Here is a 64962-nt window from a genome sequence, read left to right as displayed (position 1 = left end):
AGACACATACTCCACTGTAGTATCTGAATTCCATCCTCCTGATCCTCCAACAGCTCTTTCAGCATGTCCTCCAACAGACTCCCCTCCTTTCACTCCACTTTTCAGTAGGGATCTTCAACATTTATGGTAGGAGTCCAATCCCCCTCTACCCATCCTTACTGTGATACCCACAGACATGGATTCGGCCACCCCGTATTTATGTTTCACCTCTTGGAAGTAAGGTTAGTATTGCCTCTCTTTAACCAATTTGCACATATTTACAGCATTGTGTTCTGTGTGAAGGCAAAATAGAAACACCCCCTGAAATGCAGTATTTATTAGTACATGAGAATGAAGAGGTCACATCATCACAATTCTGACACCTAAACTATCCTGAGACGAGCAGCTAGTTGTAATTCAGCCACTGAAGGAGCTCTGTAACCAGGAGGGCATCTCCACTGCAGCCCAGTGTTACAGAGAACCTGAACTGGAGCTGGTTTCCACCTGATCTGCTCAGACCGGGGGCTGAGGAATAAGGCTTTCTTTTTCCATTCTTGTACACATGGGCACATGACCCTTGCACAAGCCTTAGGAATGCAGTGAAATTATATTATACATGTGATGTAGGCTGCTGTGACACAGGCTGAACCTGTCAGGTATCAAATCACTGATTACATCTGCCATTACATTTGGACCGAAATGCTGCATCAGCATTATTTATTCCATCATACCACTGGGCTCTTCTTCAGTGCATTTAATGCTGAGCTCACATTTAAGTCTGTCTGGTTTTAGGACAAAGAAAAGACAGGAAAAGAGACATAAGCAGAGCAAAAGTTCTGCTATAGCCATATAGGTTGTGGAAGACTTGGCTGACACCCTGAGTAGTCCATCTGTCTTGTCAAGTACATCAGTCACTCCAGTAATTAAGGCTAATGGATGTTGGGACAACAGTAAAACAAAATGGCTCCCTACACAAGTTTTACCATTACATATACTTGATTAGCTGGAAGTGGAAATTGTGGAGATGTGATTCCAGTTTCTCCAGATTAATAGATTAATCCCCCACTGACAACTAAGCACACAATGTCAGAAGAGCCATATGGTTCTTTGGCAGGCCAAAACCCATTGCTCTATTGATTTGGAACAAGGTTTTTGGTGGGTTTTGTTTGTTTGTTTGTTTTGTTAATAAATTGCTGGTGATCAGAGGAAAAAAGAAAAAAAAAAAAAGAGAGAGAGAGAGAGAGAGAAAGACTATCAGCTGCATTAACAAAATTCCTCAAATAACATCAGTGTTGTTCACATGCTGTGGTTAATCAATTCCTACGAGTGCCTGGGAGCTGATCAGATGTCTTCTTTCATCCAAGGTAGTTACTGAAAGAAGTTTAACTTCACCTGAAACTGCTGGTTGTGCCTCCCTTCAAAGACCAAGAGGGCAAGGAAAGTCTAGATTAGAAGATTTCAGAGAACAAATATAAAATATTTCCTTCAGTGACTATGACAGAACCTGTACTGGTTATGGGCCTGGGAAAGATTATATGAATGGAAGAAAAGGTAGGTGGTAATAATTCAAGATCAAGAAAGCAGGTACTTACTTGTCTCAAAAAATAAACTTAATTATAGAGTCAAACGCTGAAGCTTTGTCCGATATCCATGGAGTAATTATGTTTTGTATTTCTCTAAGGACAAAAAAAAAGGGGAGGGGGGAAGTGGAGGGTTTAAAAAAGTCCTTGTGACTATTCATAAAGGAACCATTGTGGAAAAAACAAGGAAGCCTCCAAACATGTGCAGGTAAAATAAGGTGGTGCTGCAGATGCAGTACTGGATACTTCAAGGCAGTACAGAACTATCATTAGCTGGGTGGGTTTAATAATTTTTTTTTTTTTTTTTTTTTTTTTTTTAGGACTGTGATATAGGGGGTACAGTCCTAATTCAGAACTTCTATAGAGAGAACATAACCTATTTGTCTAAGTAACACTTAGTAAAACACTAAATCAGATAAATTGCTGTACTGCAGGGTACAATGCTGTACTGTTGTACATGTTCATATGTGCAATAGAGTATCTCTCTTCAGTTAGCACGTATCTGAGAAAAAATAGTTTGATGTACTCTGTGTTTATTGCAGTCACGGAATACTACAGTTGCTGTCTCAAGAAAGAAAAAAAACTTGTGATGGGCTAATATCTATCCACCATCTGAAACAGACATATTTTCTTTTTCTTTTCCTTTTTTTTTTTTTTTTTCACACTATTACTTTAAAACCGTGGCAATTAGAGATAACTACAGAAAAATACATCCCCATAACATTGCTAACTTCCAAAGAAGATGCTTCTTCAGTGTATACAGTACTAAAACATATCTCTAATGTTATCTTTTGATACGGACAACTGTCTTATTATTTGATGATATTTTTAACACATACTGGGGGGGTAGGGGGGAGGGTATTTGGGAAAAGGATGGCTATATCCAGTGCATGCACGGCTCCATGTGTAATCTTATTGAAACTACTACTACTGAGTCAGTCTTGAGCACAAACATCAAGTGGTGTCCAGATTCATTACACACAGTGGTATGCTCTTTTGCATTTGTCCCTACATAAACAGGCATGAAACAATGCAAATATGTGTAAGCCAGCTCAAGATGTTTCTTCACAACACTAGCAATATCTCATCCCTGCATTAGATTATGTAAAGCAGTTATAGCTGAGACTCAAAAGTGATCCAGTTCTAGCTATACATCCTTGACTAATGATGTCCATCTTGCAGTCTTCACTTTGTCAAAGCAGACCTCTGTGTGCTCAGCAACATTGGCAAGGAGATTTGTTACATAACAATCAGTAGAGAAAACACCATTTGGCAAGACTGATGCACACTGTGTTGACACCAACAATTAAAACTCTCTGATATCCTTCCTGCCTCAAGCAATGCCTTGCTGCTGTAGAGAGAAATCATTTCTTGAGACAACACTTAGGTCTAAGACTTTCTCATATGGATGCCTCACTCTCTGCATCTATTTCTCTCCCAGGGTAGGAAAAAATAGGGAAGGAAAAAAAAAAAAAAAAAAAAAAAGTAAGATTTCACCTTTGATTCTTTTGGGAAGATACTGAAGAAGTCATAATAAAAGTCATAATCCCATTCAAGCTTTTTTTGTCTGACAGGGCAAGTCTTTGACTTCAGAACATGTGGTACTGGAGAGCATTAGACTTGGTGGTGTCTTTTCTCTCTGGTTTGCAGCAGACTCCTCACCACCTTTCCCTTTAACTTTAACTAACACTCTAGAACTGCAGAGGGGAGAAACCTCCCTGTCATTTTTCTGCTTCTTCTTTTGAAACCCTCTCCTCCAACCCCGCAAGTCTACCAGATTATCTTCTATGTTTCTCATTGTATCTATTACTGTGTCCCTGGGCATTCATCACTCACCTTCATCTTTCTTCTCACAAAGCTTTCAGCTTTGTCATTTCTGTCTTTCCTCCCCTAAGCCCAGTTCATGCTGAGCTTTACTGCCATTTTCCTGTTTAAAAACAACAACAACAACATCAGCAACCAAACAAATAAAAACAAAACAAAACAAAAAAAAAAAAACGAGAAAAAACAAACAAAAAATAGTGACCCATATCACAAGACCTGAAGAGCTGACTTACCTGTTTATGGATTTAACCTACAAAAAAAAGCAATATCCCTACCACTTTGGTGACAGAGTTTTCATAGCATCCACATCCATGCAAGGTGACAGGGGAACTTTCCTCATGTTTGTCAGTCAATACATGTGGCCTATTCAGAGCCTGCCATGATGGCAAACAGGTCCAGGATCTTTCTACATTATAAAAACCCATGTGTTGGGTCTCAGCCCCTGTGATGCCTCTCACCGAGCACTGATCTTTGTGTGAGCTGAACAGAAGCTAACAAAGGAGAAGCAAAAATGCAAAAAATGCAGCCCTCTCCCCAATTTTTTTTCCAACAGTGATGAAAGGTGTGTATAACCATTTATCAGCAGCTATTTCCTACAAATGCCTACCAGCATTTATGGTTTGTCATATTCTGCTGCTATGTCTGATGAGCAAAAGTTGACAAATACAGTGTGTGTGTAACTATTATTTTCATTAGAGTTAATCATAAAACAAATAGCCTGAATTCAACGTATCCCATTACAAATATTAAGGTATAAATGATTAATCTCATAGCTGATGGAGAAAGCGCTCAATATTTCCTTTAGGATTTTTAATAGGAACTTCTTTTAGACAAAGCTCAGTCATTTGGTGTACAGAAACAGACAGCTCATTCTCTAATTCCCACATTTGTACGTAAAAATATGGGCATTGCAATTAGATGACCTTTAAGGTCCCTTCTAACCCAAGCCACTCTATGATTGTATATAGGTGACTTCAACAGCAACAATAATATCCCCAGCTCAAACACAACGACACAACAGAGGTGAAAGAAGGTTATCACCTTTCCCCAGAAAGATACAGCAGTTCATGACAAGGCTAAAAACTGTCAGGACCAGTGAGAAAGGGCACTTACTATCCTTAGCAATAAGAGAGACAGCAACTTCACAAATGGACCCAAACACATTGGGTGTGTCTGAATTTATATTTGCTTCACTTGCAAAAGGCAACACAACAGCAATCCCTTCATAACAGCTGTGTGCTGTCATTTGAAGGTAGATTTCGCCACATGCTCATGCTGTGTCTTATGCTGTTCAATAACATGGCTTGTCAGGTATGTTGCTTTTGCAGATTCCAGAATTACAAAAACAGTAAGGGAACTCCTTTACTATTCATTTCTCTTTACTGTTTTGAATCAAGTTGAAAACAAAATTATCTGATAGCTATCAGATCAGACTTAATAGAACCTTATTCTATGCTTAAAATACATTTCAGAGGCAACTGTCAGCTCCCAGGTCTTCCAGAATACTGCCCCTGAGATAATTTCTTTTTCTTGATCTTGTTCTTGGTGACTTCCTCTTTCTTCATTGCTTTGTACTGCTGACAGAATCTGAACAGTGAAAGATGGCAATTTTCTTGGTTAATTACCATCTTCACCTAACATGCGAGCAAAAGAGAACAAGAACCCAGTTAATGAAACTTGCACTTTGAATGATGACAGTGTCACCATCCTGCACAAATTCAGTGGTTCAGTTACTATGGATGTATGTGGTGTTTGTGACAGAAATGGTACAGTTTATGGGCACAGCTCTAGGAAGCCATGCTTCGAACAGAGAAAGTTACTTGTGATTGGCAACAGTAAATATAGCATATGGATATGTTATGTATATATGTTAAATATAAATACAGGATAGTATGGATATGTTTGCCTTACAGACCATAAAATATGTTTGTTCTCTGTGGCCTTATCATAGGCAGGCAGAAGCATCCCATGACAAAAAAAAATACCAGCTGGGTGGAAAAATTTTCACTTGGATTTTATGTAATTTTCTGTCTTTTTGTCCAACTGCAAATACTAATGAATCAGGGTTGGCAGTAAGAGTTGAGAGACATAGTTTCAAAGATGTAGGGGGGAACCTTGCTAGGGAGATGTCTCAAGACACGCAAATTTGTCATGTGATATTAAAGGATGCGTATTCCTTCCCACAGTGCCAGATGGGAGACATAATGATAGGTCTAGGAGAAAATATAACGTATGTCTAAATCACAAGGATAAATAGAAATGTTTGTCTTTTGTAAGAAACAAATTAGTTTGGAAAGTAAAGTCTGTAGTCTCAGAGGTCAAACTAGCCCAAACAAAGAGATCTGAAAGATATAACCCCATAGCACACAGCAGATGCATAACAGATACATCAGGTTGTTCTGAAAGCAGGAAAATTCATTTGGAACTGAGGTTTTATTATGTGTTTGTAGTGAAAGAACCAAAATTTTCAACAAAACTTGTGGGAGATATTATTTGGGCTATTAATGAAAAACAGTTGGAGCACGACTTGAAAGAAAATGAGAGGAAGAGACAGGAATTTTACTGTGGAAAGTTTTGTTTTGACAGCAAACAATTCTACAAGGTATTCTCATTTCCAGATACAATGTTTTGGATATTTGTTAAACTTTATACAAAAGGCATATTTTCCACTGTTAGAAACTACATTTATGTCTTTCAAAGGCTGCTTGTCCTTTAAAACTGATGGTCTCCAAATACGTTATAAAATGGTTTGTGCATTACTTCTTTGAAGTATGACTTTGCTTCAGAATTTTGCTTCAGAAGACTAACATTCCTTTAAAAGGGATTTCTCCACCCGATACCTGGCAGTAACCTAAAACAAATCACTAGAACTGCGGTATCAAAACAACCTCATAATTACAGTACAGATTTCAAATGTAAACAAAGCCAAGCATGGTCTGAGGGCCATAGATATTTGAAGGTCTGAACTGGTGAAGCTGATTTAACCATGTGAAGGTAATTCATAAAGCAAGTGTGCTTATGCTTTGATCTGAGTTGATAAGTTTTTCACACATTGGAATCAGCAGAAATACACAATCCTAGAATCTCCTAATCAGTATATAAACACAGTGTATAAACCAGTAATAAAAGAGATGATTGAATAAGAATACACAGGTGGATACAATGAGATTCTGTTGGTGGAGAATCCCAGTGTATGTGTCTGCTACCAATTTTGAAAGGGGAATTTTTAAGAAGCGTTCAAGAAATAATTTTATACATCTTTATAAAGAACAAACCAAGGTAGTCCCACAATGAATTGTCTGGGAGAACATCAAGAGAAAACACAGGACCTTAGAACATGGGATTCTTTTTTTGCCAGGAAGGTGGCAGTGCACAAGACAGAAGTGATTTTAGAGTGGGAGGACACAGCACCAAAGCCCTGTTGTGCAAAGAGAGCAGTGGAAGAAGATGCAAAGACAAGATGAACGTTCATCCAGGGCTTGGTTGACCTCAAAGTGGAGATAAAAACTGCTTTCACTGTAAAGGTAGAGAAGAATTAAACATGAAGAAATCAAGGATGACCTCAATTTAAGAGCCAAGCCAGCTAAGAGAGATTAAGACATAAATTTTGACAGGCTGAGCTAGTGATAGGACATGATGATGGGAGCCAAAAGCCTGATATAAGAGCCTGATATAAGAGTCTGAAGCTTACAGAGGTGAAATAGAGCCAAGCATCACAGAGAGTTTTATTTAATGAAGACCCTAATGGGGAAATTAGCCTTCTGGGAAGTTTTGATCTAAGCCTGGAAGTTGAGCAGATGTGAGGAAAAGGAAATGGGCAGCTAAAGTGGGTCATCAACAAGGAGATCACCGAAGCGCGAGCATGTGGGACCTTAAGAAGAGGAGAAAGACATTCAACAGAGAACTGTAAGACAAAGTTAGAGACAGTGCCCCATAGAGCCCAGGTACCCAGGAGATAGTAAGAGAAGAGTCTGGTGAAGTCAAATGTGATGAAAGTCAGAGGGGGGTGAAAATGTTTGAAAATAAGACAGGAAAGGGAAATCTGTCACATCCTCACTCTGGTCTGATTTGCACCAGAGAGCTTAAGAGAGGAAAATGGCACAGTGCATGGGGGTGTTTCAGGAGAAATTGTGTGTGGTAACAAGTACCCAAGATTAAATGGAACTCCTGTGAGCAACACACTGTACATTTCAGGATAAGCATACTAATGGGCTGAGCAGAATTCATGGCTTATATTGCTTCTACACAATGATCAAGCAAAAGGTTTTAATAGCATGTTAAGAGGACAGGAAGAGAATATTGCTGAATCAACACAGCCTGCGATGCCTGAGGCTTTTGTGATCTACTTAGTCTGAGTTGATCTGGTAACTATTACAGTAAAACATGTAAACTTATATAATAAAGCTAACACTTAATGCAGTATGCTAACAGACAGCATATTGATCCAAAGCTCTAACATTTGTTCTTGATTTGGATGGTGCATTAAATACTTAAATATTGTGAACAAAACGTCCCTGATTAAAATAAAAATATAGTGCCATTAACATGTCAAGCTATATGCTCTTAAGCTAATATATTTGCTTCCTTTTTTATTTTATTTTTTTTAAACATGCAGTTGCATTTGAGGTTTTAAAGCTAGTAAGCTAAGAAAGGCTGACTCAGGCTCTTCTGAAACAAGATAATTACCTAAGCAAATGAGAATCTTGGAGAATGCACACATTGAATGAACTTAAACCAAACAACACCTAAAACCTGCTAGTTTTCTCTAAACTGGGCTTTGGAGAGAGTTTCAAGGTAGTTACATGGATTGTATGTGGTACATCACCTTGCAAGTGTTTGCCACCCTAAGTGCCAAAGGATACAACAGGGTGTGAGATACCATATAGGATAAAAATGAAATAGTGAAGGTTACTGAAATGCTGTGTGGATATCATGTACCTAAACAGAGGATCTTCTGATACTGAAATGAATGAAATCTATAGAACCTATATCAATATAAGAGGGAACCTATATATATATATGAGGTGATGCTTATAGCTGTTGTTATTTTACTCTTGCTTCTGCCAAGTTTCAGGCAGTTTGAAAGAGTTCTCTGAAATTAGGGCTTCTATTCTTAAGGCACCAATCCTGTGGGCTAAGCTGCTTCCAGAGCATGCAAAGACTCATCCCATAGGCATCAATAGGAGATATTAGCAGGATGGTCTAATAGAAACAACTGCCACATTGCCTCGTATTTGAAGTAAGAATTATCCTAGCGCTTTGATTAGCATAAATATGCTTGAGAATTGGCCTGTTGTCATTTTATCAACTATGACAAAATATGATTGTGCAAACATAAGGCTAACACCCAGAATTCGGTTTACTTCCATTACTAACCATACGCCTTGTTGATATGGGAGCAAATATGGAAATTGCTGCAGTTATTCAGAAGAAAAAAAATCTCTCTAACAAAAAAAAAAAAAAAAAGTGCATAAATAACCCTCATTATCCATTCAGTGAATGTTACCCACATGGACGGCACTGTCCATCCAGCATGTGGAATATTCTGTTTTGACTTTCGCAAGCTTAGAGAATGAAAGTCAAATTGCAATAGCAGTGTACCATATACCTGCTTTATTTGCACTTATCTCCACCTAATGGGTATGAGCATCAGCAATGGCCAGTCTCATTTGATTTAAGGAGAGATGATACTTGAGATGGAAAAACCTATGGAGGGACAGAACCTTTCTTAAAGCACTTGATGGACTTTCTGTTGACTTCACTTGAATGAGACCCACCATTCACAGATGATTTAGCCCTGAAGTATCACTTTCTGTAGACTGAACTATTTAATAGACAGTAGCCAGAACTATTATATTGATAGTTGATACTATTAAAATTCTTTTCCTTTATCCCTTTCCTTTCCTCCTTCGACTTATGTTGCATACAGATACTGGAACTGGTGCTTTAATAATATTTCCTGGCCTGTGTATGTGTAAAATGCTATTTATGCAAGGTCTTTGAGAAGCTGCTATATCTTTGTCAGTATCTCTGTCAGATAATTGTTATCTTGGTTGTAAAACTCCTCTAGAGTTTTACAAAAAGAATTTCTTATTTTAAGAACATGTTTCTCTTCCCCCACTCCTGAGACCATCTCTCTGCATTCATACTAAAACAAAACAGGAAAGGAAACTGCAGAAGCTAGAAAGCAGAGAATGATGCTTAGCCATCCCCTTTGAATTCCCTGAATAATAAATTGGGATTGAACAATAAATACAGATTAGTTTAGTTGCCAATGCATAAAATAATCAGACTCTAAGTTTGCAAATTATGCTGCAGATGTACTATAAATGATTAATGTAAGACTACTTTATTTTGTAATCATAGCACATATCAAGCAAAAAGGCTTGCTATATTGCCATCAGAGGCTGTAGTTATACCACTAACAGCTTTGGCTGAGAAGTCAGTGGGCATTTAAGTCCAAAATATGCATTAGGCGAAGCAGAATGAGTAATGTTTGGGATGACCATAAGGCATGACTGTTAAGTTTCTTTGTACTTACAGAGACTGAGCAATGTTCACTTGCTCCACATAATTTGGCAGTCACAGCTGCTGGAAATATTTTTATGGGTTCTGTGTGGAAAAGACTCTGAAGGACTGTGGTTATAAAGCATAAACTGTTCAAACCAAGCATATGTAACTTCTACTTATTTTCATGGGACTAATAATTCACATAACTTGCAATGAGTTATAGGGTTATGTTTCCAGTATTACATGCAACTTGTATGGGATTGAATCATACAGCCTGATTTTGACTGCAATGCCCACATCCATTTGACACCATGCATCAGTTTGCAAAATGCATACACTTGTACTGGGGACATGAGCAGCTGAATTGGTCAAACAAGGTGCAAAGAGAAGTATATTTTGGCATTAAATCTGATAATCCCATGTCTGAACAAGCAACACTGTTTTCAAACAAAGCCCACCTGTACAAAAACACTTTACTAGCAGAAGCGGCACTCCAGTTGATCATCATTCTAGAGTGCAGCAGCTATATCCTATGAATCTTTTCCAATTTCCTCCTTTTATGCAAACACTTCAGATTTGGAATATTCATAGGTTTCCTCAGTGTACTGAGTGCCACCTCTTGCTGTGGCAGACCAATTATAAATTGATTGTTATTATTATTTTATTATTTTTATTATTATTATTTGCCATATCTGTTGTATCGTTCCTTTTTTTTTTATACTGTAGGCATTGCATCTCTGGTTTTGGTATCTGTGTTCATGAGTATACTTAAGGAAGTACGTTATCTGTGTGGATCCTTGTATGTCTATTGCATGCATCTAAACAGTTCTCTCAAAGGTCAGTCAGATTTTGTTGTAGGTTAAATATTACCAGCTGTAATGTATTGGAATATTTTCAAGCGTCTCTAATGGTAGCAGAGCTGACCTAAAGTGATTAGGGTGCACTGAAAAGCTATTAGAGAGCGCTGTGTTTAAAGTCAGCAGCAAAACTGAGGCAGAGCTAAGCTTCATAAAGCTGTAGTATTAGGTTTTTCTTTTGACATTGGACTTCTTTTTGACATTGGAAAGTAGCTGAAAAGGGGACTTTGTGGTGTATGCTGTGGACTTAGATCTGCTAAGACCAAAAAAAAAAAAAAAAGGCCAATTTGCTAGGAATAGTCTACTCTGTGAAGGAAATATACCAGTAACTCCTTGAGTTAACTGACACAAATGCTGCAGTCATATAAAGGCAAAATTAATAGGCCTCTGTGAAGTGAGGAGAATTAAAGTATTGAGTAATGTAACCCTTTGAAATCATTTGTGGCCACCTGTAGCTCCTGGCACGATGGTCCACACTAACAATGGAGGAAAGCATATTGCTGACCATTATATTTAATATGCATGTGGCTGGGTTTTGTTTGCCTTTGTGTTCCGGGAAATATTGAGGAACCTGTAACTCTGGACAGTGCTGAAGGGCCAAGAAGAAATTGGGGGTGGAGTGTGTGTGTGTCGAGGAGGGGGGGGAAGAGGAGGGAGTGAAGAGAGGAGGAGGGAGATGTGTTAAAGTTCTGTTATCTTAAGTTAGTGTTTTCTGCCCATCATCTCTATTATATATTCATCTTTGCACCTCTTAACAATTTAGAACTGGAACAAGGCAATTTGTTGAGGATTGCACAGAAATAGAAGTATTGATCATACTACATACACTCAAATCTGTCAAGACAGTAATAATGCTTATGCTGATTCTAGTAGGGGATATTATTTTTCTATATTCCCACTGAGTTAAATGGAGATGTAGTTGTTTTTTCGTCTTATGAGACTAACGAGACTGTTAATTTATTGTAAGAGTTTTGAATTTATCAGAATAAAACTCATTAAACCTGAAGAGAGCTAGGATACACTCAACCCTATTCCAAATGCAGTTTGACATTGTCTCTGGTGGAAATCAATGGGAGATATTCTATTTACTTTATTAAATGTAGAGTGAGATCTTCAAATATTTCACATAGAAATCTAGGGACACACTAAAATTAGACAAATTAAAGTCTAGATTTCTCATTTATACTTTCGCATATGACTTCTTAATGTAATGTTTTGATTGCCCAGAGACAAGGCTGACATAAATAAAATCAGTCTTTCCTCTCTACCCTATAAATATACTTACAACATTATTTTACTTTAAAGTAGTAAGCATATTTCCTAAAAACTGTGCTGTGTACAGAGACATAGAAACATGTATCTTTATAAATAGGCTTAAAAGACTCTTGCATAGCTCTATACATTTTTCTCAATCAAACAAAACAAATCAAAAACAGGAAAAAAAGATATATTATTCCCTAAATATGAAGTGATGTGTTCAAAAATTCTTGTTGGTGGATAAGCAAGTTTTCTCTGCATACTGCATTATGAATTATGGGTTCACACCTAATTCCCTTATGAGTCACAGCATTCCCACTGACTGTAAGTAGAATGCATTTAAGTAAATTGCTGGGCAGCAATTTTTCACAGTATCATCCATTTTCTTAACAGGCGTGTGGTAGTCTCATATTTGTCTGTATCTCAGCTAACACACGTATATAAGAGAAAAAAAAATCTCCCTACAAAATACATTGTATTCTGCAACTAGGCTGTGACCGATATGCTGTATTTATGAATAAAATATTTGTTCTTAATATTACAGGGTTGTGTCACCTCCATACCCATGCTGCCTTTCAGAATAGGCAGGACAAGATTGATACCCTAATGGGGTATCATTTCTCCTTCAAGATTAAGAGTTCCCATGCCCTTGGGAAGATCAGAATTCCCATACTTCCATTCACTCAACACCAACACAAAGTGCCTTTCATTCTGCCCATCCTTTATACAATTATGTGCTCATTGCACCCCTTTCTAAGGGGGACCCACATAAAAGTAGAAGACAGGAACTTCAAAAACTGGTGGCTTCAGCCTGAAAAGCAGCCACAACTGCTCACTCACTCCCCCTCATCAAAGGAAAAGGAGGAGAAAATATGATGGAAAAAGGATCAAGATTTGAGATAAGGATGGGGAGATCACTCACCAATTACCATCACAGGCAAAACGGACTCAACGTAGGGAGATTAATATAATTTATTGCTGATTGCGAACAGACAAAAGCAGTGAGAAACTAAAAGCAACAAGAAAGTGCCTTCCTCTCCATCTCCCCCCGAGCAGCACAGGAGAACAGGGAATGAGGGCTGTGGTCAGTCCCTAACACTTTGTCTCCACCCCTCCTTCAAGGTCACTCTGCCCCTGCTCCCTGTGGGGTCCCTCCCATGGGATGCCGTCCTTCTCAAACTGAGCCTGCGGGGGCTGCCCACAGGCAGCAGCTCTTCAAGCACTGCTCCCACATGGCTCTGACCCACAGGGTCCATCCCCCAGGAGCAAACTGCTCCAGCACGGGTCCCCCACGGGTGGGCGGCAGCTCGCCCCAGACCCCCTGCTCCTGCGGGGGCTCCTCTCCATGGGCTGCAGCTGCGGCCCGGAGCCTGCTCCTGCGGGGGCTCTCCATGGGCCGCAGCCTCCTCCAGGCCACATCCACCTGCTCCACCGGGGGCTCCTCCACGGGCTGCAGTGTGGAGATCTGCTCCATGTGGGACCCATGGGCTGCAGAGGGACAGCCTGCTCCACCAGGGGCCTCTCCACAGGCCGCAGGGGAACTGCTGCTGCCTGCCTGGAGCACCTCCTGCCCTCCTGCTGCAGTGACCTGGGGGTCTGCAGGGCTGCTTCTCACTGCTTTCTCCCAGCTGCTGTTGTGCAGCAAGTTTCTTTCTTCCCTTCCTTAAATCTACTCTTCTAGAGGCCCAACCTGTATCACTCCCTGGCTCAGCTCTGGCCAGCATTGTGTCCCTTTTGGAGCTGCCTGGAGCTGGCTCTGATCTGACATGGGGCAGCTGCTGGGCTCTGCTCAGAGGCTACCACTGCAACCCCACTGCTACCAAAACCTTGTCATGTAAACTGATACAGGACTATTTCTTTAGATCAAGGAACAGAAGAGTCTGTGATTTCTAAAGATTTAGGGTTATAACTCTGGTAATGGTCCATGTTGAGAGGACAATCTGAGTGACTGAGCAGTTAAGAGTGCATCACAATGCTAATGCACAGAGGATCATAGTGAAGATTATTGGAGTAACCTTAATTCTGCCTTTTTTACCCTTGGAGTGCCTAACTTTAATGCATTATTTTTCCTTTAATGTAGGCCTTTGGCAGTTGCAGTATTTCAGAGGTGGCAAGCCAAAGAGAACTATTACAACTATCTAATTTGACCTCCTATATAAAACAGGACACAATGTCACTTGCTGTTTTTACTTTGAGCCAATTAACTAGAGTGTGACTAAGCATGACTTTCAAAGACATTCAATTTTCACTGGAGGATTTCACAAGATGGACAATCCATTAGTTTTCTTGCTGGTTTGTTCCAACAGTTAATCACTCCCTCTGTTTAAAAAATATATGCTTCATTGCCTATCTGAATGGTTTCATGGTCTCAGCTTCCACCTATGGGTAATTCAGGTGGTTATTATTTATTTATTTTTATAATGTGGTGTGTTTTTTTTTTCTTTGGACTAAAGAACCCTTTATTCAACCGGTGTTCTGTCTCCATTAAGTTAAGTAAGTGTCTTAGTCACTGTAATCAAACCATATTAATGCATTAGTGTTGAGGGAGCTAAATAGCTTGTGCCTTGAAAGTATTTTACTGTAAAACAGTTTCTGCAGCCCTCAAAAGAATTTTGAAATTATTTTCTGCTCTTTTTTCTTTCATACTTTTCATAACATGGGAACAGAACTGTGCACTGTACTTAACAGCAAATGAGCAAACAAATTCATCAAACAACAAAGCCTACTGCCACCAACAGTAGCGACAGGTGGTAAGGGGGGTGCTTTACTATGGGACCTACCACTGCTGCAAGAGCAGGGTCTGTTGTGGAAATTCTCTGACCAGCCTAAGGTGTGTAGAGGAGGCAGCTAGTACTGCTGCCTTTACCAGGTCTGTGCCAGTCCAACATCAGATTTGTGCTCTTCCTTTCATCTTTTCACTTCTTTAGCTCTTCCCCTTTTGTTTCTTGAGAAGCATTTGGGGCTGCCAGATAAGCCTCCATTTTCTGCAGCACTCCTATAACTGTGTGACCAAACACATCAGCCAAAAATAGTATCTTAAACAGCTTTAGTGCTGGTGCAAATTAGTTACATCTCAGAGTTGCCTGAAGGCAATGTGCGAGGCTTGTTCTTCTGAAATTGAAAGGTTATAAGCAATAGGAAGCACCAGAAGAACCTTCAATGTCTATTTCTGTGTTTGCTGTTATTTCATGTATGTGTCATTGGAAGGTAATTAGAAGGAAGCTAGTTTGAATGACTGACATCACAGGACAGTTAATGCCATCTTCAATACAGCCAAAAAGACTCAGTTTAGACAAATGAAATAGATACAGGAGATATTCCTTCTTTTTCTACATTTGTCATGACAGATTATGATATTTATTTATTTTTTGTCCTGAGACAGAGAAAGCTGAAAAGGCAATTTTTTACTACCTAGTGCTCTATGATACCAGGATTACTTTTTTTTTTTTTTTTTTTTTTTTTTTTGCTTTCTAGGCCCATTTGTTCCTTCAAATGAATAAAACGTGTCTCTCTTTTGTTCCCTTATCTAAATATTCCTTATTCTTAAACAGGTTACAATTGGTGATATTTAACAGTTCTGACAGAGCACTGAGCTTTTTTGCCTCTAGCCTGATTTCAGCTCAGTTCAAATAATTTGGTGATGGGGATGTTTTCTTGGTGTGATGTATTTTTTTCCAGTGACCCTTAATGACTTTGGTACTAGATGAGATCAGTTCTGAATTCTTCTTTCGTTATCATAAAATTGTTCCCTTGCTTTCAACAAGTATTCAGATGCAATAGTGAGATCAATATTGCAGGTGTTAACAGGCTAAAAATTCCTGGTCTCTTTAGTGAAAAGTGCTGGTAAAGGATTCAAATGTGTAAAATGGAATATTCATTAAAACGCTCTTCACTCTACAATTTCCACTTTTCTTTTTTTTTTAAGTGAAAGTTCATGTTTCTTAGCAAATGTGCAGGAAACCCCATTAACATTAAACAGAGTCTCACGCTCAGTGCTGCAAAACTTGTCCATTGTATAAAGCTCACATAAAGACACTTGTCTTTAAACATACAATTGCCAATATAAACACAACTACTTCAATCATCCAGTAACAGATATCAGACAAAATTCATACAAATTCTGAATTCAAGCCTCCCTCTCAAAATTTGTTGATTTTACATTGATTGTATCATGGCAAAGACATGAAAAGGAAAGCAAAAATAAAAACTGTTGTTATTACCACTGTAGAAAAGGCAAAAGCTGCCATTAGGAAGTTTGCCTTTGCATTCTGTTAACCAAAGTGCCACCCTGACCATGCTCTCAAAAAGGGAATCTCATGTCTGCAATCAAATGCTGATAGAGGCAGCTGTATTACCTGGAAGCGTACAAGCTGTCTGCTTGCATTCCTCTTCACCAATTGCCACAATACAATTGCATTGTGCATCACTTCATTCCCCTCCACCAATGGCATTTTTGAGATGCATGAATCCTGGTCATTCAGTCTCAGCTACAGACTTCCAAGCATTTTGCGTAGTGTGGACAAGGTTCCATTTTATTCTGTGGTTGTACCCTGTGTAGTTGTTTATACTGACTGATGTGTGAAACTATCAGATCAGACACTGCTTTTAGTTTATTTATCGAGCTTTAAATAACCAAAACAGCGATGGAGAATTTAACAAGTTATTCTTGCTGTAGACAACAAACATCTAAACACAAAGAATGAGGGTGAAGGGAAACTGAGGGTTGTAGCTGTGAGACAACTGATTTTTCAGTTGTAGCCTATCCATAAATATGAGGGACAGTTTCCAATACTCAAATGCAACATAAAGGCTTGGTTTTTGTTTTTCTTTTGACAAAATAAATACATTATAGTTAACAGTACTCGCTTTCACTTGGCAAGCTCAGCTCCTTTTGGAAAATGCAGGAAGTGGGATGCAAGGAAACACAGAGAGGACACTCGTGAAGAGGAAGAAAGAAAGTGAGGTTTTCCTGAATTACCTCCAGCACTTGGCATTGGGAAGTGGCAAGCATCCTTCACTCACTCCCTGCATCATTTGAATTAAATAAGGGTGTCATACAAAGTCAAGTACTGGGGATACTGGGAAGAAATAGAGAAAAAATCAATAGAGAAATGGAGCACAAACTGAAAAACATCAATAAAGACATATAGGACTTTTCAGCTCCTCACACCGCCCTGCCAGGAGGAGGCTAGGTGTGCTCAAGGAGCTGTGCGGGGACACAGCCAGGACAGCTGGCCCCAGCTGGCCAAAGGGATATTCCATACCATGTGGCATCATGCCGAGCAATTAATATGGGGTGGCTGGACAGGGTGTGGGGGTATCACTGCTCAGGGATGGGGTGGACATTGGTCAGAAGGTAGTGAACAACTGCATTGTGCATCACTTCCTTTGTACATATAATTATTACTACTGTTATTATCGTTATTATTATTTCTGTTCTATTTCTTTTCTGTCCTATTTAACTGTCTTTATCTCAACCCACAAGTTTTTACATTCTTACCTTTTATTATATATTTTTTTTCTATTTTCTTTCTTATCCCGCCGTGTGTGGGAGTGGGAGAATGGCTGTGTAGTCTTTAGTTGCCTGCCAGGTTAAATCACAAGGGAGAGTGTACAGTTAAGATGCTCTTCTACCTCAAAATACTACTAAATACAATTTTAGAGCTCAGGGCCTCCAGACAGGACCTGTGTGCCTTCAGGCACAGGTGCAAACTGTTAGCACTATTCAGTGTTTGGGATGGCGAGATGGCCTCGCCACCTTTCCTGCTCGTGCAGCTGAACCAAGGGCAGTGCCACCAACCTCCATCCCCTGTACTTTGCTCCTCCTTGTTTCTCTCTACTATTCTATCTTCAAGCATCTGAAGATGCTTGAAAACACAGAAGTGAGTAAATGATGCAAAACCATGACTAAGTTGCACGCAAATTTCTGCTGGGAAATTCGCCAGGTTGCTATGGGTAACACACTCTGCGAGGAGCATCTGCTCTGTGACTGTCCTCCTCTGTCCTAGCACATTCGCTTTTACTCCACCGAGGCTTAAACAGACAGTCCTTGCTGACGTGTGGGAATACGTGAACGGGCTCTGAGATTCCCTTTCACAGAGTGGACATTTTGTATCTTTGCTGTCTTCTGCACGCTCTGTGTGATGAAACGCCCAATCCATGCAAAATTCACATGGGAGATCTATGCCTCTTTCTGCAAGAGCAAGATACAATCAGAATACATGGCAACAGGCCATGATATTAAGATTTTACACCTTTAACACCATTAAGATTTAACACCATTGACATTAACACCACAAACACACAAGAACGCACTGACACAATATACATGTATATATTAAAGCTCATCACCACTTTCAACATTTTAGAAGCAAACCTTCAGCATTTCCTGCCTGCATCTCTGATGCCTCATTCACATACATGTATGATTGCAGAAAGTGGCACTTGTCACGCTGCACTCCTGTTAACACAATTTGCAAAACCAACAAGCCCATCCTACAAAGGTCTCGTTCTCCCTACATGTATATCCCTACGGTGAAAATAGTCTGGAAACAGCCTGTTAGTTCAACAGTTCCACAGTATCCACAGTCTGGTGCATCAGATAGCAAAACAGCAAATCTGCTTCAAAGCCTGAATGTTAATCTGGGCTAGCTGGGTGCCGGGTAATTTCACAGGAAGAGTGTTGCACTCAAATATATAGGATCAGGGCATTTTTTTCCTCCTGGTTACACTTCTTCTGCAGAAGAGTATTTTCCACTAGACTGAGGAAACACTTACTTTTGGCAAACTGACATGATATATATTAGCCCACAGACATGCTAGAGGAGATGTTTTCCTATTTTTATGTTCTACCGTCAGTAATGCGTACTTTTGATCCCAGGTCTTTGCATTAGAAATTTCTGTGACCTCTACCTTTTTTCTTTTATTCCTGAAGCCCAGAGCAACCTGCCCACATCCAGACCCGCTTCAGTTCCATATGTGCAGCCGTTTTACTTGCAGTTTCCACAAACCCCACTTGAGATGACTGCTAGGCCTCTGCTACCATTCAGTGTAGGGCCTTCAAGAGACATAGAGGGTGCATGCTTGTAGCTGCGTTTCAGACAAGCAGGTTTCACCAGAAGCTTGTGACATGACTTTTTTTTTCATGTGACACTGGTTTCTATCTCTTGTCTGCTTCAATCACTCAGCAAAAATCACCACAGGGAAATGGGTAATTGTCTCACATGCAGTAGTTTAAATAATCTGCAATTTTACTGTTATTGCCCGGTACTGCCAAATCTTAATAACCTTTAGGCCTACTGCTCCCTGTACGTGCTTTATAATATTATCTATAGCAATTACAGTCAGGCAGTGTTCCTGCACCTCCAGGTAGAAAGGAGGAAGGTTTTAGCTCAGCTTGGAAGCTCACCAGAGAGCACTGCTGGCTTCAGACCACTTGGCAAACTCCTGGGATGGTACAAGTGATGAAAAAGATGACACAGTTTGGCAGTAGCAATGTTTCATTTTTCAACAGGTCATAGTTGTGGAGATGTAATCTGGATACACACAGGCTTGCTGTGTTTTAGCCTCTCAGTGAGAGTTGCTCCTGATACAACTTGAAACATGTAGCACTCATTCAAAAGTAGATTACAAAGAAAGCAGAAAGAGGAAACCAAGGGCTGTACTTTCACTGTGGTAACCGTGCTGTCTTCCACTAGCGGTTTAATTAGGACCATGTGCACTACAGTGGAACCTGCCCCTGGATATTGAGCACATTCACTTTGTGCTGGGCACTGTGCAGGTGTAGCAGAAACACAGAGCATAAGAGGCACGATTTGCTGGTCAACACAAGGGTCCTGGTGGACACGGTGTTGGCCATGAGCCAGCTATGTGCCCTTGCAGTAAATTAAGGCTAGTGGTATCCTGGGCCGCATTAGGTGTGTCACCAGCAGGGAGGTGACCCTACCCCCTCTACTCAGGGCTGGTGAGACCAAACCTGGATTTCTGTGCCCAGTTCTGGGCTCCCCAGTGGAAGAGACACGTGGAGCTACCACAAGAGTCCAGCCACGGGCCACTAAGATGACTGTGGAAGCAGAGCTCTGTCCTATGAAGAAAGGCTAGGGGAGATGGGACTATTTAGCATAGAGAAGAGGGTGCTTAGAGGGGCTTTCAGCAATATGTATAAACATCTGAAGGGAAGGCACAAAGAAGGAACCAGGCTCTTTTCAGTGGCATCCAGTGACAGGACAAGAAGCAGCGGGCACAAGCAGGAGCCCAACACACAGGTGGTTTTGTCTGAATGCGTGGGTGGCCGAGCACTGGCACAGGCTGCCCAGAGAGGCCGTGGGGTCTCCTCATGGAGACCTTCAGAAGCCGCCTGGCCGTGGTGCTGGGCACCCTGCTCTGGGTGGCCCTGCTGGGGCAGGGGGCAAAAACAGGCCTGGCAGTCCCGGCTGCACAGCCAAAATACAAATTTGCTTTCATAGTATCTAAAACCGGGTAGATAATATACGTCTTATAACGAATAATTTTAAAAATATACGTGATGCAGCTTGGCGAGCAATTCGCTAAACGTATTTGTCTGATATAGGCACATTACGAGAGATGACTCAGGAAGAGTTGCAACTTTTAAAGCTTTATTTATCCATTTTATTTATTAAATAAAATAAAGCAAAATGTGAGGGAGGCGGGCGGTGACAGGCGCGGCCGCAGCTCTCCTCTCCCCGGCTGCCTCAGCGCTGCCTCAGCGCCGCGCGGGGCCGTTAGGAGCGCTGAGGCGCCGCCAGGAGCGCGCGGCGCGCGGCCGGCCGGGGCACGCTCCCCTCAGCGCTCCCGCCCACAGGGCCGCGAGGAGCCGCGGCCCCGCCTCACGCTCCCGCTCCCGCTCCCGCTGCCGCTCCCGCTGCCACCGCCGGGCGCGAGCGGCCCCGGCCCCGCCCCCGCGCGCCGCCTTCGTGCCCGTGCCTCGCTCGGGGAGGAGGGAAAGGGGAGGGAGGGAGGGAGGGGGGGGGCCGGGCTCGCACACGCGGGCGGGTGCCCGGCGCCCGTTGTGGCGCGCGCCCCCCCCCACTCTCTCTCTCTCTCTCTGTGCTCCTCTCCACGCTCCCCGGCTGAGGCGCGCCCTGCTCGCACCGCGCATGCACGTTCTGCCCCCCCCCCCCCCCCCCCACCAACCACCACCACCTCCCGCCGCCCCCGGCGCGCGCGCGCGCACTGAGTGCTCGTGCAGGAGGGCGGCGGTGGCGGCCGCACAGACGCGCGCGCAGACCCCCCCCCCCCTCCCCTCCCGGCCCCCCCGGTCCCCCCTTCCCCAAATCTCCCCCCCCCCCTCCCCTCCCCGTCCCCCTCCCTTTATCCCCGCTCCCCCCATCCCCGCTCCCCGTCCCCCGGCGGCGGCAGCGAGCGGCGGCGGCGGGCTCCGTGCGCGCGCGCGGGCGGGCGGCAGGTAAGCGCGAGCCCTCCCCCCCCCCCCCCCCTCCCCTCCTCCTCCTCCTTCTCCTTTCCCTCCTCTCCCAACGGCAGCGCCGCGCGGGGGACGCGGGCGCCGCCGCCGCTGCTGCTGCCGCCGCCGGGTGCGCGCGGGCGGCGCTGCAACAAAGGGGCGCGCGGCCTGGCGGCGGAGGCGGGAAGGGAGGGAGGGGGGCGCTGCGCAGCCCCGTGAGGCGGCGCCGTGTGTGCAGGGGGGTGGGGGGAGAGGCCGGGAGCGCGGGCGGCGCCTTCCTGCCGCGGGTTGCTGAGCGAGGGACGGGCCCCGGCGGGAGCCCGCCCGCCCGCCCGCGCCGCGTCCTCGGCGGCGGCGGGTGCGCGGCGCCGCTCCCGCGCTCCGCCCGCTGTGGTGCGCGGCTGGCCTGGGACAAAGGAGGGGCGAGATCGCTGCCCTGAACACACACACACACACACACACACACAGAGCTTCGTGGTTTGTGTGCTTCAAAGATCAAATATCAAATACAAAAAAACAAAAAAAAAGAAAAAAAAATACGCTTCCTTTTCAGCAATAACAACATCTGGGTATATACGACAACGAAAATAATGTCGGTTTTCCATAATGTCGGTTTTCCTCCTTTTTTTATTCTTTTTCCTTTTTTTTTTTTATTATTACTTAAGCCCACCTGCTGCTACACACTTGCAGCGTGCTGGCTGCTTCCATGCACAGCGGCAGCTGCCCGCCTGTCAGCTGCTTCCCTTTCACGTACAGTCAAAAAAAAACCAATAAGGATAAGTAGGAGTTCAGGAGCGGAGCATCGTGCACGTGAGGTGATGGAGGGAGGTGTTGGAACCAGCTGTTGGGTTGCCCTCCTCTCTCCAGTGCGTTTCCCGTCTCTGCCACAAGTGTCTGCCTCTGGGAAATGGGGATTGAGTAACACAAACTCTGTATCTTTCACCATCCCTCTGCCATTCAAGTATCTCCATCGTTTCTTTGGAGATCTGGTGCCCTTGGTCTCGCTGCATCCACCTCTTGGTCTCTCAGTGCATCCGTCTGCAGCCCAACGTGCTGTCCTTCCAGCTGCTGCCTGCTTACCACTCTCTCCACTGGTCTTGGTCTGCTCACTAATTCAGCAGAATTCAGTCTTTTTGATGGCTTAATAGGTTAGCTGTGTTGATTCCTGTAGAAGTTTTTCTGTCTTTCAGCACTAGTCCAAAGTAAGTAAGTAACAAGAAAAAGTAACAAGAAAGCAGAGTCAGGGAAGTGCTGAAGCCAGATGAAAGCAAATGTGTGGTTTTTGGACAACAGTGCTATCAAATTAATTTACGGAGTCATTGGTAGGATAGGGCATTTTAATAGTATTTACAGAATCATTGTAAATAATGGCAAATGCTGTGCTTTAACACGCTAATTTAAAATAACTTGTGTAATATATTTTATCATTTCTTAAAATGCTACTGTCTTTCTGTCTTTCAGGCTGAAGGTGGCCCATTGTAAGGGTTAATCATCTGTCAAATACTTAATAACCATTTATTCAGAAAATTTCCTGCATTGTTCATGGTAAGGCTTATATTTGGTGTTTCACGTTTTAGTTGGATATGCTGACACATTTGGAGTTTTTCCTCAATTTTCAGAATGAAGATTTAGTGAATGACTTCTGCTGCAGTTGGATCACACGTTTTCAAGGAATTGCAACTTCACAGGGAAAGTTTCCCGTTGTGGATGACTGAATCAGTATTTGAATAATTAATATCTAATGCAAAAAATATCCTCTACAAGTATCTATGTGTCCTACAAAGTGTGTAATCTGGGGAGAGATTTTTATATTTGCAGTTATTTATATGTATTTACAATATTTTTTATATATTCAAAAACTTAAAAGAGGTTTAAGAGTAATGTTTTTATACTCTGAAAGGCTTTTCCTGGTCCTGTTAAACTAAAAAATTTACCTGGCAATTCTTTTGGAGTGTAAATGGCATCAGCTGTTGGGATTTTATGGTTTAGACTACTTTGTTACAAAGCTTTTCCTTGTTATTTTACAGGAGTTTTTCATCAGTATGTCTGAAACCATTAAGTACAATGACGATGATCACAAAACTGTGTTCCTGAAAACATTAAACGAACAACGATTGGAAGGAGAATTTTGTGACATAGCTATCGTGGTTGAAGATGTTAAGTTCAGAGCACATAGGTGTGTGCTTGCTGCCTGCAGTACCTACTTCAAAAAGCTTTTCAAAAAACTAGAAGTCGATAGTTCATCAGTAATAGAAATAGATTTTCTTCGTTCTGATATTTTTGAGGAGGTTCTCAATTACATGTATACTGCAAAGATTTCTGTTAAGAAAGAGGATGTAAATTTGATGATGTCTTCGGGCCAGATTCTTGGTATCCGCTTTCTAGATAAACTCTGCACGCAAAAACGTGATGTGTCTAGTCCCGAAGAAAACACCCAGTCCAAGAACAAGTACTGTCTAAAAATAAACCGTCCTATTGGGGAACCTAATGATACCCAAGACGATGAGGTGGAAGAAATTGGAGATCACGATGACAGTCCATCTGATGTGACAGTGGAAGGAACTCCCCCCAGTCAGGAAGATGGAAAATCACCTACCACTACCCTGAGAGTTCAGGAGGCGATTCTGAAAGAGCTGGGAAGTGAAGAGGTTCGAAAAGTAAACTGCTATGGCCAAGAGGTAGAGCCCATGGAAACAACCGAATCAAAAGACTTAGGATCCCAAACCCCTCAGGCTTTGACATTTAATGATGGCATAAGTGAGGTGAAAGATGAACAGACACCAGGCTGGACGACAGCAGCCGGGGATATGAAATTTGAATATTTGCTTTATGGTCACAGGGAACACATAGTATGTCAGGCTTGTGGTAAGACCTTTTCTGATGAAGCACGACTGAGAAAACATGAAAAGCTACACACTGCTGATAGACCATTTGTTTGTGAAATGTGTACAAAGGGCTTTACCACACAAGCTCATTTGAAAGAGCATCTGAAAATACACACAGGTTACAAGCCTTACAGTTGCGAGGTATGTGGAAAGTCTTTTATTCGGGCACCAGATCTAAAAAAGCATGAAAGAGTTCACAGTAATGAGAGGCCATTTGCATGCCATATGTGTGATAAAGCTTTCAAGCACAAGTCCCACCTCAAAGACCATGAAAGAAGACACCGAGGAGAGAAACCTTTTGTCTGCAGTTCCTGCACTAAAGCGTTTGCTAAAGCATCTGATCTAAAAAGGCATGAGAACAATATGCACAGTGAAAGAAAACAAGTTACTACAGCCAATTCCATCCAGAGTGAAACAGAACAATTACAGGCAGCAGCTATGGCTGCTGAAGCAGAGCAGCAATTAGAAACTATAGCCTGTAGTTAAAAAAAAAAAAAAAAAAAAACACAGAAAATTTATCAGAAATAATATAAAAATTGAACAAAATCTATTGTTGGTATACATTTAGACTGATAATTATCTTTTCCAAAAAGAAAAAAAAGCAACTATTTTTAGAAGATTTGAATGCTACATAGGAACACAAAGCATTGCTTGGTTAGGTATTTTAAAATATTTCAGAGATGGGTATTCTTAGAATATAAAATAGTTTTGTTGACATTAGCAGTACAATGCACTAATACCTGATTTAATTTAAGAGTATGATCAAGTTCTCTATAAAACAGGGATCGTCACTGGCTGATGTTTTGCTTCATCCAGTATGGGATACTACGTATGGTATAGACATCAAAACGAGTGAGTTATATTTTAAAATGCTGAGATCTCAGAACATACCAAACATGGGAAGGAAGTACTTGTTTTTCATAGTTTTGAAGGTGCTATACCTACAGTTTTGGAGAAACAACCGTTAATTCCCTAGGTTCTGTAATTCCTCCTTTTTTCACCCAAGGTAGGTGCTAGAGGTTGGTACCATAGACTGTACTGGAGGGCGGCGATCAAATCAAAATTGCTTCTTATTCCACTCCCTCAAATATCCTCTCATGTTAATTGAGGTGGCAAGTTTTATGGACTAGTAAGTACTTGCTTTCCTGAAAAAATGGCATTATTCACAATGGTCCAGGCTGGCAAAGAAGAAGGGTCATTGCACTCACTAGTCCCTTCTCTGGGGAAAAAAGAGTCTGACTCAATTGTTTCTATGTTCATTTTAGAAATCTTATGCAGGCCCCAGGAGATGGGATGGAGCCACAAAGGAAAAAAAGATGCATCGTGGAGAAGGAGATTCTTTCCTTACTCAGGCCCGTAGAAATGAGTTAAAGCTAATACAGCCTGAGGCTGTAGTTATTATTATGCAGCTTTCACTTCACCTAACCTAGCACAGTTAAGGCGAAGGAGTGTTTCTGGCAGCACAGGAGAATTAGCTGCATTGGTGAGTGACTGGAATTCACTGCCAGACCTCCAGAGTTTCAGAGCACAGCCATGGGCTATCACATACCCGCCAGCAGTGTTCAGACTGTGGGTTTTTATATCTTGACTTGTCACACCAGCTAATAGGTCCTGTTAAGGTTCAAAGCTTCCACCCTCTGGCATGCCACCTCTCAGCGAGAGGGAGACCTCAGTGGGTGATTTCAGTCATAACTGGTTCAGAATCAGTGTTCACTATTAGTCTGTTACTTAGAGTTGCCTGTTTTGTTTTGTTTTTTATTTTTTTCCAGACAAGCTGAGGTAGATGCTGCTAATTTAACTGTTAACTCACAGAGTCAGCAAAATACGTAGTCTTTGGATTGCAGTCTGCTATGTGTACTCAACAGGAGAAGACACAATAACAGTGATAATGTGATCCAAAGGGATTTTGAGCCTTTATTTTAAATTTGTAAATATTACAACTGTTGTCAACGCTTCATTTGAAGTTGGAATGGGCAAAAAATGCACTCTTGGGCACGTGGTTGGATAACATTGGTCGTTTGCAAAACCTATATCATATTGAAGTGTTAGACCAGGTTCTGGTAAGTTACTGCGTGGCAAATCACATCTTGCATTTCTAAATAGAAATGGAAAATAGCGTTTTTGGAACTGTTATATGAAACTTTGCTTATTGTTTTCGTTTGTTTGTTTGTTTTACAGTTTCATTTTATACATGTACCCATCAGGTTAAGCAATTATCTTAAAATGCCAATAATCATTTGAAAGCTGGTCTGTAAATAAAACACGAATTTAATATTTTAGAAAATGTAAACTTTGGACTTTTACCAATATATTTTTTTAAAATGTTGCTTCATTTTACATTCAGTAATATTAGTTTGTAAACAAACTATACATTTTGTATCTGTGCAACATCAGAGGATGTGTATTCATTGCATTTTATTGGTTCTCTTGAGGAACATGATAAATGACCATTGTTAAAATGTTTTATTGTATATGATCACAGATAAAGATAGTAGGTCCAGAATGGGATCTACTTTTTTCTTTCTAAGAATAGTAGTCTTGCTATGTTTTCTTATCTTTTGTTCATTTCTTTTTCTTAGATGATAAAATTGGGGTGGTTAAGTGTGCATAAAACAAATCTGCTGTGAAAAGACGTCAGAAGCATACAAGGCGGAAAAAAAAATCTCTAGGTCTGTTACAAAGAGTGCAAGAGGTAATGAGCTTAAAATGCATTTACATTAGACATTACAAAATATTTCTAAGGGATAGAATAATGAATTATTAGAACAGAATGCCTGGGGAGGTGCTCCAATCTCTGGTACCGGTGGTGTTCAAGAACGGATTAGACAAACATCTTAGGAATGGTTTAAATATAGTTAATTCTGCCTTGAAGCTGCAGGGTAAGCTAAACAACCTCTGAAGAGCCTCTTTAACTTTGGTGGTTTGTTTTTTTTGGAATCCTAGGGAACTAATAAATGAACACTTGAATGGTAAGAGAGCTCAAGGCTTACAGAAGAAAACATCGCCCTCTGTCTGACGTGCACAAGCAATCAGGTCGTGAATTTGAAACTTAGGAGAAAGCAGGAATGCATGGAAAGACAATCAGAAGTGTAATAACACTAGACTTTACATCAGAGTAGGTTTTGCTATCCTTGAAGCTTACACCTGTAAGACTTATGTAAGGTCTAAGGGTTGTAAGATGCTTGTAGCATTTTAAAATTGAGACATTGATATTTTATATACTCTTATACAGTAGTATTCTGAGGCAGGAACAAATGTTGTCACATGTGCCTTGGGCATGGCATAAACACTTCACATGGGACTTGGCCTTAACACTCTGCCATCGGAACAAATTAAGTAAAGACAATGGAGTTACTCCCATGTCATAGGTTTCAAAAGGAGTGTAAGCCTCTTACTAGTTTTTACCTGCAAAGGAGTCAGAATACCACGGTATTTTCCAGAGACCAACAACAACAATATTGTTCATGAATGCTAAAATCTCCCTTCCCCTCCCTTCCTTCCTCCTTCTCTTTGTTTTTTTTTTTTTTTTTTTTTTTTGAACAATAATTCAATAATTAAAAAAATAATTTCAGCTTAAAGTTCCGGAAGAGGTCTTAGGAAGTAACCTCAGCTCTATGCTATTGGCAATGTATTTTAAATTACTCCTGTTATGTGTATACCTTCTGAAGGGATTGTAGCTTATGTACTATGGAGATCTGAGCGTGAAGTTCAGGTAAATACAACTGCATGTGCATAAATACAGTGGCAGCAGTAACTGCAGTACTGCTCCCAGCTTCTGTCTGAACCAAAAGACGCTGTGTACAGGAACAGATGTATATCAGCTCCAAGCCACAGAATATTTGCCAGCATGATAAATAGCTATGAGCTGGACTGATTGAGTGGGCAAAGTTTTACTTCTGCTTTTACAAGGATGATGATTTCTTTCAGAACTTACAGGAAAGTAGATGAGATCCTGTCCAGTTAATAGGAATTTTTTGACTTACTGGGACCAGACTAGCCTAATATTCCTAACAAGGTTTGCAGACACAGGGACAGATTAGCTAACTAGAGTGCGTGCAAGAATGACAGAATGCTATAGAAACATCGGTGGCCACAATTGCATTAAATATTAGATATATATATAAATTAAGTAGCAAAACCAGCATGCATTGAATTAGTTCTAAGTATACACTTCTCCATCTACTGCTTCAAAACCCAAGTCAGTAATGTCTTTCATATATAGAGGATAGCAAAAATTCTGGCTTATGCTGAAAGTCTATCCATGTTATGGTGACATGGCCAAGTAGCTTCAAGGGAACTCTCCATGTTTTAAGTATATAAATACCCATTTGCACGTTCAAGGCTTTTATGTATATATACATATATGTATAATGCAACAACATGTCAGTTGATTTCTGGTGACTCGAATGGGTCTGTGTGATTGACACCAGTTGAGATGCTAACCCGAAGTCTCCTGAATTGCAAAAAGATCCAAACGCTAAGGAAGTATAACAGTTTAATTAAGATTCTTTGTGATTTAAAAGACTAAATAATGTACAGTGAAAAGGAATACTTCAAATATGAACTTTACTATTCTGTGATTTTTAACTGTGCTCTTAAAAACAGGTGTTTTCTAAATATAAAAAGGAACAGAGACCATATGAAAGAATATCTTCCAGCCCTTCTCCACTCCCTAACCCCTCTTTTACACACCCTCCTTACCAGTATTTTAACAAACGTTAGAAAATGAAGCACTTCACAGTTTAGTAATTGTGTTTTCATTTTCTGATTTATTCTTTGAAAAACAGCTTTGGGTGAGAGACGAGAGATTTAGAGGTCGTCACGTGAAAGAAAATGCCTCATGCTGACTTGAGTAGCAAAATTTTGAAGAGTTCAGCTTCTATATGTTCATGTAAGTTGAAAAATGCTAAATACTCCTCAAAATTTTGCTATTTAGCTACTCAATCTGCAGGTTGTTTTGGAGATCTGGTCCCAGTTTTTTAATTTAGATGTAGTTTTAGGGCTACCTTCATAATTCCAGTGAGTAAGGTTATTTAAATTAATAGAGTTGGGTGAGATATAGAATAAAAAGTCAGATAATATCTAAGTTTAGAATGTATTTTTAGAGACAGATTATCTTTTCTCAAGTCTTTTATCAATTCAGACACCCCTCTGTCATACAGAAGCAGTGTATAGCTGAAATAAAGTACATCTACCACTAGCCTCATACGATTTTTCTTAAAGCATTTACAAAGCAGTACAGAATAGTGTAATTCTACCTAGAATGTAAAGACAGTTTTAGAGAATTTTCATCTTGTTCAGTTCGTCCACAGTTCACAGTAGCATGCCCGGTTAGCCAGAAAAGTATCATTAAAAATTCCATTACAGCAGTTGGTCTGTCATTTGTCTTTATATAGATCTAAAACAATTATAATAGCATTCATTTTAGAACAGACGGAGGACTTCCATGAATAAATTTTGTTAAATATGTGTCATGAGAGTCGAGACATCTCTTCTCAGGAATGATTCTTAAATGTAATAAAAGGAATCTGAAATAATAGAATAGCTAAAAATGGTGATTTATATAATATTGATATGTTGTTGTTGTTGTTTTTTAATATTTCTTTCCACTGTCCTTTTATATTTTCTTATTTGCAGGCCCTACTCCTTTAGATATTTATAAAATGCTGAAAGTTTATGGATTTCAACAATTTCAATATGAACAAAAGAGCGCTGTCGTGTTGAGAGCTCTTTAAGATAGAAATAGACTTCTGAAGTATTTCTGATCTCCAATAATCTCTAGCTAAGTATCTAATTTTATATAGGTAAATTTGAAAAACATGTAGATTGAACAAAGTTTTTCCAAGCCTAACCTTTTTTGTTTATGGATATTGAAAGGCTTGGCCAACAGCACAAATGCTGTGTACTTGTATACCAGATTCCTTCTAGGATAACCTACATATCTATATATGTATTTACATATGATGTATATGTATCTAAGATACATATCTATAATTTAAAAGTCTGTAGCACTTGAAAGAATACAAGACTGTGAGTGACAATAACAAGAAGTTGAAATTCTTACTGAAAAATTCCAAATGTATTTTCTTTTTCGTAATGTTGAGCCATTCTGTATAAATGTATATATGATAGTAACCACATTACATGCTATGCATACATTTACATTAAAATACAGCTTTAAATCTAGAAGTAAAAGAAATTAATGGAAAGTGCCTTGAATATAGATGGTCTTCATGGAATCATAAAATTATAAGAATTATGAAGAATTATAATTTAAATTCTTCCATTTTAGGAAAAAAAAATGTATTTTCTTATGCAAAATCATTCTGTTTAACAACAGGAAAAAAAAAGAAAAAAAAAAAAGAAAAAAAAAAAAGAAAAAAAAGCACACTGCTTACTTTTGTAGATTTCTTACCTCCTCCCAACAGACTATTTATACATTTGAGTAATCTGCGTGTGCAAGCAAGTTAGCTGCAGGGAAGCTCAATTTTTAGAATATTTTTAAAGACAAAAATACTTAGCTTTTCATTCTTCCCTAATAAAGATTTTTTTTTTTTTCAGGGTCACAGATACCACAGGCAGTGCTTATAAGAACAAACCCTTTTAGTGGCATTGCAGTGTGCTCAGGCAAGAGGAGGTACTCAGACAAAAACAAACAAACAAACAAACATTTTTTTCCTTCACTAGAAATTGGAAATGGAAATATACAAGATACTGTGAAACTTCAGCCAGGAGTTTCTCTTCAAGGGAAATTATCAATTATATGCAGATTTATTGCTATTTTGTACTTGTCAGAATCATTGCAGTTTACAAAGTAGAGTTTTCAGGACTGTGTGTATGTCTTATGAAGATACTAGTTGCTTCTATTTTGCAAACAGTCAAAGCTTGTGAATGTGTTTCTGTAGTGTTTAAGGTTGCATAGACAAAGTTAGCGAGAAGAGTTGGAGTAAAAATAAGTATATACTTTGAAAAAAATGTTCTCAAACTTGCATTTATTCAGCTGTAATATAAATTAAATTCAAATTTGTATTTACTGTATACACAATAGAGTTGATTGTATTTAAGAGCGTTTTCCCCTGCCTAAGAAGTCAGTCACCTAAGATGACACTTTGTCATTTTGTTTTCATTACCTTAACTGCAACATTTAGAATCTGTGTACAGATTATTTTTCCTGTGTGTGCAAGCCATGAAGAATTTTTTGATAGAGATCTGTTACAGTAGAAGTATCTAGTGGTACCGACCATCTTTATCTAAGCATTTTGTCCTGGTGCATTTTTGTTTTCATTTTTTTGTTTGTTTATATATTCATTTTTACTTGGGAATCCATAAGCCTGTTATCATTCCCCCATTTCCTGTTACAAAATAATTAAAATTTTCTTGAGTTCTGCCTAGGGCGTTAAGGAATGTTTCTCTCAGACGCTGATAGACTTTGATCTGTTTACTTTGCAAAGAGATAAAGTGAATAGAAAGTGGCTTCTGCTGCATGGAAAGATAGTTTGCAATGGGATATTTCTCTATGTTTGTTTCAAAACTTAAGCATTGATTTTTATTTTTCTTTTTTCCTATTATAAACCTTGTTTTTTGAGAAGACAGTCATCTAAAGGGATAGCAAAGCAGGCTTTGTGTGGTAAAGCTTAATTCTGTTGAAAGGGAGAGTCTTGTTCCTTCTCCCTTCCTTTCCAGCTCCTAGAGGTGTCTGGTGAATTGCTGTGTCAGTGTATGATAAGTGGTGAAGGTATTCAGAAGGGAAAAGGGATGAGGGTAAACAAGAAGGAGGAAGACCTTATTTCAACTGTAGTGAAATGAGTGACAGCTCACTCTATCTTATATAGCCACCCTCTTATCTTGTCTAGACAATTCCCATTCCTAAGTTATATTCTTTTTTCTTGCTGAATTCTTTCCTTTTGAACACTTTTCAGGACATAATTTCAAGCAAAGCTACGCAGTACTTCTGGGTAGAATTTACTATGCCTAGAACTTTCATGGAACTAATATTGTGCTTATTAGTTAATATGCTGGATACTCTGTCTTTTTTTTTTAACAAGCTACTGACTCTCCCCTTGAATCCAAAGGCAATCTATATTCAGTGTTCTTAAGGCATAGGAACAGGCCTAGTGTTCTTTTTAACTCAAGCCTAGTTATTTGTCTTAAGTGATAACAAAGAGAGAGGTAACGAACGAAGCTATCGGCTTCATGTCCAGGGCAGAGGTAAATCATGAGATGTTTCCTTGTTTGCAGGATAAGGGAAAATATTAAAGAAGATCAAGGTTTCAGATCCGTGCTAATTTCAGTCAACCTGAGTTATGGTTGCCACAGTTTACTGTTGGGTCTGCAGCAGCACTTGTGGAATATCTCAGTGAACTTCTCTGCAGAGAGGTGAAGCACCTGAAAACTAATAGCTGTTTTGAGGCTGTTCTTAAGCTTTTTAGCCCCCTGCAGTGCAACACCACATACATGACTACCTGAGTGCTAGGGTCAGTGGAGAAGCAGCCCAAAATTGCACAGACTTTGGCCATGGTGGGACTGCCTCCTAAGACAGCACCTTTGTGTTTCATTTGACATAGTAAAACTGCAAATTGTTGCTAAGAGAGTTAATCCCATTTTCTCCTTTCCTCTCCAAATATGTCTTTTGCACCCATTTCCTCCCTCGTTTGCCCTGTTTAATGGCTTTTGGGGCTTTAGGGTAAGCCAATTGAGTGAGTTTCTGTAACAGAGCAATTCAGTGCTTCAGTGAGTTAGATTTAAGCTGGCCTACCTTGTTGAACCAATGCATTAGATTTGATTCAAGGTAAGTGGCAGGAGCACATAGCTAGTTAGAAGACAGAATGGAGCAGGATTTATCCAATTTTGGTACAACATTCAACACAAGCTGCTAAAATACAGCATTTGTAGCAAAGTGTTTGTGAGAGGCAACCAGACAACAGAAAGGATCAGACATAACTCCTGTGCAAAAGCTACTACTGGTAAACTCGGGGGATTTTGAAGGGAGAAACGTATGTGCTTCATTTCTTTTGTTTTGTTTGTTTTCTGATTTTTTTTTTTTTTTGGGGGGGGGGGGGGGGAGGGGATAGACTTTGGAGGTTTGTACTTTTTTGTTTTCTGTTTTGTTACTATTTAGATTACTCTAAGTCCTTCTTGCCTCTCACCTAGTAATCCTACAAAGTCTTGAATTCTGGCAAATTACTCAGATTAAAGAGAAAATAATAATTAAAAAGACAATACATATTTAACTCACTGAAGGATACAACTGTAAGCCTAAGAGGATGAAAAAATATATTTTTGCAACATTGATTTATGTTTACAGATTTTAGAAGTAGACAATATTCTCTAAGTCTATTTTAGATCACTCTTACTTTGTAAAAATTATCAAACAGTATCTAGCTTTTGCAAATAATATAAATCAAATCTACAATGATACACGGATTCTGTGTTTTATCAGGTGATATCAGCTGATTTCTTGTTAAGAACTTTTTTTCTGTCTTTCTAGTTTAGGCTTTTCTGCTAAATATGAAGATTTTTTAATGAGTGATTTTTATTTTCTACCAGGTATAGGTAAGTATGGATCCATTTGAAGACCTGACTATAAAAAGTGTAGATACGTTTATATATAAAATTAGTTCTCAATTTTGAGTTAAGGAGTTTAAAATTTAATTCTTAGGCTGCGTAGCAAATGCTGCAGAAAGCTTTCTTGTTCTAGATTTGCCTTCTTTCAGTGAAAAGTTCTTCCCTGGAAATGAATTCTGTTCTCTGATATTTTCTGATAATTTTCTGTGCTTTACTTTTAACAAGTATTTTTTTTTCCATCTGTAATGCCAGCACTTAAATATTTTCTTTTTTACAAGATACCTTATTTTATATTACAGCTGTTATTGATTTTATTTTACCCAGTAATATTTTACCTATTCATCCAGAAAAGTTTTCAAGTTTTCCAGTAAGATTATAGCAATAACATCTACTATATTTTTGCTCTTAAAATATAAAATAGAGTTTAAACCAGGATTTTGAGACTTAAACTTTGTAGCAGTGGTATGAGGTTTCAGTCTTAAACTTTTTAGTACTTTACATGAAACCTTATACCCCTGAAAAGCAATTAAGACCTCATTAAATGTTTCCGTTAAAGTGAGACTTGATTTTTTAAGAAACAAATACATTCTAACTTTGTTTCTAGAATTAATCTTTGTTCTGGAATCCAATCTTAAATCAAATAACGGAAAAGAGTTTGATTCATCTACTTCATATGTAGGATCAGCTATACCCTTGCTTTTATATGTCAGATTAATAAGAGGTCTGAATATGACTAAGTTTACTTATTGGACTAACAGGTATTAGACCTATATGCATGGAAATGATTAAAATCTAAAGTTTTTGAAGTGCATGACAGGTACATTTACTCATGCTGGAGTTTGTTTTTCAGTCTGCAAAAATTGAAACAAACAAGTCAGAAATTCTTATTTAAAAATGTCATAGCTTCCATTGTAAATACATGTCTGGTAAAACAGAAATGTTATAATTAAAGTTAACAATTACCAATTTTAACAGTTAGTAAATATTTTCAATATGAAACATAAGGTTAATCTTCCAATCCAGTCATTAACTTTTTTTTATCTAGTTGTATGACTGTAAGTTGCCCATCGTCATAAGGACTGATTAAATGCAGTCCAAGGGTAGTCCAGATTTGATGGATGTGATAAATTCTACTAGAGCAGTGATGTCCTCCTATAGATGTTTTTTAATTAATTGGGCATGGTCTTTTCTGTGTGAATCCTGCTAACTTTAGACTTTTGACACTCTACTGTTATTATAAGGTATTGCAAAAGAAAGATTTCTTTTGATGTTTACAAATGTAATTTAAGCAATTAGGCCAAATAATTATACAGTTTAATTTTTAGCTATGCATGATGGCTAAAATCCCATCTTTCTGTTTCTACAGTACAAGTTAGGAAACAGTGTTATATATTTAATGTTTGTATGTTATGTTTCAGGTCTTTAGTAATTCAATAGTTTCCCCTTCTCAACCAATCTAAGCCCTTTAGTAGCACGTTAAAATAGTTATTTTTATATATACATATTAAATGTATTTGTTCTCTGAGTGATAAATTAAGCCTGTTGTTTAATATTCAGGATGTTTGCATTTACTAAAATATTATACTTGAATTTATCAAAGTCTTTAATGAAATACTATATTCTAGCAAGTTTGGATTTTTTTCTTTTATTTTAAACCTGCCTTTTTATCACTTTAGCTCTTTTCCAGGAGTCATAAATGCTTCTTTGCATATCTTCTTTTAGGTTCTTTAAAGACTTGAGCATATGCCTGATTTTATGACTTAAGGCAAGTTACAGACACCAATAAGCTGTGGTATGATCATAGTCTTAAACTCCCTTAATACAAAAGAGAGGGATAAATGCAAAAGTATTCATTCTTATTCTAATAGACATGCTATACTGGTAGAACAGAAAAGGTTTGAGGATGAGAATTTTTCTATGGCATACTCCCAACCTATCCTATGAGTCTTTGGTGCAGAATGGTATGGCCTTGTTCCTATCATGAGTTTTATGTGAAATCCTTTAAAGTCTTTTCCTGTGTTTCACAGTGTCTCTGCTAGATCCATTAGCCTAGGACTTGACTGGACTGAATTCCTTGCTGTATAGCATAATTTCATTGTGATCTAAAGGCTCTGTTTTTTGGACAGTGATTCATTTATCTGTCTCAGTGGAGAGGCTGGTTGTCTACAAAGGTGTGGCAGGTGGGAGCAGCTGCTTACTTTGGCTTCATTGATTTTTCCACTGTTGCATGTGTGGTAATGCTTTAGATGAATCATTCAGTCTCATATTTAGACCTTCTAAATTTATCTAGGTCTTTATTTCTTATTGTTTGGTTTTTGTTTTGTGTTCAACTTCTCTGTAATTTTCTCTCCCGTTTGTAACATAAAGATATTTCTGATGTGACTGTTGGAAGATGAAATCATTAGCACCTGCTAATGTGAGGCATTCAGATGTTGTGATGGCAGCTGTGTATCACAGATTTCCTAGATGGAGAATCTAGGGAAGCTACAGAGATTCCCTGGAAGGATATGGGGCTTTTGGGATCCTTTACTTGTTGTGAGAAGTCCCAGTATGGACTCATTTCTGTGATATTTAAATTAAGAAGAAAAAGAAAAAAGGTTAAACCATACCGCTGTTTGACTCTAAAACATATCCATGTTTGTAAATCTTGAGCCTAGACTAATATGTATTTTATCAAATTAATTAAGAAAAATGAATAGACAAATGCATTGAAACTCTAATGGCCACATTTGTCTTTAAACTAATGGTGTTAATTTTCTCCTGTTCCTGAAAATGTTGCATGTTCTTGTTGCTGGTTTTCAAGGTCTCATGTCTTTGGCCACTGGAAGTCTGTGCATTGCTGTTCTTCTGGAATACTCACGGAAAGGTAACTGGCTTTTAATTTATTCCCTTTTTCAGGAGAATGGTACTTCTACCTGTTTAGATTTTTCTCGTTTCCCTACTCTGTTTATTCCCTGCATCTGTTTGGTAGAGGCATATTAATCACAGAGGCATTAATTGTTCTAATTTAAATCTAGGACACTGAATATTATGATCCCCTCTATACAAATTGTCATTTGACACTTCAAATATTCATCTAAGTAATTTTAGATGCTTCTTGCTGACACTCACTCATAATTATTTCCTCGGAACAGCCTCCTTGCAGTTTCAGTTGTAATGTATTACACCTTGGCCTGTAGAGATCTTTCTTAAGTTTAACCATAAGATAGTGTCTGTAACTACTTTTTTGAAGACATTTATGATACTACTCAGTCTAGCAAAAGACATCAAGGTAGTACAGGTGGTTTACTGATCAGATTAATCTTCCCTCTGAAAGAGCAAGGTTTGATTATAAATTTTGAAGCGTAAGAGGAAATATAAAGTGGCTAAGGGTTAGCTTGTTCTCAAAGCTGGGGAGACAGCTTTTTATAAAATATAAAACTTACTAGCATTTGATACATACATATGAAATCTTCCTGATTATCTCTTTATTTTTATAATAATTTCTTATAAAATGTTTGCATTTATATTTAGGTGATTACTTCCAACTGATTCTTCCAGAAACACTCAGATGCCTACCTGTAAAATGTTAGCTGTACATTTTTGTTAACAAAATATTGAAACTTTGAACATCTTAAGGTAAAAAAAAAATCCTTAAAAAATATTTACTAAGCTGATGACTCTGTGCCAACATAATTGTGTTCAGCCCCATTAGAATAATAGGTTTACATCAGATATGTGGGTAATTTTAAAGTGACATCAGTCAACTGATTTTTGTAACTATTGATTTTAAAACGTTAACATTCTTAATACAGTACACTTTAAGTAAGTTGAAGCTTCTTTAAAAATATTTGAAGACATATACTTGAAAATTTTTAAGTCTTCTGATGTTATACAGAGACTACTAGTTCCTCACTCAACCAGTAAGATAAAGGATACACAAGGAAGGGGGACTATATAATTAATGGTAAAAATACATACAGATGTTTTTCTCTGTGTTTTCATATTTTCTGTTTTCTAAAGTCGTTAAAAGAACAAGGTCATGTATTGTATTTCAATGATATACCTCATTTTTAGCACTGTGCTTTACTCTCATGGGCTTTTTTGAGTTACTGGGCTGAACTGATGTTTTCCACTGATCTGAAGTTGAATGAGCATAATTATTAGTGCACTACTTGTTTTCATTATTATGTTGTATTAGCTGCACATTTTGCTTACTGCTATCCCTTCGAAGATTTTATAAATTGGAGGAAAATTTTGCCTCCATCAGTATTCCATCTGAGGTGATAATTTACAACAGAACTATATGCTGCACAAATATTTCAGTGATTTTTGTGCTGATGAACCTGTGACCAAATCTGGAATTTGAAAACATGTTTGTTAAATGAAAAAAGAAGCCCAGTATAGCGTTTTTGCTTCAGTCAGAAAACATTAATTGCTGCTAGCTTTTAAATTGAGCAAGAAAAATTGAAGATTCTAAAATAAAGCATGCCTGTTCTCAGTAATTCATTAGATTAAATGCAGATATCCGTTAAAGTAAGATGTTTGCAGAATATTATGGCTAATGATCTTTATTCTTTCACCAAAATGTTGTAGGTTCTATTACAAAGTCAACAATACCCTCATAGAATTTTACAGGTAGGTTACAAACTTTTTGATCACTGAAACATAACTTACTGTTTTTAATATCTTTTTGGAAACTGCACTACCATTTCAAAGCTTACTCTCTTAGAAACATACACCTAATTTCCTTTGGGGATGTGTGTAATAGAAATTATAGATTTGATGTGTTTTTGTTTGTTTGTTTTTTTGAGAAAAGCGGTTAACATTTTTTTCTATGAAGGCTGACCCTCCACTGAAGACACGAATGAAGTATACAGAGGCCATGTAACAGATACATCATAAAAAATACCAGTATGAATTTTCCTACAGTCTTTCAAAGTCCTGGTTTTCTAAAGATTATAGGATACCTTTTATCTTTCTCATAAGAGAGCTGATATTTGCCTCCTGTATTTGGGCTACGTGTACTAGAAATTATTCTAAGTTCATGTTCATAGGTATGCTATTATTTCTCAGATTTTAGGTAGATACAAACCAACAATAGATGCAAAAAAGATATTTACAGGTAGAATTCTTAAACAACAATATTTCTAAACAGTCAGAGTTATAATGTTTGAGTTAGTTGCTGTCTGAGAGAAGTGAAATTAAATCTTTGAAATATAAGGCAGAAGAGAGGAAGAAATGGCAATAAAGAAGCTGAAGCTGATAGCGGGAATATCTTGTGAATATCCAGAAATAGTATGTAAAGATAAGTCTTGAAGGCCTTCTCATCCAGACGTGATCATATACGGTGTTCCATAAATAAATAAATAAATAAATAAAACTGTCACCATGTGATTAGTTTGACTTTGCAAGTGATGCCATTCTTGAGTTCTTGCTGGAGTATATAAGGCAGAATTATTTAAGCGACTCAGGGCTTTTCTGTATCTATATTTTAAGAAGAAGGACTTATTTGGATACCTAAATTATTTGAGATTTATATGGAAAGCTGTGTGTGTATAAAATGCTTGATTATGAAAATAACGAAATAGGTTTGTAGAAATTTGTAGATTATAAACACGTGTCTGGAAAATGCATTGCATATCGCAAAAATTTACATGCCAATTTTTCAACTAAAAATGTGTTTTTAATCTATTTTTCACTAATCTGCACTGGTTAATCAATGTTTTTCAAACTACCTTTTGCAGGTGTAGGGTTAAACAGAACAGTTATTTGCTGTAAATTGTGTCCCATCTGACTGTTGTCAGTGCTTTCTGCTTCAGTTGTGGAAGTTCTGGGACCCCATGAAACCTGAGCATTGGTTTTACAAATAAAAGCAAGTTAAGTGTGAAACACAAAAGTTGTGCTTTTTTTTTTTTTTTTTTTTTAAAGTTTTATCATTTCACACATTTTGCCCTATTGTTTACTTAGTTCATTTATTCATTCATTTATTTTTTTACCTTAATAAATTGTGTTTATTAAATAATTAAATAATAATTAATAAGTAAATTAAATAATAAATCGTGTTTTATGTTTTGGAACATTACTGTTCCCTCTTAATTCGAAGTGCTTCTGTCACTACAGCTGTGTTATCAGGCCTGCGAAATCAGGGTATAAATTCCTCAGCATTTAAGTCTTTGAGAGCTACAGTGGTGTGACAAAGTCCAGCGTCGCTGGAGCGTATTAGCAAGGCTGCTAGCTTGTGGCAAAAGCAGCGCGCCCCGAAATGTCAGGCAGCGGGGCTGGTGCCGAGAGGTAATTAGGAGCAATTAGCCGGTCTCCCTGCTGGGCAGACCTCTATTACCTTCCTTGCCCTCCCCGCTTCTGTCGCTGCGGGGCAGCGAGTTGTGGCAGCGGTGTTGCTCTGAGTGTGCGTCCGTGCGTGTGTGTGTGTGTGTGCGTGTGTCCGTCCGTGCGGGCGGCGGAGGCGCCCTGGCCCCCTCCCCGCCCCGCCGCATTGTGGAGGGAGGGACCGCGGCCCGCAGCCGCCTCCGCCGCCGTGCGGGGCCGGGAGCTGTCCGCGGTGCTGAGCGGTGCGGGGCCGGGAGCTGTCCGTGGTGCTGAACCTTGCGGGGCCGGGAGCTGTCCGCGGTGCTGAAACGGCGCGGCCGCTGTCCGTGGTGCTGAGCGGCGCGGCCGCCGTCCGAGGTGCTGACGGTGCGGGGTGGCAGCACCATGGTGTTTGCTCCAGGTAAGGGCAGCCGTTTCCCGTGCCCATTCCGGGGAGAGCAGTGGGAAGGCCCCGACCGTGCCGGAGAGACTACCTGGAGGGTGCAGGGGAAGGGGCAGCAGGTGAACTAGCTCTGCTGCCGGGCAGAGGCAGGCAATCTCAAAGGGAAGCACTCAGCTGTGCAGACAGAGGTTGTGAGGGTCACCCCTGTGGTTCCCGTCAGGGACAGGAGCTTTACCTGTGCAAGTGCACACGGTGCTGTGCACACCAGACTGCACAAAGGAAAGGGCAGGAAGGGAAATGTTGCCTCGCAGTGCCTGAGCAGTGGGTCCACCTAACACCCACGCTGGCAGCTGTGAATAAGACAAGCTTCAAAGCTGATGGAGCTATTTTACAAAATTCCGGTCTCCCACCCCCCACCCTCTCCTCAAAGTATTTGAATGCAAGAGAACTGAAAGTTTGTTCAGGCTTTTTTGTTTGTTTGTTTGTTTGTTTGTTTGTTTTTTACTGTGTTCCTACTTCAGCAGGATTTCATTTGAGTCCTCACTCTATAATGGTGCAGGATCTCTGGTGTGTAGTATAGATATAGTAGACCATTGAGAAGCTGCACAGAAGCTGCATTGGACTTAGTACATTCTGCTTGGAAATGGGCAATTTGTTGTTCAGAAAGGCCCAGGAGCTCTACGATATTAAAGTCATGCATAACATTTTCTGTAGTGAAATTACTTGTAATTGACTTCTTTAAAATTATATAACTGTCAGTAAAAATAATGGGTCAATAGAAAAGGTAAAGTAAAGGCAGCAACTTGACAACAAAGAACTGTTAAAACCTTTGTTTTGCAAAGCTTACAGAAGTTTTGTTTGTCTTTGGAATTCCATGTTCAGTCTGAGAAGGGATAAAAATTCAAAATCTTTACACCCTCATTACAAGAGCAGTCCTGGGGTTTCACTTTTCTAACTCAACAACTGAAACTCTAACCTTTCAAGAGATTAATATCCCTTTCGAACAATCAGAAGTTCATTTTGTCTCTCAGACTGCCTACTTGCACCCTAATTTTATACTTTCCAACACAGTCTGTCCCGAAATTGGGATCAAATTGTTTATCTCAATAGAACCAGCCACTGTTCTTTTGTAGTACACTTTCCAGTATTAGGGGTTCTTTTCTGAACTCCTTTTATCTGTCAGTGTGTCACCATTAACAGTACTAATTTTTGAAATGTTCCATGGGACCAGAGTACTGCAGGATGAGATTACCCCTAAAAAAATTAAAACACATGCTTTTTATTCCCAAAAGACTGACAATGAACAAAACACAAATCTCATTAATAACTACATACATTGTTCTGTTAAGGACTCTAATCCATAAAGAAAAGAAAAAAAAATAAAAAGAAACCTGTTGTGTATAATGATTCTTTTTCAGTCTGCTTTTATATATTAAAAAAAAAAAAAAAAAAAAAAAAAGCCCTTGGTTTCCTTGCAAATGTCATAATATGCATAGGGTAACTACATTTGTAAAAAAGACGATAAAACAGAATGCTTTGACACTTTTTTATCTCTATTCAGTAAGCCCTGCTTTTTTTTTTTTTTTTTTTTTTTGATTGCTTTTCTTCACTGCAAATCAGCCCTCCTGCCTTGGCATTCTCTCTTCTGTGGATGTATAAGATGTATATGTTTATTTAAATCAGGGGTTTGTACATCTTTAGTATCTTCATAGTAGCCATAATTAAGGCTACATGACATAGGAATTCTATACACTTACTAAGAAGCTGAACTTCATTTTCTTGGCTCAACTTTCTGATTTAATCTCATGATAAATGACCACCTGATTTTCACTTTCATTTATATGTTTTTGGGGGTGGACGGAGGGAGGGAGGGAGGGAGGAAGGGAGAAAAATATTTGTCTATATATAAAGGGTTATACTTTACAACTTTCAGGCTTAGAATGATAAACATGCTTCCAGAAGGGGAAAAAACAAAGGCATGTGCATGCACTCACACACAAACAAATAAAACAAACTAAAAATATTCTTCCAGGAAAAAAAAATATAACTTGTTTAGCTGAAGACAAAGGTAAGACTTTTAATATCAATAACATGAAGACATAAAGTTATGAATTATTTCAGAGCACTGATTTAACGTTATGTTTAAAAAATGTTAATTAGAAGAAACCTACCAAGTTTAAATATACTTTTTATTATTTATTTATTTTAAAGTGAAAACAACTGTCTATGGATTACTATTAAAAAGCAACTTAAAAAAAAAAACAAAAAACACACGCTTGGATATTATCAAGCCAGATATGTCAAAATTGTTATACAAAGGCCGATATTTGTTTTACAAAAGAAAAGTGAAGTGGACATTCTGGCTTATTATGGCTTATTCTCAACAGTGTGCTGCTGTTTACAGCTATGCAAAAAGCTAGTCTCCATATGTGATCTTTCTTCACACCAAATTTTGATTTGTCTTGACATAAATGTCTGTACAAGCTGCCAAAAAAAAAAAAAAAAGGAAAAAAGGAACTGAGAAAAGCACACTTTTTGCTTATATGGTTTAACCTGACTGGGGCTTGATTGTACTTTGTTGTGAAGGTTGACTAATGACACACTGGTATCTATGAAACACATTGCCAACTCTATGAGATGTCTGGGAATTCAGTCTACGTAGAGGATTCTTGCATGATGACACTGTTTATAACACTACCCTAACAATAAGGGATGATCTACTTAATGGAAATGTGGACCAACTACTACATTGCAAAATTTAGCTTGTTTACCTTTCCTGAATTGAACTTCTTTAGGCTGCCTGAGAAGCAGACAAGAAAATGTTACTGTTCGTCAAATGTAAGGAATGAGGAATGCATGGGACTGTGGTAGAGAAACATGCAATTTCAAGTTTTTGGATTAGGCTATAAAGAAAAGAGAATTCACTGCTGAAGTGACAGGTTTTATTAGGAGACTTCAGAAAACGATGGATTCCAGACTTAAAACAATGACAACAAACCCAAACAACAACAAAAACTGTCAAATTATCTTATAAAAGATTGATATTTGTAAATGATTCCACAGTTTAAATATCTATCATTATAAGGTAATGAATGAAGAATTATTAAAATATTTATTTGTTCTAAAGTGTCAGCAAAAATTATGAAAAGATTATTTTAGAATGCAGCAAGCAAGCCCTATCATTAGTTTAGAAAGTAGTGATTGCTTTCAATATCAATAATCTATCAATAATAATCATATTTTTGTTTTTAACTTAATCATCATGATTCAACAATAATTTGAAGTTGTTCCTAATTAATATCAGACTGTTTTCTTTGGCAATTCTTTTGGTTCCTTTTCTCCAAAATAGTCTTTGGCATATTCTGTGCTAATTTGCAGCCCCCAAAACTTTTCATGTGTGAAGGTAAAATAAAATAAACCTTCTTTTTTTTTTTTTTTTTTTTTTTTTTTTCCCTCTAACACAATTTTGCACATGAATCATTCAAACACTTATGCCTTAAACCTCTGTCCTGTGTGTATCTGCATTGATGTAGCACAAAAATGGGCTGCATTTTCAAAACTATCTGGGAAATAAAGTTAGAAATTTTTTAAGGATGTATGTTTCCTAATGGGTTTCCTAAGCAACTCTCTTATTAGGATATCATTTAAGTGATTATTTTAGTATATGTTGAATTAAGTTTTATTCTTTAGTAAATATTATTTATTTATTTATGTATTTATTTATTTATTTATTTTTAGAAGAGTCGGTTTTGATCTGAATATGTAAAGAAAGGTTGCAACATTTACACTGGTAGTTTGTTTCATTGTCTGAACTCTCTCACCCTTTAAAGCTTATATCTATTTTGAATTGTGTGATTCAACCTTTCAAATGATTTGTGTTATTTTTCAGTGTAATTTGAAGAATTTTTTCTTATTGGATATTTTTTCCCTAACTAGAAACTCACTGGCTTTACCCATGACCCTTCAATCTCAAAAAAAAGGAGGAGGCAATAGAAAAAAAATAATATATATATATATATATTATTATTTTTTACTAATATTATTGTGTAAAAAAGATCTGTTAAAATGCTTAGAGTTTAAAGGTAGTTAGACATTAGAGAAGTCAGAATATTCACTGTTCAGCACCTTTCTCTTACAACAGCAACTCCAACAGCTTTTCAAACAGTTTTTCAGCTGCACAGCTGTTTGTAATATTTTTAAGCTAGGGACAGTATAACAGACTTGCATAATGACACTGGAGATCAGAAGCGCATCCTGTACCAAACATTTTAAGAATCTCATTAAACTGCAATTGAAGATGTAGCAGCTGCACACTGAAACAGATGTGCTTACTTGTCCGAATAGTTCTGATCTTCTCAAGTGGAAAATCTGGGAGAGCTACAACCTGTTGTGTTGCGGGATGTGAAGACATGAAATTTCTTGATATCTTTTTTTGATATAACATTACAGATACTGTGGAGACCTCCATCCATAATGCACAGATATTATTGAGGGACATAATGAATGGAAAAATTGCTACCAATAACTTTACTTTTCTGAAGATAAACTGTTGTGGAATATCTCCAGTGCTTGTGCCAAGTGTGGTACTCTAGTACTATCACTTATGAAGTTTCTTTCATTGATGAGAACAACTGTAGGACAGCAGGGCACGGTCCTTGTTGTGCTGCATTCTGCTAATGGTCTAAGTTCTGTGTAGAAAAACAAATGAAACCCACTTTGATATAAGATTAAAGTCTATATACATAGGATTATTTCTCATTAGCTTAGTGTTGGCAAAGTCCATGTTACAGACATAAAGTGGAGGCTACAGTTAAGACTATTTTTCATAGCTCATGCAGTTTGATATCACTGTTTTCTTGTTCAGAATTTGTGATGGCTGGTAGTAAAGTTGATAGTGAGTATGCAGACCAGTTCAACCAAAAAAAAAAAAAAATATATATATATATACATATATAATAAAATATATCTGAATGTATTTGTAGCTAAGACCTCTCAACCATACTTCAAAATGTTTGTCACCTGGTAGGGAGAAATCATATAGGAGGAACTTTCTTGTTCTTTTTCATTGAGGAAAAAAAATATTCTGTGAATTTGCCTCTCTCTAGTGTTGCATTGATCTTTCCCCTGATGTGAAATTCCACTATCAGGTCTCATTAGTGAGATGAAAAAATGTTAGTTTGTAGATATTCACAGATGTGATGAAACTACTAAGCTTACAAAGTAGTCAACAGTACTAGAACTAATATTACTTTAAAGTGATGAACACAGTGTTAAAAACTGGCACAGTATTTACTTTTTCAAATCATTTGTAACAGAAATGAAGGCTTAAGCAAGTGGGGATGGCACCTTTCACTTCCAGATCACTGGGTTGAATCCTATTCAGATTTGCTGTGAAAAGAATTCAGTCTTCACAGTGTTTGTGTAGTGACTTATATCAAAGAAATAGTTCATTATTGGGGGTTGGTGTTAATAAGTTGTACAATCATTATTAACATCCTTACTACGACTATATATATTCTCCATATATTGATCAGGAAAGTCAAATAATGAGTGCACAAAGGGAATGAGTTACATTGACCTGCTAAGTTTATCCCTCCAAATTGTTATTCTTCTATATGAATTGTTCTGTTGTAGTTATAGACATAAATAATATGATTCTAACCTTGTAAGGTTTAACATGATAATGGAAATTAGGTAGCCAATGTAAAATACAGTGAAAGACAGATTTATTCCTATATTTTCAATCTTATCTGTTAAGGATTTTATTAAGGGCACAATCTATTGCATTATGTTTGCAAATACAAAGTTAAGCAAAATTTATTTTCTTGCAATGTATTAATAATTCCTTTATAGGCTTTCTGAAATTATCTGAGTACTGGTTACCCATGTGCTATTATGTTCTTTCAGTAATAGTTTGCAAGATCCTATAGAAAAAGATGTATTATTATTTAAGGTATTGCAATTGGAGCAGAATCTTTACTGATGTTAACAGAAATGAAAAGCTGACCTGAATACATGTAGCTGTAAAATGCTTCGGGATCATTTAGAATGGCTCACCAGGGAAGTCAAGGCAGGTGAGCTTTGTGCTGCTGTCATCCAACCCTACAAATGCCTCTAGTCATGTTGTCAGAAGATGCTGTATTCCTTCTTCAAGAGAGTCAGAAATTTGCTGCCTGAAGAAGTAAGTTGAGCCACATTCTATGCAGATATTTCTCTAATGGTAAGACAAATGTAATTTCTTGTGGATAACTTACATTTGCTTCACTTTGTAATACACATATTTGATATAATGGCATTGCAATTTCTTACTTTGATTAGTGAATCCATTCACTATTTGTAAGTATGGAGAGGGTGCATATCCATTACTAATTCTCATAAATAATCACAGATTAACATTACCTTCTGTATGGAAGTAAGTCTGCTTAATAGAGTGGAAAATATTTCTCTGGGAAGTTAGAATTGGATCCAAGAAGGGAATACAGCATTCCATGGCATCCTGTTTCTTGAAACACTTATAAAGAGGGACTTTGTCAAGATTACAGCCATGAAAAACCTGTTTTTTACTTTTTGAAGATGCATTCTAAATATACATAATCTGATTCATTTTCTCTTGTGACTTTGCATATATGCATACATACATACACACACATACTTATAAACCCAGCATCAATTATTAATAGCCTTAATGTACAGCTTTCAAACTCTGCTCACATTCTAAAATAAACAGGGCTCTTTTCCTATATTCTTGTGTTTGTGCAAATTTAGTCGTTTTTTTTTTGTTTGTTTGTTTTTCTTATTTACTTATTTATTTATTTAAAGAGATAAAGAAGGTTCTTCTTCAGCTGAGGTTTAACTAGCCAATTCCTGAAATTAGACTCTGAATATTCTGATGTAAATTGAAACTTTTTCAAAGCCTAACAGAATGTTATCACCGATTTGCTGGCTTATGACAAGTTACATAACCTTTTCCTTTATATATATATATAATCCCATTCAGACATTACAAATTTTAATTAAGTTCTACATAGCCGAAGACCAAAGCATGCAAGACACTGCAGAAATATGAAGAGCTAGCAAAATAAACTGTAGAGGAGCATGGGGCATTTGAAAGCTCTCCTTTCCCCTATTCTACACAGTGGTGAATAGCAAAAGCCTTCTAACACCTAGGAAAGCTATGTATTTCAGTGGCAATTAGTGTGAGCCCACCACTGATATTTTTAGTTTAGATTCAGAAGACCTAAATGTTATCTCACTTTCTGTGCCAGATATTTTTTCTTGGATAGGAACTTCTGAGCACCTAAGCAGTAGAAAATAAAAGGCAGAAGAAGTTTAACGGGATGTAAGCCAACTGTATTTGTGCCATTGGACTTCTCCTGCACTAGGACAAGCACAGCATTTGATGCGCAGATATTTCTTACTTCTGTATTTGAAGTATGTTCCCTAAATAAATAGCAAAATTGTGCAGATGAAGAGAATTTAAGTTTTTCATTAAGTTTGAAGCAGCTGGTCCCTGATGTTCTCTAGGAAGTAAGTTATTTTAATAAATTAAACTCCACCTTAGGAGTAAACAACAACAAAAAAATCTACATTGGTTAGTGTTATCCTATAGTATTAGATCTGTATTTTATATAAAATATAATATATATATATGTATAATTTTTTTAATTCTGGGACCAAAATCAGAATATCACACTCATAAGTTTATGTATGGCAGAATATTCAGTAACTACTACTTTGAACTACATCCAGTCTTCAAAGTTGAGAAGACTTAGTCCGTAAACAATTAAATCATTACTATTTATGAAAATACCTAGAAAATATATAAATTGAAGTATGGCAATAAATCTGATAAAACACATTGAGAATAGATGCTTAGAATAGATAAAGAATCTGTAGGTCTGATCAACTTCTTAATTTAAAAATGCTGGAAGCTTCATTTTGGCTGACATATTTCAAACAGTATGAAATAACTCACTGTGGAATGTAAACATAATTTTCATAGAGAAAAAAACAATGATACTTATACATATTTTATCATAAAGAGAAAAGCTCAGTGGACAAAAAAATACAATCAGTTTTGTATATATCTAATGTCTGGACGAGAAACGAGACAATAATTAATCTGGAGATATTATTATGTCCTTTGGAACAGTCTTATCTGCATTTCTGCTCTTCTCTTTCTCCTTACCAACACTCCTCAATTTGTGTTCAAACCAAGATTGTTCGTGCTTCATTCTTATGCTTTGTTGTGTACCCAAAGCAGCCTGTGCCAGGCCTCTTCCTGATGCAGAGTTCCTCTTCCATGATGGCTGCACAGCAGTAGCTAAGGAATGAGGTTAAGGTAGAAAATATAACTTAACTGGGACTTCTCTAGTGAAGGTTAGGTAAAAGGGAAAACATGGCAGTCCAACCTGAAAGTACTTTTAGTGTTTCTGATACCTTTAGTTTACTTCCTCCTTCCTCAAGGAATCAGAGCAACATAATAGCTGTGATTCAGGACCTCACAAGCTTCCAGTTTTGGACATGAGGAACTATACTGGACAGAATGATAATACAGTGAAGGATTCAGGATCCTCTTCCTCTCCCTCTCCCTCTCCTCAGTTTCAAGCTTCATTCTAGAACCTTTTCATGAGATATCTGATTTGGCATTGTTATTGATGTAATTTAAAATTAGGTCTCTAATCCTGTAAATAGCTTAGTGACACTCATGTATAAAGTTAGTTTTGTACACATGTTTGAAAGTGTACAGCCCTGGCTGACTGCCATGTTCATTCATTATGGATGTAATTAACATGACTCATCAACATTTTCTGATTATGGATAATTTGCAGCCTGATCTTTTATATATCGTCTTCAAATTAAGCTTGCAGTGCTGAGATCCTAGCATCAACCTATAAAGCAGCTAAAAGAAAGAGATTTTTAACCATTTTGATTCATAGGTTACAGAATGTACTCCAGAAGATTCATCTGGAATTTCCATGCTGTGACTGGAAAGATGGAGAGATATGTACGTCACTGCCTAATCCCAATGGGAGATTAAGGATGTTGAAGAACTGGATTTGTTTCTTGCAGTAGAAGATTATCAATATTGATGCAAAGAATGTTACTGTTAATTACTACCACATATACATTCAATTATGTCATTGCAAACTTTCCAGGTTCTCAAATTGTTTGAAAGAACTATAGTTTATAAATGCAAATTAATTAATATACTGCGAGTTTTCCTACAAATATATGCTGGGCTTTGTGATGAAGCCTTATCATCACAGTCTTGCTTATCTATACTTTCATTCCTATTTAAAATGTCACCAGTACTGTCAGTTTACTTATAAAATTTAGAGTAAAAATTTTAAATAGAATTCAAACAGGCTTATTAGATAGTAATATTTTGTTGTATTGTTATTTATTTTTATTAATCATGGAAAATAAGTTAATTCTAATGTTGTAATGCTGCAGAAAATAGCATAATGGTAAAATATTCCAATAGGAATAGCAAGCAATGTATTCATAAAACAAGCAATAAAGTTTCTGGTTAAAGAATGTACATGCATAATCTCATGTAAAAATGGAGAAAGCATATTTGCTTGGTGACTCTTCCACCTTCAGAAATTTTGGATAAATTAAAATTGTAGTTAGTGGGAATATATTTTGGGTAATTGTGAGTTCTAAATTGCTCAAATGTTTGCTTAAAGGAATACGTTTTTTTCTGTTAAAAAAAAAAAAAAAAAATCCCCTCCCCCAGAAGAACAGCTTTAGAGGAATTCACTTGCTGGAATTAAACTGCATTTGTTATTCCTGTGGAGCAGAATGTAAACTTTTAACCTATGATGCATGGCCCTTGGGATTCGTGGAACCTGACATATGAGTTAAGCAGTTCTTTTCAGATACAGTGTTTGTACCGTGTCTGAAGGTCCAATGAGACCTAACCTGCAGGAAGACATAATGAATTGCATAAAGACCACATGCTTTGAGGAAAGCAGAATTGAAATTAAAGACATTATTTTTCTCCTGGGAAATGCAGTAAGCTTGCTGAAGAAGTAAAAAGGATAATTGAGGGAAAGTAGAAATTTGCTGAGATAACAGAGGTTGGATGTTCATTTAGGGTCATGCATGCCTGTGTGAGACTAATGTCTTATAAAAAAGTATGGGATGAATTATTTGTAGTCCATGTTCTCCAAAAGTCTGAAGTTCTTTCCTATCAAAGCTCATTCATCATTTTGCTCCTGCCCTCTTTCCATGTGAGAAACACTGCTTCTGTTTCCTTCTAAATTACTGACTATTCACCAACTGAAAGCTGTCTTGTTCCCCATAGTTCATTGCTAGTGTCATTGGATTTGAGATGGGCTTGCATATTTTTGAGAGCAAGGTCATGCCTGTGGTAACTTACCTTCATGATAGTATCCCCAACAATACTCTGAAAAGGTATGGTAGAAAACTTAATGAACTGCTGATTCAAACAAATGATTTGCTGCTGACTATTATTGGGTAGGAGTGTTTATAAGCCTTATTAAAATTAACAAGGAGCAAGCTGAAAGGGAAAAGACACAGGGAATAAGAGAAAGCACAGGAGACTGATTTGACTGCAGACTGGAATGGAAGTGACTCATCTTGCTTTCAGGAAAGTGAAGTGTGTAAATGAGAAGGGGGTCTATGTGTAACCAAACTGAAGTTCTTGTTCAGGACTTAATCTGTGCTAAATGTTTTTTCTCTGTAGTTACTAATTCTCATGTATACTTTTCTTAGGCATATTCAGTAGTCCAGAGATTTAACAGATAATATAAAATCTCCCACACAATATGTTCTTGAGCCAAAACTAATATTACTTCTAGGAATTTAAAGGAAAATTTGGAATCTACTTCAAATGTTATTATTCTTTTTTCCAAATTTTTATTTTATTTTGCCTTCATGAAGTTTGAAGTTGGCCAAGGGAATTTCAAGGTACTAATATACAGCACTAATATACAGAAAGAGGAATATGTGACTGATTTCTGAAGGCAGTACAAGACTTTGAGGTTTTGTGAATCTCTCAAACCATATTTTAGGTTTCAGAACCAGGCTAGAGTTTGCAAATTACTTTTAATTTGCTAAGTCAGTTGGGATAAAATTCAAAAAGTGAAAGGCAAAGAGATATAAACACACTAAAGAGACTTTGTCACTTCTTAATGATAAAATTGCTACCTTGTCTTCAAGTACTAAACATCACTGAACCTGGAGTTTTCAGTTCTCTGTTTACAGAATTGGTGTGCCAGGTTCCTGTATAACTGAAGTGAGCATTTAAAGGCAGAGAATAGGTAGAAAAGATTTTCTGACATCAAGAGGAAAAAGTAGCTGTAAGACAAGGATAACTTTCAGGGAGAATGTTGTTCATGCTGTCCTGCAAGTACTTCAACAGAACTTTTGTCATGGAATTTTTATTAAATGTAAAGTTATTCTTCAAAACAATCAAACAAAAACCATAAATAAAAATTAGTTGTGTCTTATCACCCTAATCATTCTTGGTTTGATTAGCTAAACACCAAATGCTTAGATAACAGTGGAGATGCCCGTGTTTTACCTAATTTAAAGTATTTGGTCCTTAAAATGCTTGATTAATTCTATAGGCACTCAGAATTCGGCCTTTGTTCATGTCCACAACAGTCTGTATCTCAGTAAGTTAGAGCAGTTTGATAGATATCTTCCAGCTCAGTCCCTTTGGGATCCTTGCATGAGTCATCTCTGCTTTTCTTAGCCAATCCTTCTCTTCTCGTTCAGAGTAGGTGAATATCAACAAATAAATGAGCTTCTCAGAAAACAGCTTTGTGCTGACTGCTTTCCGTGAAATTAATAGTTGGAAGAAGAGTTGAACATTATACCCTTCTAGACACTGCTGTGTACTCCTTCAGGAAATTGAAAAGTTGTGTTTTATGTCAGCCTTGCCAGCTGGAGTCACAAAATCACAGAATGATTGAGGTTGGAAGGGACCTCTGGAATTCATCTGGTCCAATCCCCTGCCTCAGACAGGACCATCCAGAGCAGGTTGCTCTGGACCACGTCCAGGCAACTTTTGAAGATCTCCAAGGATGAAACTCCACAGCCTCTCTGGGCAACCTGTGCCAGTGCTTGGTCACCTGCACAGCACAGAATTGTTGCTTGATGTTCAGAGAGAATATCTGGTGCTTCACTTTGTGCCCATTGCCTCTTGTCCTGACACTGGGCATCACTGGCAAGAGCGTGGTTCTGTCTCTGTTGCACCTTCCCTTCAGGTATTTGTATATCCCCCCAGATCCCCCCAGAGATCCCCCGAGAGATCCCCCAAGAGCCTTCTCTTCTCCAGGTTGAAGAGTCCCAGCTCTCTCAGCCTCTCCTCATAGGAGAGGTGCTCCAGGACCCTCATCATCTCTGTGCCCTCTTGTTGAACTCTCTCCAGAAGCTCCATGTCTTTCTTATGCTGGGGAGCCCAGAATTGGATACAGTACTCCAGAGATGGCCTCACCAGAACTGGGTAGAGGGGAAGGATCACCTCCCTTCACCTGCTGGAAACAAGAAGGCAACCAAACCCACACTTCTCAGGTGAATGATTGCTAGATTTTCCTGTTTTCAGACTTTATGATTCCAAGTGTTATCTAAAGAGAGAGAAAAAAAAAAAAAAAAGGAAAAAGGAAAAAATGTGGGAGATTCCCTTCTTGAAGCAGAGTTCTTTTTTAGCAATTTCAAAACCTCATATTTTTAGGACATAATGGAATGCAAAAGATTTTTTAGCCAACGGTTAGGGCAAAATAACAAAATAACTCAGTATCATAAATGGAGTGGAAGGTGCTCCCATGGCTGTGACACTTTGAAAATAAAAATTAAAATATAGTAAATTTTGACTCTCTTCAGCCTGAAGATGACACTCTGACTGAAAGCTTGAGCCTGCTGCCACGAGCACGCCCAGGTCCCTTTCTGCTGACATGCTCCCCAGATGCTTGTCTTCCAGTCTGTACCTGTATATAGCATTAATCCGTCTCAGGTACAGAACTTGGCATTTTCCTTTGTTGAACTTCATGCCATTTATGATTGCCCAATGCTCCAATCTATCTAGATCCCTCTGCATGGCCTCTCATCCCTCCAGTGAGTCAACAGCACCTCCCAGTTTAGTGTCATCAGCAAACTTGTTGAGGATGCACTCCCCTCTTGCATCTAGATCGTTGATAAAAATGTTGAACAGGACTGGTCCTAGACTTGAGCCCTGGGAAACATAACCAGTAACTGGCCACCAGACAGATGTAACCCCATTTACTACAACCCTTTGAGCTCTGTTATTCAGCCAGTTCATCACCCAGCATAGCGTATACCTGTTCATGTCAGAGCTGGACAGTTTTTCCAGAAAGATGTTGTGAGGAACAGGGTCAAAGGACTTACTGAAATCCAGACAGGCTACATCCACAACCTTCCCTTCATGCACTAGGTGGATGACCTTGTAGATCACACAGAATCACAGAATCGTCTAGGTTGGAAGAGACCTCCAAGATTACCTAATCCAACCTCTGACCTAACACTAACCAGTCCCCCACTAAACCATATCACTAAGCTCTACATGTAAATGCCTTTTAAAGACCTCCAGGGATGGTGACTCAACCACTTCCCTGGGCAGCCCATTCCAATGCCTAACAACCCTTTTGGTAAAGAAGTTCTTCCTAACATCCAACCTAAACCTCCCCTGGCACAACTTTAGCCCATTCCCCCTCGTCCTGTCGCCAGGCACATGGGAGAATAGACCAACTCCCACTTTGCTGCAGCCTCCTTTAAGGTACTAGTAGAGAGCGATAAGGTCGCCTCTGAGCCTCCTTTTCTCCAGGCTGAACAATCCCAGCTTTCTCAGCCGCTCTTCGTAAGACATGTTCTCCAGACCCCTCACCAGCTTTGTCGCCCTTCTCTGGACTCTCTTGAGCACCTCCACGTCCTTCTTGTAGTGAGAGGCCCAAAACTGAACACAGTACTCGAGGTGCGGCCTCACCAGAGCGGAGTACAGGGGGACAATCACTTCCCTAGCCCTGCTAGATCAAATTACTAAGGTAGGACTTTCCCTATGTGAACATGTTGACTATGCCTGATAGTAGCTTTGTTCTTTAAATGCTTTTCACCATAGTTTTTCTAACTACTGAGGCTAGACTAACAGGTCTATAGTTTCCTGGGTTCTTTTCTTATAACCTTATTTTCACTGATTGTTGCTTTCTAGTTTAGTTGGTCAACATAAGCTGCCAATGGCCCCATTGTTTACATCACCCCAGGCCAACATCTTTAGCTTTCTTCATAACCAAAGCCAATTAGCTGTTGTTACTTGGGTTACTGTAATCTCAAATATGTTGTATGCATGTAAAATTGTTAAGTGCTTATGCTGCTTTATTTCATTTGTATACTTAAGACATCAGAATTAAGGTAGAAATAGATCAGAGGTTCTGGGTTCTCTCTGCTTGTTTTGTTTTCCCAGCACAAACAAGAATATTGTAACAAGTAGATGTAATAGAGGTCTCACTTTGCTGAGTAGTACCTAAAGGCAGGATTTGCTCTATGACAAACAACTGAAAAACTTGGGTAATCTTCCTAATATATATATATACAAATATATATATACACATACATACATATATATATATATATAAAAGTCAGAATTTGTAGATAAGTAGCAAGAACAAAATAAATCATGAAGCACCCCCAAAGAAATAAAATCAGGTAATTTTCAACAGCTACATGCTTAACAACAGTATGATTTTAACCACAAATTCTGATTTTTTATGGTTATGTGTGTTGGCAAATTTCTCACATTCCATATTACCTCATAGCCAATTGCAACATAGTCATTTGTATTTACAATATCACATGTGTTTAGAAATTCATGTTTATTCATACTTCTGCTAATATATTATCTTTTGAACACCAGCTGAGTTGGATATTTTTCAGCCAGCAAGAAGACTGATTCATTCTGTAATAAAAATGTGAGTTAATATTCGATTAAAAAAAAGGAATATCTATACATTATTGTTAAATAAATGAACTGCATCCAAAAAACACTGTTTCAAGTGCTTATGGGTGGAACAAAGTGAATCAGGGAAGCTGACTGAGCCAAGAATTCAAGTGATTCCATTCGGTTAGCATTTCCAGATTAAAATGTGTTTTCTAAGTTTTTATGGTCTTAACCTCTGAACTGTAGTCAGAGTTAGTCATCTCAGTACAGCTGTGGGTTATTCTTCATGTATTTCATTTCAACAGAATTAAAACACATTTGCATTTTTCTTTTAGCCAGAACTTTTATAATATGTACATAATTGATAGAAATAAGTATATTTTTAAAACCACTTAGAAGAGGTATTGGAGATACTGAATTATTTCTTTCTCACATAATAAAGTTTGGTAGTGGTTGGTTTAGGCTCACATGTCCTTATAGTGTCTTCTGTAAGATAATCAGGTGATTTTACTTTACTTTTTGATTCTATCTTAAATTTTCTTCCAAACATTTTTTAAGGAACATCAGGAATATATCACAGCTCCAAATGTGGACCTCTCATAAAAGCATCTGACCTTCAATTCACTCGGTTTTACTTCTCTCAGGATAGAGTTTTTAATATATGGTTTCAAAACAGACAGTAAAATACAGTTCCCACTTAATGAAATACTTGACTACAGTACAGTTGATTAAGAAAGAATTGAGATGAATATCTGAAAAAAAAATAAATCAAATCAAGTGAGTGATGCAAATAAACACCTACTCTAAGCATTTCAATTATCAAGCATACCTTTTCCTAAATACAGCTTTTTAGTGGGTGTACCTCACTTTAATTCAGAATTATTATTTTTGTACATCGAGATAAACTTTGACCATTTTACAATATTCTTTATTGTCCCTCATAATTATCATTGCTGCTAGGAGTCAAAAGAATTCCAAAAGAGAAACCTCTTATCATAATATACTTCTCTTCATTACCATATGTCATCTGTCATGCTGCATTACTTCGTTTTTCTCCAGATTTTAGCATTGTGGAAAAAAAAATCACATAAGAAAAGTATATTTGTTAGGTTTCTATTGATTTTTGTTGTTGTTGTTCCCTCACCAAGTGGAATTTGTTGGGTGAAGGCTTTTAATATTAAGTAAAATTAAATAGAAACATTAACAGAAAAATTTACCTTTTCATGGCTTTTCATTTTACATCAGATCTGTAAAATGAAGTCAAATTCCCTATGCAGAAGTGCAGCTGAAGTCAAAAAGGATGTGATTCAGAGCTGGATGTGAAAACAACAACAAAAAACTCCCTCTGATGATGCAAAATGGAGCTGTACTAGTTTCAACTGTGAAACCACAGCTGTTCTTAGGGTAGGGAACTGGGTAGCTGCACTGTATGACTCAAATTCTGCCTCTTCATTCAGTCCAGTAGTGCTGAACATGCAGTAGAAACTTTCCAACCTACTATGTCATTTTCTGCATTAGCAGGCTCCCTATGTCATAACTGTTCCCAAGCACCCTGTTTTGTTTTGTTTTGTTTTGTTTTGTTTTGTTTTGTTTTCCTTCTCTTTTTCTATCCCTCAGGTGTTCACAGAGTGGTCAAAAATGCTTGATTCAGTTTGTTTTTTGTTTGGTTCCTGCAGGTGAGAAACCGGATCCAGAGCAAGACGAAGTTAAGCTGCAGAATGCCAGCAAGCAAATTGTGCAGACCGCTATCCTCCAAGCAGTACAGCAAGTTTCCCAGGAAAGCCAACAAAAGGAGAAGCGAACAAACAGCAGTATGAGCCTCCAGCTAGAAAGAGGGAAATTAACCAAGAAGCATGAAAAGAAGTAAAGGAGCAGCTTGTTTATTTTGATCCTTCAATGTTTTCAGCCTTCTCTTTAGTATCAGCTGTATTACTAGTGCAATGTTACTGTTGTAAAACAAACCAAAGTATAATCAACACCTAAACATAGAATAAAACTGCAATAGTCCTCGGCTGAGAAATATTAAGTGCATTAGATGACTAACTCCATATTTATGCAGTGCCTCTTAACAGAAACAATAATCTTAGCTATAAAAGTAGTTTCAAGCACAAGCTCTTATGGTATGGACTTATTTTTGAAAGCTTGTTGTCAGCGCACTTTCATATACGTTCTGCACGCAGTGTTGCTGCCAGGTCAGCTGGCCAGACTCTTCTCGGAGTTACTGGGTTCACTGAAGCTGTCGCCACTGAAGAAGTAGTTTATTGTTGAGTGTAGTAGAATGCTTTCAGGCTGCCTTGAAACATGACTGTTACTTGTTTTGATTAACCATGGACTATGAGAAATGGCAGTATAAAGTTGATTTGGTAAGTTCCATGAACCAACTTTTTTTTTTTTTTCATACTGGAAAAAAAAAAGAAATCCAGTGCAACTTTGCAGTGACTATGATCTATGACTGTGATCATAGATCTGCGATTTATGTCTTTTTTTTTTTTATTTTTTTATTTTTAAGAAGTTAAAATAAGTACTGAAGTTTTGGTCTACTTATTTGAAATACTTCTGAACTTCTACATAAAAATCACTTGTGCCTCAACTACAGCTTTTAATTTTCTTGATAATGAAAGAAGAGAAACTGATGTACTGATATGGAGTTTGCTAGCTCCTTCTTTACTTTTGAAAGTTTGCTGTGGCTTGATTTACAGACAATGAATACTGGAGTGGCTTTAAAAAAGGTTTTTGAATTTATTAGTATCTTGAAGGATGGAAATATACTGTGTCAGAATTTTGTCATGATAGATACTTCTCACCTGCTGGGCATAAAGTGACTTCAGATATTTGCAATTGTCACATAGATTGACCTTAAGTAGCACTGCTTTAAGCTGGTAATACAGAACATATCCTTTAACTACTCTATATAGCTGAAGAAATCCATGATATTTCTGAAAATACACATTAAATAAATGTAGCTTTCACTTTATGCTCCCTTACTGTAATGATGATTGCACTATTACGCATCTGAAATGAGTAACAATATATTTCATTCTAGAAATGGTTTGTAGCTTTGCTACATCCAAATTCTTGTGGTAATATACCTAGAAATACAGAGAAGCAGATGCACAGGATCTGCAAAGAATGATATAAACTTTCATAATTGCTTTTCTACTCAGCAAGATGATTCTCAAAGAGACTTTTTGGTTTAAGTAATTGGCTATTACTTAGTGTGTCCTACTGCTTCTGTTAAACAGTTTCAGGATTCTTTCTGATGGCCAAGGGCTTAGTCATGAATAGCCACATACTGTAATATTAAGCCTCTGAGCTCTGCTTGGTTCCTTTTTTTTTTTTTTTTTTTCCCAGCACTGACTCATGCCAGATAATGATCTAGCTCAATCTTCTTTCACTTAAAAATGCAAAGAAAAATTCAACATGATTAAAGTTGTTCTAAATCCTCTAATACTGAAAACTGAATTGGATTGCAAATATACAGTTCACTTCTATAGATGCTGGGTGAATTTTCCCAGCCAAGCAAGCTTTGACGTGGAAATATTTGGGTCTTGGGGCATGTGTATGTTTGTCATAATAATCATTTTTTGCCATTAGATTTTTCATTGACTAGCCTTTACTTGGGAGATAGCTCTTTTCTAACCACTCACTGCATCTTTGCTTGCTGAGATACTAAGAAAACTGATCATGATCATGAGCCAAGGTTCAACTCAGGCTGATAAGTAGGCAAGCCCAGTGAAAGAAGACTGTTTGAGAGACTGGTGTAAAATGACTTTTGCCAAAGACTCACCTAGAATGATATGGAAAGGAAGGACAGCAAAATCACCATTTATTTGAAATTAGTCTTTTTTTTTTTTTTTTTTCCTCAGAAATTTGCAAGACAAGTCTTTTTATTTCTTCCTGGTAATTATATTTTTAGTAATAATACAGTAGTCTGGAAATTATTTTTTGTGTCAGTATATTTTCTTTAAATCATCATGTTAGAAGAAGAGGAACTTCAAAAGCCCGTGAATCCCGGCTTTTGCCACTGCTTCTTATAAGCCTATTCCTCCCTTCCTATGCTATTCTTCAATATCTCTTTACTGTTTTAGTCCTTTTAGACACATCATTACTCAACCAGTACATCATGCATATCATTTCAGTGCTGTCAGAAGTCTAATATCTTGGGGAGAGAAGAATGGTATAAAGCCTTGCAGAGCCTTGAGGAGGTTTACTATGGTCTCCTATCAAGGAAAAACAAATACCCTTACATAAATAGTGTAGTTTTCCCTGAGACCCAAATAATGCATCTTCTATCTATTACATATATCCCTAAATTAAGGCATGCATTAAGTATCATCTATTGGCAAAGGATTTTCTGCACACCACTTGCATCCAGTATATGTAGTTGAGATCTGTACTGCATGTGAGAGAACTGCACAAAAGAATACTTAACCCTTGACTTCTTACATGCTCACTAAATGGTAAAAGCGGGTATTTTGGTATCTTCACTGACAGATTATATTTTCTGGCAAAAATACAGACTAAAAATTATTACAGATGTGACGCAGGTCTGATTACAAATAAAGAAACTTTAACATCTTACATGTCTCTTGTTTGTCTTATGAAAAGAAAGGAAGAAATTTTCAGATTCACTATAAAATCTTTTATGAAGCAACCAGTGTGCTCATGAAGTTTGTAGTACTGAAAACATTATTCACTACAATAATTTATATCTTAAAAGTGCAAGACAATCAAAATGGCATCTAAACATATTTAAAATAAATTCACATTTTAGCACATGTCAAGTAGAAAGATATACAAATGTGAAAGTATAAATATTGCATCTCTTTTAATGAAGTAGAATCAGGTGTCTGTGGCTATCCTGCACTGTGCTTGCCGTATTTTCATTTAGGTTGGTTATCAAAGTTTTATCACTGTACTTGGGCTGTTCTTTGTAATGTAATCTGACACTGCCCACCAAGCAGCAACACCTCAACGGAAATTCATATAGACACATCAGGATGTTGTAAGAGATTACTAACTGCCTCTGTTAACAAATTTGTCAGCTCTGGGCAGTTACATTGGAAATTCCTGCTCTAAAATGTGAAGAAAACAAACAAAACAAACAAACAAACAAACAAAAAAACCCCACCCCACAAAACAGTGTAACTTAGAAAATGACATCTTCATTTTATCTTTTCAGAGAAATAATAGCATTGTTAATAACATTATACTTAAAAGCTGGAAGTTCTTGAATATCTATTCAATAGCAAATGATGCATCTAAAAATCTTAATTAAAGTCCCCACTGGTGTCATGTCTGATTTTTTGGCAATGTTTTTAACATCACAGAATGTAGTGTGTCTACAATAAGAAGATTATAAAAATAGAAATGTAGCTATTCTTGATGTGACTACATTGGAATATGCTGCAGTTACCCTTTACATGTGTGCAAATGTCAAATGCAGGTGTTAATGTGTCATTATAAAAGGCTTATATGAAAAAGTTTTAAATGTTTTTGGGAAAAAGGAAAGGGGAAGTAGAATACATTTTTTGAAAGTATATGGGATTCACTCTATTCTCTTGATTGCCTTCTTGGGTCTGAAAAAAAAAATAAAAAAAATCCACGAAGACCTGGATATTGGTATAGCCTAACTTCTCTCCATTGGTTCCAGCAACAAATTGTTGGATCAATTTGTTAAAAGAGTATGTGGCAGTGAAGGAGATAACTGAGCTGTTGATAATGATCTCCTCACAACCACTAAAGGGTGAGCAGCAGTAGTGACGTAGCCTGGTTTCCACAGATTGGTTTTTCATGGCTGGCTCCTCGGGGCCCCATAAGATAAGCACTGACAAAAACTTTTGCCTTGTTTTAGGTTTTATGGAACAAAGGTTCTGAGGCCTAAAGTCTAAAGGCTCTGAGGCCTAATAGGTTGCACTGTATCCTGCCTTTCAAAAGAAGCAGAAGCAAGGTCTCTTTTATCTATTTCTGTAGATACTTCCACAAAACCTGCTAGACATCAATGTGTATTGGCTTCTGCTTTTAAAGACAAATGCATCTCCACCAGAGTTAGTCAATTTGACAGCAACTTCCTTAATCCTTAAGAAGGGATGGATGAGTACATGTTTTAGCTATGCCTGAGTTCTCTGGCAAACACCAAGAAATAGATCAGTGTTTCAAATGCATTTGCTTCAAATTTATTCTTGTCTGCCAGGCAGATTTTCTTTGCTTAATTAACATAAGCAGCTTGTTTTTTCAATAGCCTTTCCTCTAGTGGCCTACTACTTGGATTTTGTGTATGAGCTTCCTAATTTTACCATTAAAACAACAATAGCTCACTTTAAGTAGTTTGGGTTTGATTAGTTTGAACTCTGTGGAATTTGGTGTTCCATCATGGTGTAGCAATAAATGATGTCCTAGAGGGAAGTTGGTTTTGTGGTTTTTGTTTTTTATTCTGTTTGTTTTGGTTTTGTTTTGTTTTGTTTCATTTTGTTTCCATCCTTCATGGACTAGAGGAGGAACCTGTTTAATTTGACTATGAAACACCTAAGTAAGATGTTCCTGTTGGCTTTAAGGAAAATGATCTCTGTGTGCTTTCAGAGCTGAAACTCATTCAGAAACAACTGAAGACTAATTGCATGCTTTGTGATCTGAGGCAGAATGAGCATTGCTGCATTGCTGCATCTTCTACTAATGCTGTTTTCTCTCTCTCTCTAATACTGTTTTCTCTCTCTCTCTCTCTCTCTCTCTCTTTTTTTTTTTTTTTTTTTTTTTTTTATGCATGGGACAGCTCATTCTGAAAAGCTATCAGTTCATCATGATGAACTACGTTAGCCATCTGCTTCCAGAACAAGGAAAGTGAATATAATAAATCTTACTTGCCTCATTGGTAACATATTGACCCTTTCCTACAGCTCACTGTATGTGTTTATTTCCAAAGAGGACAACTCTGTTAGCCAGTGCTTCCTTACATTCTCTTGCTGATGAATTACCCATAAAACAGTGATCTTTAATACTTACTTTCAAGGCAAAAACTTCCTGGGGCACAGTTTGCCCTGATTTGTGACAGTTGACTACGTCTATCCGACTTCAGATTTCCCATGGACCACATAAGTGGCTTTCTGGATCTATAGGCAGGAACAGGGAGTCTCATTGTACTTTTTGGTTTAGATAACTGAACGCAGGGAACAAAGTGGCCTTCTCAGTGCTGAGCTACTTTTGCAGCTCTCCTCTTGACCTCATACATTTCTTTATTTTCATGTATTCACCTCCAGACAAAAGTCACATGAGCAGATCCAAGAAAAAAAAAAAAAAAAAAAAAAAAAGAAAGAAAGAAAGAGGGGTACCTGAGAGTTCCCAGCACATCCCTGAATCACTCTCTAATTTAAATAAATAAGCCCCACACCATTTTCTCCTCTCATAATTGTGTGAAAGAACAAGATGCTCCAAACTCCCATATTTCCTCATCACTTGAGACACTAGGATGCCACCTAGTTGAGAGCTCTGTTTCAGCTTAGAAGGTACCAAATTCTTCACTGTTTGCTACAGCTGGCTTCAAAGTTCAGTGCCCGGGTCAGGTGGCAGCTTGCTCATCACTGTGCTCAGAGGAGCTGGCTGGATGAGAACAAACAAGTCTATAGCCAACCTCCAAGGAGTAAAACTCTTCAGAAAGCACTGGACCTCTACCTGGCCAGAAATATTCCTCCACCACCTGGAGCAGTTAAACAAGTCTCTCGTTGTGTTGTGTTGTGGTGATGTTTTGTTTGTTTGTTTGTTTGCTTTTCAATGAAAAAATGATAAGTCCCTGGGTGCTCCTTGTTCACTGCCAGGCAGGAAAACAAACACAGTACTCTAGCAAGCCAGTTTGGAATTCAGGACCATTCTTCAGGGTACCTCATATGATGAAAAAACATTTTATTCCAGGCAAAAATCGGCACACCTGCTTCTAGAACTTGATATGTGGCTTCAGCCTTTTCTCCTCTTCCTTGCAATGGAAGGAAACGTTGAAGATTAAGTTAACCTCCATTGATTTTTTTCCCCTGCTCTTTTTTATTCCAGCTAACCTGTACTATTGTCTCCCAAGGTCATCTTCTTCTTTGCTCTGAAAAAAAAAAAAAAAAAGCCGAAGAATTAAATATTGGGTCAGTCCCCTCGTCCCTGTTTAAATCTCTGTTGTCCAGCACATCTCAGGTGACATTGTTCATTGGTATAGGCAAAAAATAAATAAATAAAAAAAAGAAGGAGAGAAAAAAAAAAGCAAGTCCAAACCCTATCTTTACAACTTGTTTCATTCTTTAATCAGTTTTGTCTGTACCTGCATTGTGTGTAGAGATAGATTTGTGGAAACTACTGCCATGTTACAACTCTGAAGCTGTCAAAACATCTATATACTACATATGCTAAATCTTTCCTTGAGAAAACCCTTACTCTTAGAAATCAGATTATATAACTCCATCTGCCTTGGTAAGAATTAGGTTAACATCTATTTTGCCTGCTGGCAGGCTAGGAGGCTTGTGAGCTTATTTTGTTGGTTTTATTTTTTTTTTTCTTTCTTTCTGTCCCTTTTCAAATATCTGTATCTTAGCCTATTAGGATGCAAGTATCTTGGTTATTTGGAAAGTTAAACACGCAGATAGGGAGCACATTGAGAGATTGAGAATTACGATCCTTGCTGAGGTAACAGGGCTGCATACAGAGTTAATGCCATAAAACCCCAGGATCTGTGTGACCTGCAATTTGGAGGTACAATAATAAACAGTCCTTAACAGATTATGATGTCCGGATGCTAGCAGCTTTCAGTGTGCAGATGGCGATGCTGTCAGTAAATGTCAGCCTTTGGTCTCTAAATGCCTGTCACATTTCATTAGGGCACACATATGACTGTGTTCCCTCCACTGCTGAGGCTTGACAGCAGATAAAAAATGAGTTCTGCTCATAATCGACCTGTTCCTTATTATTTTGTGATCTGTTCATTTCACCCAAGTACCCATCTGTACAGAAGCAAAAAATGTTTCCACACGTGAATTTTCAGATTGTTGGTGAAAATGAATACGTCATCATTCAGGGAGATGCCAAACGCTCTGCAGATGGGCAAACTCTACTTCTTTCAGTATGTATGTGTCTCTGGAGGAACAATGCATCATCCTAAGGATTTTGTGTGTGTTTGTAGACACTTACGAGAGTTTGCAGCCAACTCCTTTTTGTTTTGTGACTGTCATTTGAGCATCGGACCATACTGTGTCTCTCGTGCTGTCATTTTTATTCCATCTTGGACTGAAATTCCAAAAGCACAGACAAGAGGAGAACAATATCTAGTATCAAGGGCCATTAACAAGCAACATTTTTTCACTAGCAATGCAAGAGCATAGCTAAAAAGTCTGCCAGCTTCCAGTCCTGGCATTTAGTCTCTTCTGGTACATGACCTTCCTGACCAAAGTACAGGATGATCTCAGAAGACCACCAAGACAGAAAGGGACAAGAAAAAGGCACTAA

The 64962-nt window shown here is 38.1% G+C and overlaps 2 protein-coding genes across 2 annotated transcripts; both read left to right on the top strand.

The window, feature by feature from the left end:
- Positions 1–21289: 21289 nt before the first annotated feature.
- Positions 21290–26843, top strand: ZBTB14 (zinc finger and BTB domain containing 14). The gene is made up of 3 exons (XM_068671540.1): positions 21290–21431; positions 22890–22973; positions 23456–26843. The coding sequence occupies exons 2-3, from the start codon at positions 22971–22973 to the stop codon at positions 24797–24799; spliced, it is 1347 nt and encodes a 448-aa protein (XP_068527641.1). The 5' UTR covers positions 21290–21431; positions 22890–22970; the 3' UTR covers positions 24800–26843.
- A 133-nt stretch (positions 26844–26976) lies between these two features.
- AKAIN1 (A-kinase anchor inhibitor 1) lies at positions 26977–61855 on the top strand. The gene is made up of 2 exons (XM_068671541.1): positions 26977–40586; positions 57168–61855. Exons 1-2 carry the CDS (start codon positions 40571–40573, stop codon positions 57356–57358), a joined length of 207 nt encoding a protein of 68 aa, XP_068527642.1. The 5' UTR covers positions 26977–40570; the 3' UTR covers positions 57359–61855.
- The last annotated feature ends 3107 nt before the right edge of the window (positions 61856–64962 follow it).

The sequence above is a fragment of the Anas acuta genome, chromosome 2, assembly GCF_963932015.1.
Source record: "Anas acuta chromosome 2, bAnaAcu1.1, whole genome shotgun sequence".
NCBI lineage: Eukaryota > Metazoa > Chordata > Aves > Anseriformes > Anatidae > Anas > Anas acuta.
This window is presented reverse-complemented; position numbering and strand designations above follow the sequence as displayed.